Source organism: Acanthochromis polyacanthus, chromosome 19 (genome assembly GCF_021347895.1).
Source record: "Acanthochromis polyacanthus isolate Apoly-LR-REF ecotype Palm Island chromosome 19, KAUST_Apoly_ChrSc, whole genome shotgun sequence".
NCBI lineage: Eukaryota > Metazoa > Chordata > Actinopteri > Pomacentridae > Acanthochromis > Acanthochromis polyacanthus.
The window spans coordinates 15,578,633-15,649,791 of NC_067131.1; the positions used below are offsets into that span (position 1 = coordinate 15,578,633).

At 40.1% G+C, this 71,159-nt stretch overlaps 5 protein-coding genes across 8 annotated transcripts in view; 3 read left to right on the forward strand and 2 right to left on the reverse strand.

Moving 5' to 3' along the window:
* Nucleotides 1–496: 496 nt before the first annotated feature.
* kcnj12a (potassium inwardly rectifying channel subfamily J member 12a) lies at nucleotides 497–11,810 on the forward strand. The gene is made up of 2 exons (XM_022212612.2): nucleotides 497–1,121; nucleotides 6,941–11,810. Exon 2 carries the CDS (start codon nucleotides 7,101–7,103, stop codon nucleotides 8,403–8,405), a length of 1,305 nt encoding a protein of 434 aa, XP_022068304.2. The 5' UTR covers nucleotides 497–1,121; nucleotides 6,941–7,100; the 3' UTR covers nucleotides 8,406–11,810.
* An 8,860-nt stretch (nucleotides 11,811–20,670) lies between these two features.
* med24 (mediator complex subunit 24) lies at nucleotides 20,671–35,129 on the forward strand. Of its 2 annotated transcripts, none has more exons than XM_051939608.1 (26): nucleotides 20,671–20,798; nucleotides 21,057–21,187; nucleotides 21,270–21,352; nucleotides 21,454–21,492; nucleotides 21,580–21,653; nucleotides 21,998–22,221; nucleotides 22,454–22,565; nucleotides 22,705–22,855; nucleotides 23,644–23,757; nucleotides 25,223–25,276; nucleotides 25,442–25,524; nucleotides 25,658–25,744; nucleotides 26,033–26,144; nucleotides 26,352–26,494; nucleotides 26,637–26,674; nucleotides 26,767–26,849; nucleotides 27,074–27,252; nucleotides 27,572–27,671; nucleotides 28,016–28,191; nucleotides 28,284–28,548; nucleotides 29,543–29,724; nucleotides 29,813–29,906; nucleotides 30,106–30,205; nucleotides 31,891–31,971; nucleotides 33,131–33,279; nucleotides 34,765–35,129. In XM_051939608.1, exons 2-26 carry the CDS (start codon nucleotides 21,058–21,060, stop codon nucleotides 34,879–34,881), a joined length of 2,970 nt encoding a protein of 989 aa, XP_051795568.1. In that variant the 5' UTR covers nucleotides 20,671–20,798; nucleotide 21,057; the 3' UTR covers nucleotides 34,882–35,129. The 2 variants fall into 2 exon arrangements, with proteins under 2 accessions (XP_051795568.1, XP_051795569.1); XM_051939609.1 differs by having other exon boundaries at nucleotides 26,045–26,144.
* A 435-nt stretch (nucleotides 35,130–35,564) lies between these two features.
* Nucleotides 35,565–39,592, reverse strand: csf3a (colony stimulating factor 3 (granulocyte) a). Of its 2 annotated transcripts, XM_051939615.1 has the most exons (5): nucleotides 39,455–39,592; nucleotides 38,985–39,157; nucleotides 36,719–36,826; nucleotides 36,482–36,622; nucleotides 35,565–36,395 (listed from the first exon to the last, which is right to left on the reverse strand). In XM_051939615.1, the coding sequence occupies exons 2-5, from the start codon at nucleotides 39,135–39,137 to the stop codon at nucleotides 36,204–36,206; spliced, it is 594 nt and encodes a 197-aa protein (XP_051795575.1). In that variant the 5' UTR covers nucleotides 39,138–39,157; nucleotides 39,455–39,592; the 3' UTR covers nucleotides 35,565–36,203. The 2 variants fall into 2 exon arrangements, with proteins under 2 accessions (XP_051795575.1, XP_051795574.1); XM_051939614.1 differs by lacking the exon at nucleotides 39,455–39,592 and having other exon boundaries at nucleotides 38,985–39,311.
* Nucleotides 39,593–53,890: 14,298 nt separating this feature from the next.
* Nucleotides 53,891–58,785, reverse strand: lrrc3ca (leucine rich repeat containing 3Ca). Its single transcript, XM_022204900.2, has 2 exons — nucleotides 58,084–58,785; nucleotides 53,891–55,237 (listed from the first exon to the last, which is right to left on the reverse strand). Exon 2 carries the CDS (start codon nucleotides 55,153–55,155, stop codon nucleotides 54,364–54,366), a length of 792 nt encoding a protein of 263 aa, XP_022060592.1. The 5' UTR covers nucleotides 55,156–55,237; nucleotides 58,084–58,785; the 3' UTR covers nucleotides 53,891–54,363.
* Nucleotides 58,786–68,517: 9,732 nt separating this feature from the next.
* top2a (DNA topoisomerase II alpha) overlaps nucleotides 68,518–71,159 on the forward strand; it is a 14,746-nt gene continuing 12,104 nt past the window's right edge. For both annotated transcript variants that reach the window (XM_022204889.2, XM_022204890.2), the window contains exons 1-7: nucleotides 68,518–68,662; nucleotides 69,556–69,702; nucleotides 69,911–70,001; nucleotides 70,098–70,161; nucleotides 70,275–70,420; nucleotides 70,847–70,944; nucleotides 71,038–71,159. The exon at nucleotides 71,038–71,159 is cut by the window's right edge and continues 91 nt beyond it. In XM_022204889.2, the coding sequence (XP_022060581.2) occupies nucleotides 68,645–68,662; nucleotides 69,556–69,702; nucleotides 69,911–70,001; nucleotides 70,098–70,161; nucleotides 70,275–70,420; nucleotides 70,847–70,944; nucleotides 71,038–71,159 (686 nt within the window). In that variant the 5' untranslated portion in view covers nucleotides 68,518–68,644. The remainder of the gene's footprint in view (nucleotides 68,663–69,555; nucleotides 69,703–69,910; nucleotides 70,002–70,097; nucleotides 70,162–70,274; nucleotides 70,421–70,846; nucleotides 70,945–71,037) is intronic.

The window sequence follows — 71,159 nt, forward strand, 5'->3', positions numbered from 1 at the left end:
GTCTTCCATTACAGCAACTGGTTGTCACAGGTCAAAAAGACACATGAAGATTTGCTCTGGTCATGTCACAGAGGTGCAACAGTCACTTGATGCTACAGATACCAAATGAATTAACTCCTTTCTGCGTGGTGGGATAACTGGACTTATCTCCAAAGTAAAAAGGGAACAAATAGACTCAAAACAGAGCAGCGAATTCTGGGCTTGGCGTGAAAAATCAATTCCAAATACTTTACTCTTCCCGCTGTTGCTTCTGTTGACTTTGGTCAAGCAGGATTTCAGCCGGATGGTCTGCTCGTGTTTTCTCAATGATACGTCCGTGCATCAAGTTGCTGTCAACTGGTAGTGCCATGATGTGGGAGGGAGGGAGGGAGGGAGGGAGGGAGACAACAAGATAGGGAGAGAAAGAGAAGAGGGGAGGAGAAAAGAGAGAGAGGGAGGGAGGCTGCAAATGGCAGCTTCTGTGACACCACAGGAAGGAGGGAGGGAGAGAGAGAAAGAGAGAGAGAGGAGAGAGAGTGAGCAAGAAACAGTCAGAGGGAGAGAGAGTGTGAGAGAGAGACAACGGCAGTCCAACCAGATCAGATTGCAAAAGACTGATAGAGAGATGTTCAGTTAATAAGCAGTGAGGGGTTATTAGACAGGTTTATGGCAAATGTGAAGGATAGACTTAATTTTAGTAAAAAAATAAAGGATGTGCAGAAGACCCGCTGAAGAAACTGCCTCAAAAAATGGAGATACAAAAACCTGACTTTTCATTTGGATAGTTCTCGTTAAACCTTTTGCACCTGTTTCGCAAGTCCGGCACTGACTGAGCAGCAGCAGCAGCAGCAGCAGCTTGACCCGGGGTTCTGGTGTGGTTCAGCCTGGTCAGAACGGCAATTCGTCCGTGCTCCTGAAAAAGAGAGAGACAAGAGATCAAGCAAGGATGAAGAAATTCAAAGGGGGTCTGTGCCTCGTGCTGAAGATGATGGAGTGGTTTTCTCCAGTATTAGAGTGACACACAAACAAGGAACAGCTGTACAGTGGTGCAGATGCAGATAATGCCTCAGTTTGGTTAACAGGGACACTGGGAGAGAAGATACCAACTGCTACAGCCTGGAGTAGAACAGGTAGAAATAAAGGTAAGACAAGGACGGAAAACTTTACTTCAAACTTTAAACCTGCTTTATAAACAATATCTATCACATGTCATTAGTCTGCAGTTTTATAAAAGCGGTAGTGGAGGGCAATATCATTCTAAACGATTCCCTGTGGAGCACATCCACAGTTAATCTGCTCAGATGTCACACATTCAATGCTATGAATTCATAAATCATTTTCAAAACAGTTGTTGATACAAAGCATGAGTATGAATTAGACTAAACTAGGCACTGAGAGCAAAGGTTTTGTAAACAAAGTGTGACGACTTCATCTTTTTATCGATGCACATATCACCTTGAACTACGAGAAAACACATAAAACTGACCATGCATGTGATGTAAATGCAAACAGCAGAAACGGACACTGAAATCATATCCGTCGTCTGTTTTATTCCAAATCCATTGTGCTGCACCACAGAGCAAAATTACAAATACTGAGTGTTAGCATAGAGCTCACAGCAGAGAAGCTTTTCTGTAGAATGTGTTTGAACAATAAATGATGCTGTTGATTTTTCCACCTTAAAACCCTGTCTTTAGAGTTTACTTCAGATTTTGGGCTGGTCAAGGAGGCCTTTTCTATCCATATAACACCATGACTTTGACAAGCTCCCAGTTACCAAAGGGTTAAAACAAAAAAACTGACATGTACCTAAAAGGGAGACACAGGTCATCCTTAAAAATAATCACTTTGAACAATAAAAATCAGTCCTGAAGTGTGATGGATGAAATTTGAATCCATAGTAACGTAGCTTTCACTTCGATCCAAATTACATCTTGTTCTCTAAGCCAGGTTAGCAGAGAGAGATGACAAAGAAGCGTTTTATTGCATGATAAAAGCATTGCTAAAATGATCAAATAATGAACAATTTACTGAACAGATATTCATTTGGTGACAATCCACTGACAATTAATAAGAGATTAATGATAAATGCTAGTTTTTAAGTAAAATACCTCAACATTTTTCTTCTAAAATGTGGATTGGATTCTTTTCTATATGTTTTTTTTATCATAAATTGAATAGCTGTGCCATTTTTGACCAGACGAATAAGCAGTTTTTAAATATGCTAAACTGTGTGTGGTCATTACATTTCATACAATATATAATGACACTAATTAGCTTGGTTTCAGAATCAATTATTTCAGTTGATAACAAAAACAATTTAACTGCACTCAGCAGAACCTGAAATGTCGTCAAAGTAAACAAACTCTGTCTTGTCTGTATTACATCTTCACAATTCAACTACTACAAATAACTTTAGCACCCAGTGTCCTGGGAGTAGAGGACAGACATGAGTAGGTATTAATGGATAAATGAGCTGCCTCAGATATTGCACTTTCCTGCCAGTCTATAAAGAAATCACTGATGTGCAGGTACAAAAGAGATTGAAGATGAAGAGAATGAATATTATGCAGTGTTGCCTGACAGTTCAATGACCTCATCCTGCTTTTCATCTCAGCTTAGCTCAGTTTGATTCACTTTTATTACCCTAAAGAGAAATTTAATATGCAATAAACAATGTGAACACATAAAAAACAGCACATTTGCCAAAAAGGTACAAACAGGATCTCTCTAGATAGATAGATAGATAGATAGATAGATAGATAGATAGATAGATAGATAGATAGATAGATAGATAGATAGATAGATAGATAGATAGATAGATAGATAGATAGATAGATAGATAGATAGATACACACACATGTCTCTTTCTATAACAGCATCTGTAAAGGCCAGTACTACTATATTTAAAGCTTTAACCAACAGGTCTCTCCTAAAATTGTAAATTGCAGAGTTCAGGTTTAATTTGGCTGATTCAGTCTTTGCACATGGGATCAAATAATTAAAAAACAAACTGCAAAAAATAAAGATCAAAAAGGCCCAGTGAGAAGCTCACATGTGAGGATGATCAATCAGTGGGAACCAGGTGTTTGAACAGTGGAACAGCTACAGGTGCAGCAGGAGAGAGAGAAAAAAGCACTCATTCTGTTCTACTTACGTAGAATACACAAGCTGTTATGACAACGTGAGAAGGTCACTCACTTCTGGAAAGTTTTATCAGTTCTAGATTAACACTTTTTTCAACAGCCGCCTGAGATGGCATCTCAGCACAGAGGATGGCCTACATACACAGTCGAAAAGCCTCCAGGGTTGGTTAGTGTCTAGTTTTACTATTGTTGTCCTTTAGCAGTAACAGCCTTTAAAAATGCCGCTTGTTGCATTACCCTTGAAAACAACAAAAAGCAAGCTGTTAACTAGCTTGTTTAATATATTGCAATCTGACGTTATCTCTGCATGTTAAAGTGGTGTTACTTTCTAGAGGAAAATACTTGTAGGTTACTTGAGACGAGATGAGTTCCGCATGGTGAGCTATAGGAAAATACAATGACATCTGAGCCTTGGCTCTTCCCTCACAATGGCCTTGGGAGGTGGGCCGGGATCGTAGTTCCTCAGTAGCTCAGTTTCCTGTATGCATGTCTTGAGATGAAGTACCCTCTCGCACTCCACTTCATTGTTCCTCCCCAATCCTTTCTATTATTTTGCACATCCAATTATTCATTCTATTCATCCTAATCAGCTGCAAGCTTATCATCTCCCCTAGTCGCCCCTCTCAACTCCCTAAGAACCCATACGGCAGACGAGGTCACAAAAGGTTATGGAATATGGTGCAAATCACTTTCCGTGTTCCTCCTTATAAATCAAAGATGCGCGCTCTTTGGTTATTTTTTTATTCTAGACTAAAGACTAAAACTGGTTCAACTGCAGGTCAAGGTAAAAATTTAAATACAAAAATACGCTATTAGGGGCATTCTTCTGAGAAGTCATCCCACGCTGCTTTTAGTACATTTGTATTGTAGTGTTGTAGTGCTCTAGGAGTCAACAACTAGCAATAAATGACCAATCTATGGTGCCAAAATAAAGAATAATGTCAGCCTACCACCAAAATTCAACTGCAACCACTTCCAGACTGACTGGCACGTCGCTCAATACGAGGACTAACACTAGACAACAACTACATCAACGCACATTGGACAGCAGCACTTTAGTTATATTTAGTTGTTGTCTTTTGTTCATTCCTGTTTTAAAAAAATAATAATTATAACTTCTGAGTAACACCAGCTGTTTTGAGTACTGAGGGTGGAGTTAGTCACTGCAGGTTCATTTAAATAAATAAAAACAACATTAAAGTAGAAGCATTTCTAAAAAAAAAAAAAAAAAATCTTACCTTGTCTGTATATTATCAGCATCACATGCTATTTTTACAATCAATGTAGCTAAAGAACTATGGATTGCCACTTTAATTGCTTAAGATTTATAGTTATTCAGCTGTCAAGTCTATTCGACAGTGATGTACCAAACTATTTGGCTTTTTAAAGAGAACTATCAAATCTATTTAAGACCTGGAAACAAATACTGATCTTTAAGCACAGTGTACGTTTTAATACACAAAGTCTCAGAGGATCAAGCTGATTTTAAGATTTCCATATGCAGCTCCAAAAAAGCTTCTAGAGCACTTGTCTAATGACTCCAAGGATACACAGAGGATTTTTACTTTCATTTGACCAATTCACCAGACACCTGACACTGCACAGCCACACTATGATATGAACACTGCACAACATGAAGGGCTAGTCAGGTCATGTGTGTCATGTGGAGACCAGGATGCACAATGTGAAATGCAGAGATGATATTCAGGCTCAAGATTCATCTCAGTTACATAACACAGTCAGTGTGGCTACTACGTCAGCCCACCTACCATTACATGGATGATCCAAAGAGCACAGACCATATCTGTTAAAGTCAATTTCTAGTTACAGTTAAAAATGATTCGACAAACTATTTTGCCATATTACAAATTTTAACATTTATAAGGATCACTATTTTTAGCATTAACAGCTGTACTCTTTTAGGATTGTATTGTCTTAAAGTCAAAATGGGCACTTGGAAACACAAAAATAGCACATTTAGCTACAGTATGTTTTTGTGATATGGATATATGTTTGACCCGAGGGGACAGTTTTAAGATTGTGTAGGAGGTAATCTGACACTGTATCAGGAGAACTTCCACCTGAAAGCGTGTGAGTGAGGGGGGTATTTAGCGTGAGTTTGCGGCAGACAGCAGGGCACCTGGGATTTGGGAGCGCACATGAGTGAACTGTCAAGTCTTCAGGGCCCAAATCAGAGAGGCAGACACACAACGGATGTGGCCAGGCGATAAAAGCTGTCTGCACCCAGAGGGGCTTCAGTCCAGCTCTCATGGGTAAAACTCCTTAACCCTGAGGCGCAGCATCCAACGGCCAGCCTATCTGCAGCCTGATCGAGGCAATGACTTGACAGCTGTACTGACATATTTCAGATTAATTCAATTCCAAACACACATTGTGACACATACGTTACAAGCATGTGCTTTAAAGTGTCAAGCATATTGCAGGCCTATTCTTGTAATTGCTGTAAGCTAAAGTTTTAGAGTGTAATTACAATGAATGTGTAATACAGGGCATTGCACCAAGGAGAAATCTACTTGCATGGAGCACCTAGGGAAGCAAGTATAAACTTACTGCATCCTCACAACATGATTAATAACACCGCATATTGAACAGAATGGGGTCAAATAGAGTCCTCCTTCCTACATTTCTGTATGTAGCATCTGGAAATGCATGTCCGTGGAATCAGTGGCACACAGAAGTCCCCTAGGAGCTAACACACACAGACACACCACACCTAAGTCTCCTGTTAAAAGTAATGCCGTGAAGGGACAATGGCAAACAGAACAGATAGAAGAGCATAGCTTGCCTGTTGAATGAGTGATAAGTGTATGGCATGCTGCTGATAGACTATAAATACAACCAAGAAGTGCTGAAAATTAACACGATAGCCTTTTCCCAACAAGTATGACAGGCTCCTCGTTTTATAAAACCAGATATGTGCAGCAGCGTGCACAATGGCAATTTTTGTCATTAAATAATAATAAACATCTGGTGTGACTTCGTTTGTCTCCACTGCCAACAGTCTTTACAATTTGACAGAGAAAAGCACAGGAAATGCCATGTGGCAGAATTGGATGTGCTGTGAGGCCAGCTCTTCACTCACCCAGCAGACATCAAAAGACATGAGGACCCTTCAGTGAGGGCCAATTGGGTTTTGAGTCGTGATGTTTAAAGAGAGCAAGATGGCGAGTAGAAGGAGCAGAAAGTAATTGAGGTAATCGGCAATGGGCATACTAACACAACAAATCTTGTACTGAGAAGCGTGACAGGGAAAATCCTCATAGCAATGTTAAAAATACAATAATATTTGACTGCTACACAGTTCTTACAATCCCTGATTCTTCTGCTATGTATATTTGTTATCACACAGATTTGGAAGGAGACAAAATTTAACTGAAGATTTGACTTTAGCAGTATTGAACTGTTGGGTCAGATATTAGAAAATCTTGAAATAAGCAAACAACATATTATCAACATGGTTCATAATGGTTTCATCTATTCCTAAAATTGATCTTGATCAGACATTAAAAATTCAAGTCAGGTTAATCCAATGCAGTTTTTCCATCTAGTTTGTGCTCTAAAACACAGATGGTTCATTTAATATTATATTGGCATCGGTGTCTTTGCTGTGGGCCACTAAATAAACTGTGAGAGTTGACATGAGTGCTACTTATGTAACAGTGTTTTACCATTCATTCATTAAATGCTTTAGATGTAGTTATTTTGGAATGTTTATTACATGTGGTGTGCTTTGACTCTTATGTCAAAGTAAGCTGCTCACACCTGTTCTCTCCTTCTCCTGACACTCTCTGCAGGGACTGGATTAATGCACAAGGCTCCCACCCGGCTCCCGGTCTATGACTCACTAAAATGCAGCCTAGCCCGTGATCACGCTGTGAGAGGCCTTGGTCACACACTGGGACTCCAGGCCTGCCCTTCTGCTCTAACACTGCAGCTGGAGGCGCTGTCAGGAGCATGAGTGTGGGAAGGATCAACCGCTACAGCATTGTGTCATCTGAGGAAGAGGGCCTGCGCCTCACTACCATGCATGGCATGAACGGCTTTGGCAATGGCAAGATCCACACGCGCCGCAAATGCCGCAACCGCTTTGTAAAAAAGAATGGCCAGTGCAATGTGCAGTTTGCCAATATGGACGACAAGTCGCAACGCTACATGGCCGACATCTTCACCACGTGTGTTGATATTCGCTGGCGGTGGATGCTGGTAGTGTTCACTCTTGTGTTTGTCGTCTCCTGGCTGGCCTTTGGTTTAGCCTTTTGGGTCATTGCTCTGCTGCATGGAGATCTGGATAACCCAGCCGGAGATGACAACTTCACTCCATGTGTCCTACAGGTCAATGGATTTGTGGCCGCCTTCCTATTCTCCATTGAAACACAGTCTACTATTGGTTATGGCTACCGCTGCGTTACTGAGGAGTGCCCTGTGGCTGTCTTCATGGTGGTCTTCCAGTCCATAGTTGGCTGCATCATTGACTGTTTCATGATAGGCGCCATCATGGCCAAGATGGCAAGGCCTAAGAAGCGAGCACAAACACTTTTGTTTAGCCACAATGCTGTCATTGCCATGCGGGATGGAAAGCTGTGTCTCATGTGGAGGGTAGGGAATCTTCGCAAGAGCCACATTGTAGAGGCCCATGTCAGAGCACAGCTTATTAAGCCTCGGATAACTGATGAGGGGGAATATATTCCTCTAGACCAGATAGACATTAATGTGGGCTTCGACAAAGGCTTGGACAGGATTTTCTTGGTTTCACCCATCACTATTCTCCATGAGATAGATGAGGAGAGCCCCCTATTTGGAATCAGCAAACAGGACTTGGAGACAGCAGACTTTGAGATTGTTGTCATTTTGGAGGGAATGGTAGAAGCAACCGCCATGACTACGCAGGCTCGCAGCTCCTACTTGGCCTCTGAGGTCCTTTGGGGTCATCGGTTTGAGCCAGTCTTGTTTGAGGAGAAGAACCTGTACAAGGTGGATTACTCTCACTTTCACAAAACCTATGAGGTGCCGTCCACCCCCCGCTGCAGTGCCAAGGACATGGTGGAGAACAAGTTCCTAGTCCCCAGCTCTAATTCCTTCTGCTATGAAAATGAGCTGGCCTTCTTAAATCGGGATGAGGAAGAGGAGGAGGGTGTAGGTGGTGGGAGCAGGGCACTGGCAAATCTCAGTCCAGACCGGAACAGCCGACACGAGTTTGAACGCTTACAGGCCACCAGGGCAATTGATCAAAGGTCATATCGTAGAGAGTCAGAAATATGACCTTTATACACTGACCCTGGGTCAAATTTCAATAACATTATCCAAGGGTAAAAATGCAGAACAATGCAAAGTGCCATAGGAAAAGCTGACAACTGTGAAAGAGTGGAAAACAAATAAGACAACAGTAGAAGGGACTTAACTGGAAGGCACGGGGAAAAGCAAGAGTACACAGCTTAAAACATTGTGGTATGGAATGTCTACAATCAAGGAAAAGGCTAGAGAAAGACCTTCTTCCTTCATGGAAACTTGAATCTTTTTTCACATGGTCATTTTGAGTTAAGAGTGTTTAATGATAGTGCATCAAAATATTATGACAGAAACCTTATAATCAAATAGGTGTAAATACATTTCTTAGGTAAGTTATGTTTTGTGTGCAGTATCAGTTTCCAAAAACACCTCGAAAAAAATAAGAGTTTCTATTTCAACTTGTTCTTGGCCACAGACAATAGTGTTACAAAGCTTCTCTTAAGCCTTTCTCACAATGCTGGACCTGCGTTCAGTGACACATTGAAAATTCATGCACTGCAGCATTCAAACGCACCGAGTCATGATAAAAACATCTGACCATGAGCCACTGAGAACAACACAAGTCAACAATTCATCTTAGCAATGGTAAGGTACCACAATCTAACTCCAACAAAGGGAGAGTTCATAAAATTACTTGCACTATGAAGAACCTTACAGAATGTGCTGAACAGAAATTACACATAATGAACACTATCCATTATCACATAATGCCTCTTCTGAGCCCCCGACATCATGATATTCACATATAATGACATGTACCAACACTGCTAGGAAGTCAGCCAAAACAAAACTCAAGCACAAATGTTGGGCAGCTGACTTAAATAAACAGTCTGTAAGAACACTACAGTTTGATTAGGTAGTTTTAGCTTATTTAAATCAGGAAATAAATATCTGCAATTTGTAATCCCACAAAGAAATGCACCTTATAGTATACCTTTACTTTTGCAACTTATCTAACAAACTAAGTTGAACTAAAACCTGTGTGTCGGCAGTCATTAACGTGTGTTTTTCATTCAGTACAGAGATTAAGACAAACTGGCATGAACTGATCCGACAGAGTGTATATTTGTTCTCTATAAAAATTGATCTATGCATAGAAGCCGTATCAGGGGACAGACATTCTACTGAGTTCTGAGATGAAATTACGTAATACCGTTGCTTTAAACAACACCCAAGATAAACAGCCTGAAACTTAGAGGGAAAAAGGAATTTTTAAGAAGAGCTGTTTTGTTTATCAAATCTCTCTCTGACCAGAGTTAAATTAAACTGATAGCACATCTTGTTGTATTTGTTTGGCCAAAGAGTAGTCCTGACATCAAGCCACATAGGTGTTTCTGTCCACCCCAGGGGAACCTATATCAATTGTTAAATGGCCAATATACAAGATACAAGACACAAACATGACAAGGACAGATGTATCTATAACACTTCATGTTATCCTAATAAAGTTAGAATAGTTCAAATGTATAGACAAACTCACAGTAGCTGCTCCCACATGTCTGTTCATTATGAATCAACAGTGGCTAAGTGGCCTTTATATTGTTACTTAGAGAGCTCACTTGTTTATAGAATAATTACAGGAAAACATGTTACTAATTTATTGTCTGACAAAATATTCCCTTAATTAGGCTGAAATGAGTATATAGATATAGACAAGCAACATTAAAACACAGAAAAAACTGCTTCCTCTTTTTACATTACTTGATTCTTGCATTTACACAAATCACAAACTGTAGACAGCTCAGTGCATTTGAGCAATATGCTAATATGAAGAGTGAAGACACTGGAACAAGTTCTGAACGGAAGCAATAAACACTGAAGCACAATTTTTTTGAATCAATGGTAATAAACATATTCTTCATGATTCCCTGGTAATACACCGAACATACATATTTAGATATCTCAATTCACACGACAAGTGAAAGGCATGGTGCAAGGAGAATGACCATACAATGCTTCTGTTTTTATTGTACTTGTATGCATATGATTTTGCTGATTTGATACCAAAGTAATTGAGTGTAGCTCAGACCGAGATTTTGAAATGATTGTTCCCTTGGTAATCCCCCAAACCAGTTTAGACTGATGGTGATATAGACAGGTAGCAATATTCTACAATGGTGTTTGTTTCCATTTTGCAAATGGTTTCTCTGTAGATTTAAAGAATTTCTAGAAAAATATGCCATTCATTAAAACAAGTCCCAGTTGAGTCAAAACAAAAAAACAAACCAAGGCAAATTTAAGTTGTACCGAGATTTATTTGATATCACTATATATTGTAGTTTAAAAAACAAATGTATTATGCATGACAATGTTGGTATTGACAAGGGAAATAGCATTCAAAAATGGTCCCTTCTTCTAGATACCTTGTCAGAGTATATTATTCAAACCCCATGATGTTCACGTTGCAACAAATTATTAATTGAGTTCAGCTTATATATTACCTCACTAAAACATGGATGTCATGTTCCTATGAAAGAATTTTAGTAAATTTCCACATATAAAAATAATTTATATGTAAAGAAGTAAGTTTTAGAATCTGATGAAAAGGTGTAACATGAAAACTAAGAGGAGAACCATGAAATGGTTGTTATGTTGGTCATAATGACTAATATTTTCCTAATAGTCATTTAACTCTAGTGATATGTTTGAGTCTATGATATTTCTTGGCTACATGTTGCTTTTTTAGAAAAAAAAATGTAGGATGTAGTAAAATCTAAATAGAACTTTTGGCTGATAAGTGAAGCATTCTGTATCCAACCCCAACATTTATCCTCAATACCTTCTGGGAAGGTTATGTACGATGATGTGTGAAGCCTCTGCACCAACTCAAAGTTTCAGAGGTGAAAAAGGTGAAGAGTCAACAGCTTCTACGCTGCATCACTGAAATGGATAGCTCAATCATTTCTACTTTTTTCAAAGATTGTTTTAGCTTTGATGTTTCCCATCCGAGCTCTTAAAGAAGCGCACATAAATCACCAAGGTTTTAGCTAGATATGAAGGTTTATAGTGTAAAAATCATAGAGATGTTATAAATTGATAATAGGGAGCAGCCAGGCTGAACAAACCTGCTTATTTTTATACAAAGTTCTTTTTGATAGAATACAGCAATCAATATTTATCTGTTTTACCAGAGTACTATAATGAAATCACCATTAAGAGGCAAAATATAATACTTGTCTTAGTTTCAATTCTTTAAGTTCTGTTTTTTCTTTCTGCACAGAATCTCATCATTAAACAGGTATTTCTCTTAAAGGGATGATTGGAAAAACTTTTGACCTCTGTAGAAGTCTTCCTATGTCCAGCACAATGTCTACTGGGCTTTTGATTTTAATTCAAAGTCATTTAAATTATTCAATTAAAAAACTAACTGTGAAAAAACACTGTTTTTATCTCTTTTGTTGAAAGTGCTACACCAGTGTGTGCTGTATTAAAATGTAATACTGACCGAAACCCTGGATTTCCTCAGGCTTGGCTAATCAATGGACAAAGTGGTAGCTGAAGTAATACATCACCGTGAGGGTTGGTTTAAGACGAGAGATCAAGCTTCGTGTCACCACAGTCAGATGACTTACTGGTCTTGGGCCAATTATTCAAGAAGGCTCATCAATTAATCACTGTGACACACAAATAACCAGTGCGGCCAGGGGCCTTTTGGCCCTGTGGACCTGGCCAAGAGGAATGTAGCTGACTTTGTCAGATCAATTGGGTAACAAAACCAGAGAAATCATTATTACTCTTCTACCCCCACATGAACGAAGCCTTAATGTTTTCAAACCTTAAATTTCACTATGTGTCTTTTTCACAGTACACTTTTTGATACGGAACAGTACAAAAAAACAAAACAAATAAGATTAATGATGGTTGAATTCCATTTATCTGCTTTACTTTCAGGGTCCTGGTATTATCATCAGTAACACTGTCATTTGCTTGCTAGGACAAGTCAAAATCTCTGCTGTGAAAAAAAGCCTCCAGCAAGTCACTTCACATGCATTCACACTTCAAAGTAGTGTGGTCAAAATTGGATATTTCTGATAATGATATTTTAAATGTTGCAAATTTAATATATACATTCTGAATGAAATGAATTACTGCCAATTATAGTAGCAAGCAGGAAATCTTACATGCAAATATAAACTTGAGAGTTTTTCTGGGTAACAAACTATGGAACGGTGACACTACTTCTAAATGACCTAACACGTGTCTTTGGCATCAATTTGTGATAAGCTAATATTAGCCATCATCACAATTTTTCAACTCTACAGCAAATGGTTTGAAATGGAAGGGAATTTATTACATAAAGTTAGACTAAAGACTACGTCCTTCAAGACAGATGATTGATGCAATTTTTTTAAAGGAACACAATACAAAACAGGTTCTAATGAGATGTAGAGCACACAGCATGGGATTAAAAAAAGCAGAAATGATAAACATAGTATAAACATTAATATAAAACATATATGACAAGGCATTCATGCACACGAAAGATCTATGATTAAATGTCTACAATCGTATTTCTGTAGCTAGGCTACCTTGGAGTAAAGAGCAGAAGAAACATGATAGTATTGCAAGCTATTACAATGCCGTCATCTGCACCACTGAACAAAATTTTTTCTGGATATGACAAATTCCGAATTGTTTGCACAAGGTCTGTGGCCATTGGTTCTTTTTAAATAATTCAGGTTGGGGTGATTAAGTCACCCACAGTGAGTGACAGATGTAAGATTAACATGCTGGCCACTGGCTGTGCTGAGCTCAGGCATTGGGTCTCGGCACTAACTGACACTGGCATCACAGAGGCTATGCTGGAAGCTTTTGCCAAGTTTGATTATGTAACACGGCCCGTGTATGTCAGGCTTTGTGTGACTTGCTATCACACACATAAAATAAAAGCTTTCAGGATTAGTGGTGGATGGCGTCCCTAATGCATGAGAGCATTATAGATTTTTTTCATCAGGGCAGCATGGGTCGTAGAACTCAGAATTTGACTTAACGAGAAAAAGGAGCTATGATGTCAAATTGGTGAAGTGTCACGCTAGGATTAGACATCAAGAGGTCCTGGATAATTAAGAGCATGTCAGGATAAACTGCCCTGCAATTGAGATGGGTGCTATATAATCCCAAATACACGCCATACAAATGGGATGGAAGCAGTCTATAGGGTTTGAGAGACTATGACATCAGCAAGTACAATCCCACTGAATTCTTGTTATGCTAAGTATTTCAGGGCCTAAATTTATCCTTGCCCACTGTTAATCACAATTTGCTTCGCCCGATAGGGTCAGAGTTACAGGAAGCAAAGCTGGTATGGGTGCTTTTTGTTGCTAGATTTAGTTGGGAAGGTAAACAAAAGTGTAAAACAGACTGAAAATTACCTTTTTATAACCCCATCTTTCAGACAGAAATTGATTTATTAGCAGTTGTCTCTATCACAGAGCTGCGAGTGCCACTGGTGCACCAGCCTCTCCCCTCACACTCACAGCTCCTGCAAATAAACCTATTAATTACCATATGGAGGCTGTTGCCACGTAACCCACTGGCCGAAAGAGGGGAAAAAAGAACAGTGCAGCTGGGGAGCAAATCAGACATAGATAGATAGATAGATAGATAGATAGATAGATAGATAGATAGATAGATAGATAGATAGATAGATAGATAGATAGATAGATAGATAGATAGATAGATAGATAGATAGATAGATAGATAGATAGATAGATAGATAGATAGATAGATAGATAGATAGATAGATAGATAAAAAATGTTGCATGATTTTGAAAGTTTGATATTCCTCCTCTACCAAGCTTCTGGAAACTGGGAGTCATCTATGGCATCATCTTTACATGTCATCTCCTCAACACCTTTTGCACTCATGCAGCCATGTGCTATCACACTCTCACCTCCACGCTTCACTGTCGGAAGTAAGCATTCACCTTGGTATTACTTATCAGGCAGACACCAAAAATGCTGGACCCCATCTGAAGTAACCAAATGTATTTTGGTCTCATTTGACTAAAGAATGTATTTTTCAGAGCTACATTCTGCAAGAACAGCAGTGTCCCTAATGTCAGTTTAGGAGAACGATCACTTTGGCTTTGATTAGTGTTACTACTATACCTCCTTATTACTGCTGCAACTGTGTTTCTATTGATTCTTAGGTGGGTATAGATCTTTCTATATCATTTTGCATCTTTGTAAAGGCTCCAAAAAGATTTTCATTTCTTTTGGAAATTCTTTTCCACATGAAGAGCAGTCACGCAGACAGACACAGGCTATAGGTCTAAAATTCAGAAAGTTCTAATGTGAACACGTAATTTTAGAACAATATTTATGCAGCTGGACTAATTGGAAATCACAGGTGTATTCAGTTCCGTTTTAGTAAGCACAAGTTTTCTACACTCAACAAAAATATAAACACAACACTTTTGTTTTTGCTCCATTTTTTATGAGATGAACTCAAAGATCTAAAACTGTTTCCACATACACAATATCCCCATTTCTCTCGAATATAGTTCACAAATCTGTCTAAATCTGTGACAGTGAGCACTTCTCCTTTGCTGAGATAATCCATCCCACCTCACAGGTGTTCCATATCAAGATGCTGATTAGACACCATGATTAGTGCACAGGTGTGCCTTAGACTGCCCACAATAAAAGGCCACTCTGAAAGGTGCAGTTTGTTTTATTCAGTGGCTATGCGAAGTTGCTGGATATTAGCGGGAACTGGTACACGCTGTCGTATACGCCGATCCAGAGCATCCCAAACATGCTCAATGGGTGACATGTCCGGTGAGTATGCTGGCCATGCAAGAACTGGGACGTTTTCAGCTTCCAAGAATTGTGTACAGATCCATGCAACATGGGGCCGTGCATTATCCTGCTGCAACATGAGGTGATGTTCTTGGATGTATGGCACAACAATGGCCCTCAGGATCTCGTCACGGTATCTCTGTGCATTCAAAATGCCATCAATAAAATGCACCTGTGTTCTTGGTCCATAACAGACGCCTGCTCATACCATAACCCCACCGCCACCATGGGCCACTCCATCCACAACACTGACATCAGAAAACCGCTCACCCACACGACGTCACACACGCTGTCTGCCATCTGCCCTGAACAGTGTAAACCGGGATTCATCCGTGAAGAGAACACCTCTCCAACGTGCTAGACGCCATCGATGTGAGCATTTGCCCACTCAAGTCGGTTACGACGACAAACTGGAGTCAGGCCGAGACCCCGATGAGGATGACGAGCATGCAGATGAGCTTCCCTGAGACGGTTTCCGACAGTTTGTGCAGAAATTCTTTGGTTATGCAAAGCGATTGTTTCAGCAGCTGTCTGAGTGGCTGGTCTCAGACCATCTTGGAGGTGAACATGCTGGATGTGGAGGTCCTGGGCTGGTGTGGTTACACGTGGTCTGTGGTTGTGAGGCTGGTTGGATGTACTGCCAAATTCTCTGAAACGCCTTTGGAGACAGCTTATGGTAGAGAAATGAACATTCAATACACCAGCAACAGCTCTGGTTGACATTCCTGCTGTCAGCATGCCAATTGCACGCTCCCTCAAATCTGTGGCATTGTGCTGTGTGATAAAACTGCACCTTTCAGAGTGTCCTTTTATTGTGGGCAGTCTAAGGCACACCTGTGCACTAATCATGGTGTCTAATCAGCATCTTGATATGGCACACCTGTGAGGTGGGATGGATTATCTCAGCAAAGGAGAAGTGCTCACTATCACAGATTTAGACAGATTTGTCAACAATATTTGAGAGAAATGGTGATATTGTGTATGTGGAAAAAGTTTTAGATCTTTGAGTTCATCTCATAAAAAATGGGAGCAAAAACAAAAGTGTTGAGTGTAACTTGTGTTTCAGTGATCCCAGGTCTATTCGCTTTAGTTATATTCTGTTTTTATTTTGGAGCCTGTATTTTCAATATAATCTCTCCAAAGTATTTCATTTTAATTGTGAAATACTTTGTGAGGGGAAAACCTGTACTTGTCATCTTAAAATAATTGCAATTATTCAGAGTATTGCAATTTGAATCATTTGACATTTAGGGATGTTGCACTTCTGTTGTATACTGTAGATAGCTGTGATGATTTTACGTCATCGAGGCATTGTGTGTAAATTACGCAACAGCAAATCTCATGATCAGGATCCCATGGGAACGTCCCTTCTGTGACTCCCAGGGAACAGTTGATTGAGCCAGCTGGGGTCTGGACTCAGGCATTTGCTCACATGATATAAAACAAAAACTGTTGCACCTACTAAAGTCTTTGAGAGTCAATTAACGGATATGAACAGATACAAAAAAGGGCCCGAGCGGGCTCTTTGCCAGCTAGCCCACATAGACCAGTTATAATTAATGCTGGAGCAAACTCCCCGTAGCCTGAACCGCTGATGACAGTAAAATGAGGGGAAACTGTGTTGAAGGGGCTATATTAAGCTCCTCAGTGTCAAACCACATGTGGCTCTGTAGCTCATACTTTCACTGCTAGAAGTATTCCCAGTTAGTTCCTGTGATAGTATCTCTCACTCAAAGATAGCTAAGAAAGTCTGAGATCTGTGCTACTATAGCACTGCCCAGAATGTATATAGATATTTCTATAGTGCTACAAATGGGCCACACATTATGAAACCGGAATCCAATTCAATCTATTCATATCTATTGTAAGTGCAAAATGAAATGTTTTGCTGTTATGGCAAATGATGCAAGATAGTCATGGCTGGTAAAAAAAAGAAAAGATCAAATATGACAGCAATAATAGAATCCAGAATTCTATATATACATTATTGTGACTGTACTGAAATACAAAATAAGTTATTCTATAAAGAGATAAAGACATTTTGTATGTCAACATACCGGCTTCAGTTAGAAAATATAATAATAAAACTAGAGTTGACAAAAAGTGTGAACTGATCCTTTTACGATCCTAAAATGTGACGAGATTTTATCCAGTGAATGTTTCGCAGCCTGTTGCCCAAATGGAACAGACACCACAGCCTTGTACTACCCACGCTTTTCCTTGTGTAAAAAGCCCAGTGGTGTTGTCTTTTAGCTGTCAGCAGTGCCCAAATACGCATCAAAAGACTGCACCCATTTTCTAAGAAGCGCAGAAGGGTAACCTTGGTTGATGGCATCATTCTATCACCCACAACACCTTCACCCTGCCAACCACAACCTACTTTTGGCCTCTTTTCGGGAAGATATTTTGACCAGTCACAGTAGGGAAAATAATAAAAATTAAAGTACAATTTCACCCCCAGCTGTTAGCCTAAGTCCAAAGTGGGCGAGAGGTTGATGAGGGGACAGGCATAGATGTATGAGGCAGGAGTTACTCTTTGACATCCCCAGGACAGAGAAAAATGGGGAGCGCCACAGAATTTGTCACACCTACGTTACAGAGGGCTCTTTTGAGATAGTGGGTTTTCCCCTCCAGAATTTCTTGAAGCAGACATTATTGTGCTGGAGGACCATGCTGATTTTCCACCATATGAACTGTTTCTTTCTCTTGAAAGCTGCAATCGGAACACACACAATGTACAGAGAACATCTGAAAACGTCAAACAAGTTCCTACAGTGAAAAACAGTGTGGTGTCAGCACTGGCTTTTCCCTGACTTTGTTACAAACTGTTTAAAAGAGTGGATGGTATGTTGAGCTATGAAAACACAATTTTTTTTTTTTTTAATTTGCTAGAAATGTCAACATTTATGCCATCATGGATGTTTTTCATCACAGGAGAGTCACACCATTTTGTTTTAATTGTGCAGTTCCCTTTAAATAATGGCTGTATTCCATTTAGTTTCACTGTCACGCTGTTAATATTACCTCCAGTGTTGCTTAAAGTATTCATTTGTATTTATCATACTACCACTGGAGGTCATCTAATTTTGAAATCTTTCAGTTGGTTACTGCAGCTTTGACGAGAGATATTTGCAACCACATGTTCCTGTCTCTCACTTCTTATTAATAATAATCATAATCTCTACACCGATGACGTAGTCAGTGGAGTTCTAACCTGAGAGCGGAACCGTGTGCAACATTAAACGTGCCAACACATTATGTGCCTTATCTTCAATCGGAGACAGCAGGTGCCTCTAGTCTATCCTGATTCATGAAGCAACATGAATGGACAACCTGAGGGGACATGAAGGGGCCACTTTCATTTCCTGACTCTGAACCCTTGGTAATTATCTCTGTGTGCCTAAAGGCCCTCAGCGTGTCTTAAAGGAAGAGAGAATGAAAGACATTAAAAAAACAGAATAGCCTTACTGTAACAGATAGAAAGTTGTACAACAGCTTAGAGACATGGGCATGAAATATTAATTCTATTTACTTCCAATATTTTACAAGTATTATCCTCTTCTGCATCTCTGAGAAGACCACACAAGCAGATGTTTTATGGCTCAGTTACTAATTCCCTGTAATGAATTTGATAAACTGCTTGCACAAAACACAAAGAAAAATGCAATCCATGAAGTTTAAACGTTATTTGCTGAGGTTTTAGACGATAACTGTTGTTTAGGTCAGTACAATGGTGCTCAAAGGTACAAAAGAAAGAGCCGGTAAGATCATATTTGGGAGACTGCAAAACATCTTGCCAATAATTGTCAAAATAAACATTACCAGAATATATTGCGAATGGTGTCTTCCTTCTAAAAATGAGACAATTGAGAGACTTTGAATCACGCTGCGGTCATTTGAGAGACTTTGAGTAACACAAACTGAATGTTAGGGAGTCCCATTGTATTAGGATAAGGCAATAGCCTCAAACTTACATCATACGATCACACAGGAGAAAAATGACAGTCAGCAAAATTGGGTTTGTCCCAGCAGTGAAGTCATGAGAACAGACACAGAGCTGTGACTACAGACTCTCTGCTCTCCCCTGGGGAAGACTCAAATCTGTCAGCACCCTTTGCTAATGTAGCTCACTGTGGAAGGCAAAAGAGAAAAGATCCTTGTCCCAAGCTACTCCTCCACACACACATGTGCCTCACAACCTCAATACACCTCCAGCTCTAGCCTACCTACACTATGCCAGGATGCATGGATCATCTCTTCATGGCTGGCATCCCTCTGTCCCTGGACACAGACCTCACTCCGGCCAGGATATCGTCTCCAGTGTCAAGCAGAATGAAGGTCTTTGTTGTTGCAGACTCAATACAGGATCTTCACTTGCAGAATTAGCTGGGAGGTTTTGATATGGAGAACAGTATCCTTATTAACACAAGCAACTCAGTGCAAAAGTGAAAAAGAGACTTTAAAAAAAAAAAACTCAGCAGATCATGCTTGAGTAGAACCTTTTATATGACAAACAGCTTCAGTACTGTTCTAACCAAAATGTGGTTTGCTGGGATTTCTGTTATGAACAAGTAGATTCATTTTTACAGGAATACTGCTTTTTTACCTCTAAGTAAGGAAATCACCCCCAGACTTTGCAGTTAGCTCCTATTACCCTTTGAACTATGTATCTGTCTGACAAAGCAAGAAGTGTTTTCAAGACAATTATTGTTATTTTTTTTACTTTTCTTTTCACCCCTGAGGTGTGCCATAATAGACAAAAACCCTGCTGAAAAGGACGAGATTGACACACAAAAAGATGAAACTACAGTGAGACAGTGAATCACACAATTGAATGAGGTGGTTATGTAAGACAACAAAGCATTTCACTGTATGCCATGGAATAGATAATTGGATAAAAATAAATGAAACAAAGGTATTTGAAATAACCCACGACATCTTTAAACTTTCCTGACAGATGATACAAGAAGACTTTATTTGTCTGTATCAAATTAACGGTAGCAAGGCAGCTGTTATTACGCTGCAAAATTAACTCGGTTCAAATAAATTACATTTCAATCTGGTTTGGGTTAATTCTGTCAAAACAAAAAACTTACCAACATATACTATTATGATATATTCCATCATATTTACCATGCTAAGTAACAACCAGAAGCACAGTAGCATGCTTTACAACAAAAAGCCAGGGCTACAAATCTAAAAAAAAACAAAAAAAACGTCAAATTCTTACATTTCTCTGGTTGGTTGTGTTTTTATAGCAGCAATATTAACTGAAAAATATTTTTTAGCGTACCTTCCCCGTCGTCTTTAAATGCAGGGCCGAGCTTTCAATTGTAACTTTGTAAACACCGCCATCTTGTGTATCTGTGGAGTCATTACTCTGCCGGGGAGCGTTGAGCGATTGGGCTACTCTTCAACCAATGGGTGGGCAGAATACTCTGATGTCGGGATGGTAACCAATCAGCGTTGGCTTTTTTATAGCAAAAATGTTACCCAATTCATTGTGAGGCAGAGTAACTGTAAATAAATATCATTTACGCTTCGAAAATCTAAAAAAGTAAGGTAAGTATTTGCATTTAACAGTAACGCAGTTTGACTAGGTTTGGTGTTGTTTATTGTGTTTGTTTTAGCTTCCGGTAAAACGGGTTTATTTGAAACAAGCTATTGAATTGCATCGCTAGCTAGCGGCTAGCATCAGCTAAACAAGTTAGCAAGTGAGGACCGTAAATTTGCTAGAACGGGTTATATCACGTTAGTTACCACGAAATAGCTTTAGTGGTGGCAGTGGCTTTGTTTTAAGTTTGTACTCGTCCCTACCAGGATGAAGGTGGTCAATTTGAAACAAGCCATTCTGCAGGCATGGAAGGAGCGTTGGAGTGACTACCAATGGGCTATCAATATCAAGAAAAACTTTCCAAAGGGAGCAACATGGGATTACCTCAACCTTGCAGGTTAATGATAATTATTCAGTATTACATCTGTTACCTTATTGTCATTTCTGCTGTAGCTCTAAATGCTCTTTGTGTTCTCCAGAGGCCCTGATGGAGCAGGCAATGATTGGTCCCTCTCCCAACCCACTCATTCTGTCTTACCTCAAATACGCCATAAGTTCTCAGGTGAGGGAAGAAGCAGTGTTGTGAAAAATGCTGTAGCTAAGCAGTTTTTCTAACAGTACTGACTATTTGCAAGATGTGACTGTTATCTTCTCTTGTCTTAGATGGTGTCTTATTCCAGTGTGCTCACAGCTATCAGCAAGGTAGTTTAATGCTTGATAATATTTCTGACAGCATGATTTCTGCTATAGGATGTGCAAGATTTTTTACAAATATGTCTGTTATAATAGTTTGAAGATTTTTCTCGGGAGCTGTGTGTCAAGTCATTGTTGGAGATAATGGACATGTTCTGCCATCGACTCAGGTATGCTAAATAACTGTTGAGCCTTTCTCTTCTTTTTCTTTTCTTTCTTCTTCGGAGGTTCCCTCTCTCCCAGCATGTTTTTGGGACATGCATAGCTCAAGTGTCCTGTATCACTACATTCGTAGCATTTCGACTTGTCAGTGTAGTTCCTCAGAGTATCATCTGCAGTAACACTTGCACTTGTAAGCTATGAATTGACTATGAAATTCTAGTTTACACGCTGAGAATTTATGCCAAAAAAAGTATGATGATGTAATGAAAATCTTGCTTAATAATACTCTGATAACCTGCAGCTTTCTTTTAACTATCTTTGACTCTCTGCTTTTGGTGTCTTACTCATTCAGCTGTCACGGGAAAGCGGAGGAATGCATCGGGTTGTGTCGTGCTCTGTTGGGAGTGGTAGTGTGGCTGCTGCAGGGCTGTGCGTGGTACTGTGAGAGGCTGAGAGAACTGGGTCCTTCAGCCAGCATGGAGGCCAGTCTGAGAGACTGCCAGGACAGGCTACACAGTCTGATTAGAAGCACCAAGAACAGAGCTCTGGTCCATATTGCACGACTGGAGGAACAAGGTTTGTGTATTTGCAGGCTGTGCATAATTAAGCTGAACCAGCTGTTTTGCCTTTTAAGACTAAGAAGCCCTTTGCCGAGAACTCATAGTTTTGTGAGATAAATTTCCACATTTGGGGATTAAATATCAAAAATATCAGATGTCAGCAGATGTCTAAAACACTACCTAAGCTTTAAAAAAAAATCACTTTTAGTCAAATTTCTTACAGTGCTTCTGCTGCTCTTCTTCAACAGGTTCCTGGGGCAATGTTGAACAAGCAGTGCTTAAAGTGACAGATGCCCTCAGCAGTGTGCCTAACCAGATGATGAGGACTAAGTTAGAGGAGAGCTTGTCACTAGTGAAAAGGTGAGGTGATCCCCTCATATTCATGACACTGAGCTGATGAACTTTGTCGCAGTGCAGCTAAACTTTGACATGACAGTGGTTTCATTTAAAGATGCTCACAATTCATCCTCCTTGTGCTAATTCACCCCTGTTTCCGCAGTATTCCTCTGTTGCTGTCTGTGCAGTGTGACCCTCCAGTCCATGCCTCCTTCCCATCTGTTCATGCCTTCATAATGCTGGAAGGCACAATGAATTTGACAGGGGAGACGCAACCACTGGTCGAGCAGCTAATGATGATCAAGAGAATGCAGGTAGAGTGAATTTTTTTTGCAGTAATTTGCAGAAGAATGTAACATTGAATCTGTCTGAGGTGAATTTTAAGCCAGTAGTTTTAACCATCAAGTCTTTTATTACCTAGAAGACATTTAACATGATGGCACAGTAAATGTAGTTATAAACAGTAAAAGTTATTATTATCAGCGTGAGCAGTGTTATTTATTACAATAGGATGAAAAAACAATCCTGACTATCTAACTTTTCAGAGTCAATTTTGTGTTTTGCATGCAGCAAAACACAGAATTGTACTTCTGTTAAGTAATTAGCGAATAGTGATGTTTTCATCCAGAGACATTTATGCAGCCAAACAAGTTACCACACTGTTTTAGTAAGTGTGTTTTAGAAGTTTGGTATTATTTTTAATAGTAAATGCTTTCAAACAATTTAGCTTACAGACTGTAACTTTCTCCGGGCAGAGTTTTGTTTCTTATAGCTATCTAGAAGATATTTAACTTTAGTTTTCAATTTCCCAATGTAGGAACTTTTCAGAAATCATTTTTAGTTGAAATCTTTCTGAATGCTGCTTAAACATTTTATGTGAAGTAAAATAATTTTGCAATGAATTGTGGTGCACAAAATACCGCATTATCTTAACATGTTGCTAAAACATCTCCGAATAAAATCCTGTGTAATTTTAATTGTATGTCTTTCTACATCCCAGAATCCTCCAGTTACACTGTCCACGTACAGAATACTGGTGTATGCTGTCCGTGTTGTTCTGTGTTTTTAGCTTTGGCAGCTTAAAATAGTTTCTTTCTTTTAGCGAATCCCTGCTCCTCTTTTTGTCCTGGAGATATGGAAGGCTTGCTTCACCGGCCTCATTGAGTCACCAGAGGGCACAGAGGAGCTTAAATGGACGGCCTTCACTTTTCTCAAGGTAAGATCTGTGTCAAAGGTGAGAACTTATCCTGCTGTCTCACAGTGGGCTGGGATCTGGAAATGTAGAAAATTTGACCCCCTCCAAATTGCTTTTATTTTTGTTTTTCTTATAGTAGAATAAAAATCCAGTTCAACAAAAAAAAATCAAGTCAAACGGTCTGTTCTTTAAAAAGTTAGGCCAGTTTGAATCTCAGGAAATGACACATTCCACAGGCGTAAAAAAATTGATATTTGAGCTTTTCATTCTATTTCTTTTTGAGAAATTAATAATTTTTACCTGAGATTTTAACAATATTCAGGTTTACCTGCTCCAAATTTTCTTAATTGCTTAAATTTAGAAGATTTCTGCAAAGTTTGAAAAAATATAGTAAATTTTCACTTTTTTTTCTGAGACTATTTTCATGTACCACCCAGAATATTTTCACTTGCCATAAGCCAGATATGGGAAAGTACATATTTTCTGAAAGAATAGGATGTCAGGTGTTGAAAAATACAAGTGTCAGAAAATCTGGCTTATGGCAACTCTCACAGATCAAATTTTACTGAAGAAGGTCTAAGTTCCGCTGTGTGGACCTTGGGCGATTGATGTTAACACGTATGTATCGAAATTGTAAGTAGTACTTCTAATATACACATACTTTGCAGTATAAAAAGACTTCTAGATGTCTCTCAGTGTAACAACTGCCTTCAAATTTAGAAAATGGTCATTTAAGGCATCAATTTAGGGCAGATTTCATTAAAAATTCTTGAAATTTGGTAGATTTTTCCAGTTTAGACTTCATGTTTCTCTGTTATGTTTTTTGTAAAGTAGTCATTTACTCTGCATAGAATTAGTTAATAAAACATTTGAAGGCAATATCATGTCTCGCCTTTCAAATTTACGATTAATCAGCAAATTCCATCGGTGGAACCCTACACTTATGTCTAGAAAAATCTCCCTGCAGCCTTAACTTTTTAATATAATTTAAAGATATCTTTTTAGATGTATTCCCAAGTATATTGCGGTTGAAATGAGCCCTCAATCACTACCAGGGGATGATTTTTAGCCAAGATATTACATTTTTTCCAAAAAATAAGCCGAGCAGCCCACTGTGTGTCTGTCTGTTCTTTTGATCTGCCTATCCGACCTAAATGGCAGTACTCTAATTACCAGTACTATAATTTTGACTTTAAATCTATAGTAGAAGTACAATTTTTGAGCTAAGATTAGAGCAACATCAATCTATCCATTTTCTCATTCTAGTTTGTATTTTCACCTGTTTGCCTCTACTCACCTGTTGTGCTTTAGTTTAGAGCAGTGCTAAATTTATTGTAAGAGGTGAATTAATGTAAAGTGATTTGATAGTTGCCTCTGTGAGACACAGCTACCAGTGGCTAACTTAGTTTTACTCATTAATTTTTTTAATGAATTATTTCTAGCTATTTATATACAGATAAATTAATTTGTTGTTTCTTTTTTGTAGATCCCACAAGTTCTACTTCGACTAAAGAAATATCCTCAGGGTGACAAAGGACAGGTAACACAACTAATTGGCTCATGTCTTTATAATAAATGAACAAACTGACATAGTTGAGGACATTTAGCATTGCCAAACATACATGTCTAAAAAAGCAAATATTGTTCAAATTTAATGTGATGAAAATTACTGTCAGTGTTAAACAGGACACGATGTATTTTACAGGATTTCATGGAGGATGTGAATGTTGCATTTCAGTACTTACTTAAGCTTACACCACTGCTGGACAAAGCAGATCAGAGGTGCAAGTAAGTGCTTGAAAATCTTACAACCACGGCCTTTATTGTATTTAATCTCCTCGTAAGATATTGCAGCTGAGAATACTAAATAAAAGAGAGCACCATAACGCTTATCATTCTTTCTCATTTCTCTTCTGCATAGCTGTGACTGCCTGGGAATGCTCCTACAGGAGTGTAATAAACTCGGTTTGCTCTCGGATATCAACACAACCAGCCTTACTTCAAAACGGTATGGTTTTCTGTGCTATCAGTGAACACTTATGGTGCAGAATATTTCTGGAAAATGATTGTACCAAGAATTCAGTTAAACACAAGCCACATTTTCTGACATTTTCTGAACTGTTTTGGTTTAAAATTTGAATGGAGTTTTATTCACGACATTCACACAGTACAACACACACCACTTTCCCCAACACCTCCACCCCGTCCCTCTTTCTCCTCTGCCCCTGCCCTCCTCTACCTCTCCCTCTCCCCTTCTTTCCCCTCCCCTCCCTCTCCCCTTGCACATTTGATTCAGGACCGAGGACAGGGAGTTCGCCCCAAGACTAAAGACCGCAGAAAATGCTAACATCCAGCCGAACCCCGGCCTCATCCTGAGAGCTGAGCCCACAGTCACCAATATTCTCAAGGTAGAGCACCATAACTTGGTCTGAACTGTACAGGGCATGAAATCATATTACATTGTGTGGGTGATTATAGTCTGGTCAGAAATAAGTAGTGCTCAGAATAAGCAAAAAAAAACCACAGAAGGTTCAGAGATCATAGAATTGCACAACAAGGAATATACCTCTGTCTAAACAACACATTAAGATAACTCTTCCCGTCTTGTTCCTTAGACAGTAGACGCAGACCATTCAAAGTCCCCTGAGGGCCTTCTTGGGGTCCTTGGGCACATGCTGTCTGGGAAAAGCCTGGATCTGCTCCTAGCTGCAGCAGCAGCGACTGGGAAACTCAAATCTTTTGCCCGAAAGTTCATCAAGTGAGTAAAATCAAACTAGATTTGCCAGTGAAGACATATGCTCCTCTTGATTATCAAAATATTGATTCTGACAGTGGGAAATTCCAAATACTGCAGTTTTCACATGAGTTGACTTTTAACTGGTTTTTGTCTTTTGCTCGAGGCTGAATGAGTTTCCCAAGCACATCAGTGGTGAAGGATGTGAGTTTAAATACATGAGTGACATGTTCCAATGTGGGAATTGCTTTCTTCACTGATGTGCTAACACTGTGGATGTTTTTCTTTTCCCTTAGCCAAGTCTGCCTCTGTGCGAGCCCTGCTCTTCGACATCTCCTTTCTCATGCTCTGCCATGTGGTGCAGACTTATGGTTCTGAGGTTAGTTCATGGCAAATCACATTTGCCAAAATAGTCTGTTGATGTTCAAGCTAGTGATGTCAAACTAGCGTTTAACCGACTAGTAAAATACTAACCGTTTAATAAATGAGTCGACAATTAACCGATTAAACGACTCGTCCGCACATCCCTATTACGCAGAAATGTGTCATTAACCATCATGCAATTCATTCAGCTCATGGCTGATCTTTGTGTCTCTTTTCCAGGTGATTTTGTCAGACCCCAGTCCTTCTGGAGAGACGCCCTTCTTTGAAACGTGGTTGCAGACATGTATGCCCGAAGAGGGCAAAACTCTGAACCCAGACCACCCCTGCTTCAGACCTGAGCCTGGAAAAGTGGAGAGCCTGGTGACCCTTCTGAACAACTCCCCAGAGATGAAGCTAGTGTATGTTGCAGGCTAATCTGTAATTATTGCGCTGATCCTTTACAGTCAGCATATAAAGTTGTCACACGGTGGAGCTTTTTACCACTGCATGAAAGCTCTACTCAAAACAGAATGCTGTAAACTTCAATACAACACAAGAATAGTAACTACAACAGAGTTTTGAACCTCGAGTTTATTCCCATTTGCAAGTTAAATTATGTCACATTTTTGTCATATTTTCACTGGAGGATACCTGAGTATTTCATTGCGTCATTTTGATTTTAATTACGACAGTTTTTATGTAATGGTAAATGAGGATTTTGTGGATCTGTTGTGACAGACAGGTGAAATGGCATGAAATCTGCCTCAGCACTCCAGCGGCCATATTGGAAGTTCTGAATGCATGGGAAAATGGCGTTCTTTCTGTGGAAGCAGTGCAGGTCAGTTTTTTCTGTGACTGAGAAATATGTCTGAGATTTCTTGACTGGCTAACGGTAACATGTCAAGTCATATACTTTTGTAGTTTGACTCATTCCTCAACTGGGCATGATGTTTTCTGTGGAAACATGTTTGGACTTGTTCAAACTTGCAACAGTGATGACGTCGTAAACTCTTATGTAGCCGACTATCATCTCTTCCCCATTCCATTCAAGTTTTTACATCACGCACTGTGAAAGTGTAACATTTTAGTCAGAATTCTCTCTTCTTTTGCCTCACTCAGCATTCTCCTGAACCACATCCCTCCTTCCTCTTTTTTGCGGCTGTCCTATCTCTCTGAGTGTAGAAAATCACTGACAACATCAAGGGGAAAGTTTGCAGTATGGCCATTTGTGCAGTGGCCTGGCTGGTGGCCCATGTCAGGATGCTGGGACGGGATGAGAGGGAGAAGCCCCAGACCATGATCCGACAGCTCGTAACCCCTCTGTATGGGGAGAACACACTACAGTTTTACAATGAACGGTATGAACAAATAAAGCAAACGCTACCTGTCCCCTTCACAACCCATCATTACTTAAAAAAACAATGAACATCTTCCTCCCTGCTCTCTCCAGTGTGATCATTATGAGTTCCATCATGGAGCACATGTGCGCCGACGTCTTCCAACAAACAGCCGCCACTCTGCGCCCCCCAGTGGAGGGGCAGGAGCCGATCCCCTACCGCAACCTGCTGCCAGCCAAAGAGCCCATCCACAAGGCCCTCAGCATGCAGTTCCAGGCGGTGCTACGCAAAGGCTGGGTGGACAGCCGAGCTCTGCATCTGTTCGAGAGTCTTCTCAACATGGGAGGGGTCTTCTGGTTCACTAACAATCTGATCAAGGTAGGAGGACTTAGTTGTTTAGTTACCTATTGATCTGACCATTCTTTTCTTAATTGAAGGTGGGATGTGTGATTGTTTTCCAAGATACTTTTTGTCACTTTCAGTCAATATCTCACCACATCCTCTTGTTGTACATTCTGTGTGTGCATTGGGAAAATATGCATCGCAGCCTTGAGACCTGGTTTATTAAGCAAGTTCAACATCATTTTATCGTTATCTGGCTTCACTTACCCCAGCCCAACAACCACAGTCTGGCAAAGGGGTTCCATGAAGCTGATTATCAACTCAGCAAGTCAACTAAAATCCTCCAAACCTGGCTGTGAGCATGTCCACATAAAAGAGATGACCAAACACAGACATAGTCAGGTCTACTGGTATCAGCGTGGCACATTTGAGAAACAAAAAATACTTAAAAACGAGTGGTTTTCCACCATATAGCTTATCGTGTATTCATTGGGAATAACAAAGGTTCTTCTATCCATCTGATACACTTGTTTTATCCTGTAGAGGGGACTTGGGGCTGGAGCTTGTCCCAGCTTGGGACTCACCCTCTACAGCCAGTTTAGAACCACATACTACACAGACAGACCCCAGCCTGTATGTTGGAACCCAGAACCTTTGTGCTTTGAGGGGACAGTGTAAACTGCTGCACCATTTGTGTTGAATGCCTATATACATATGCACGTATACTTGCAAAACTGATCTGTTTTTTGAATATATTATGCCAACATTATTAAAATCTACATTAGCAGTTTTCTCCTTCCATGCCCCATAGAATTTCTTTTTGCATCATCACCACAAACATTGTGCATCCTTGTGGGAGGAAAAAACAAACAAACAAGGACCTGCTAATGAAAACATTTCTTCATCACAGTCATAAGCACTACCATAGAAACCTTATAAAAGATTCCATTTAAATAATATGGTTTCAAAGAGACCCAACCCAAGAATATGTCAGATTGATTTGTGTAAACAACACACTGTCTTACTTTAGGAACTGCTGAAGGAGACTCGTCAGGAGTGGGCCAATCGGGTGGTAGAGTTGCTCTACAGCATCTTCTGCTTGGACACTCAGCAGATTACCCTCACGCTGCTGGGGACCATCCTGCCCAACCTGCTCACTGACTCCGCCCACTGGCAGAGCCTGGCAGACCCCCCTGGAAAGGCGTTGGCAAAGTAAGATAATACCTCGATGTTACTGGCTGCGGGACTTTTGATATTTTGGCATCTGGTGTTAACTCTTTCTCTCCTGGTGATGCCCCAGGTTGTCTGTGTGGTGTGCACTCAGTTCTTACTCCTCCCACCACAAAGGCTCGTTCTCAGCTCGTCAACGGAAAAGGCAGAGAGAAGATATTGAGGTAAAAACCATCATACAAGGCCACGTGTCACAACACCTATATATTGTCAAAATACTATCCACTCAATGGGGACTATTCTCTTTATTTGAAACAGACATACTTGACTTGTATAATTACTGTGATCCAACTTCTTATAACTGATACTAAAGACAATCAGTAACTGTTACTTCTAAACTAATATGTGTATTACTGGCTGCAGGACTACAACAGCCTCTTTCCTTTGGATGACACTCAACCATCTAAACTCATGCGGCTGCTCAGCTCCAATGAGGACGAGCCTGCAGCTCTTTCCAGTCCAGGTCAGTCTATTAATGTCTGGGTTTTCAAACACAGTTGAATTATGAAGCTTGTGACCTTTCACACGTCTATCTGTCAGTCTTAGCTGAGGATTATGCAAATACCAGATGGTTTTCAAAACCAAACAGACTTTTAAGATCCTGTTACCAGCAGGCTATTTCTTGTAAATACTTGATCTAAATCAAAAAGGCCTATATTTATAAACCAGTCTGTCTCCACATTAATGGCCTGTTGCATGCTTTGCCAGTCTGCAGGTTCTAACAGGAGTACGGCCGTGATGTTTGTGATGTTTCGCTTTGAAAAATTCAGCACTAAACGACAGGACAGAGATTGTTGTGTTGCTCCTTTCATCCTGCAGTTCACATCACTAATTCAAAGTACCAGCTTTGTGAATTCTCACTTCTTCAGTTTTAACCACAATTATAGAGAGAAATTCCCCAGAAACTATGTCACACACTGATGTGTTGCATGACTTAGGAAAAAAGATATGAGCTGTGATGCTCGGTGTAATTCAAACTGAAAGTAAGAACTTTTTTTTCCCCCCAAGTTGAAATTGGAATTCATTTAGAAACTGTTCATCCTGCATACTACACAACAATATTACTTTATTTCTTCATCAACAAATAAATAAGTAGCTTGTAGCATGGCTGCAGTATGAACATTTTTTGGTCTTGAGTTGTTTTTTTTAACTTTACTTTTCTTGTTTTTACTACAAACGTGGTGAAACGTAAAATAAATCCATTCTCATCTGACTATGCATTCACATACAGATAGATGTGTCTCTATAAACACCTGCTTAGGCACATTTAAGCAGATAGCATTTTTGAAGTTACTGGACTACGAAAGGGGTCAATTTTTCCCAATGTGCTTCCCCTAATGTCCTTTTATGACCTCAGATTATAAGTGATCTGCTCCACATGATGCAGCTGATTGACAATATTCATAAAAGTTTTTGAAGCCAGCATCTTGTGACAGCTGTTTTGTTTATATCCTCTGAGGGAAGTCCGAGGAATAGTGTGGGGAAGGACATATTAACCTCAAAGCCTCGTGCTTTGGAGATTGTTTTGGATGCTACAGCCTGATAAGGGGGCAAGACTGAAATATAAGGTCGCAGTCCACTATTATTCCACTGCACCTCCAGCATGGCAGGTTTTTGTTCAGGGCCTGTGAAATAGCGAGTCATATTTTTCCAGCAGAAGTCTCTCCAAGTTAGTGAGTTTGTGGAGGAGATTTGTGTTTCCAATATTGTATTCCATATTTCCTCTGTTGTTTCTATTTTCTTTTTTTTCTCCCATTTTTGTTTACAAATTATTTTTTAAAAATAATTTGAGATGAACTGTACATGACACCACTCCTGTGATGTAGTGAAAAATGGGCTTTTATTTTGTATAAAACCGAATAAAAACCGGCCATCCTCTTTAAAAGAAATTGACATGTGTCTCTCGAGGTTATTTTAAGAGTAGAAGACGTTTGAGCAATACGGCAGTGGAAGGAAGTCTGACTGACTTATGCGACCTTTAGTTAAGGATGTGTTGTGTTGTGTTAACCACCAACAGAAAACTGCAACTTCCCTGTTGACCTTCCGTTGTCTTGTGCGTAATTTTCTTTCCTCAAATGACTGTGCATGAAAGGAAAACAAAACTTTCCAACTTATGCACCGTTTCTCATGACTCGTGTTACCCCACAGGAGACCGGTCTATGAGCAGTTCACTGTCTGCTTCTCAGCTCCACACTGTCAACATGAGGGACCCTCTGAACCGAGTCCTGGGTGAGACTTTGTCCACACACAGAGAACATCTGTCTGTTCTCTTGACATCTCCTTTCTAAATAAATAAGACATTCCCGAGTGAGAAATTGAAGACAAATCCAACAAAAATAATATATTACAGATGTTTCCGTACGGGACACAACTGGATATTTAGAATGTGATATGTTATGAATCACATGACCTCCATGGCCACCACATCTCATATTCTGCGGTCCTGCTTGAAGAATGACAGTCCTGATCAAAACACAGATTGAGGGGAAATATCTTATGGAGGAATGGTTTTACTTCCCTCCAACTGAGTTCTACAGTCATGTAGAATCTATGCCAAAGAGCACTAAATAATGTGTACGTGGTCTTAGTTGCTCCACAGCACGCTAAGACACTTCTTCATGTCCGTCCCTTGATTTGTTCAGTTTGTTGTAATTGTTATAATGAATGTTTTTTGTTGTCAAAGTTAAGTTAAAAGTTGTAAACCAAGCCAGACACATCTGATACTTTGTTGTTTGATAATGTTTGAACATATTCAACTCGACCTAATTAAGAAAGTCATTAGTTAACCAGAATTCTGAAAGGGAAGTCTGGCGTATTTCCCAATTGCAGATTTGACAGTCAGTCTAACTATGCACTCTTATCCTCCTTTTTATTGATGCATTCACCTTTAGTCAGGCTTGCAACAAACACACAAAGTGATTCATGTAAAAGTCAGCTTTCTTGGGAAAGAAGCTTATCTTACTTGCCCGACATGATTTTTACTTTCCAAAACAAAGTTAGCGGGACGCTTAGAGCCACATTAGTAACAAATACAGGAGGTTGACATATATCTAAATTCTGTTTGAACTCAGCGACTTCACTTTTTGTGCAACTTTTTTAATGTCCTGAAGTCAATGTGAGATTCTTGCAACGACTGCAGTTGCATAACTATGATGCAATAGTGGTTATCTATGAGGCTTTCTGTGAGTTGGCATTCTTGGTAGTTTGCTCTGACATTCGTAGTCTTTAATCATAACACAATGTGTACTGGATAACATTAAGTTTAATTTAAAGGAGTATTTCCAAAAGATCCTATTTGCAAACATCCATAAAAACTGCCAGTTAGAAAACTATGACATGAAAAGTAATACACTATGACAATGTCTGCCATCTGTTCTTATCTCCACAGCCAACCTTTTCCTCCTCATTTCCTCCATCCTGGGCTCCAAGATGGCAGGACCCCACACACAGTTTGTGCAGAGTTTTATGGAGGAATGCGTTGATTGCCTGGAGCAGGGAAGTCGTGGGAGCATCCTGCAGTTCATGCCCTTCACCATGGTGAGTTATGAGGCAGGAGAAAAAGAACGTGGGAGGGGAGGTGAGACAGGTGGAGATAAGGAGGGAGAGGAGTGGCTGTTGAATCAGACGTTACTGGAACGGTTCAGGATTCCTTCTTAAATTTATTGGGGGGTTTTTGCCACCTGCAAACACACTTTTAAAGGTTAGTTGGTTTGAGAAAGAGGGAGAAAGAATCAAAGGGTCGTGGTTCATGCGTGCCTCGTGTATTCGTAAGAGGATCATTTTCAAAAACTAAGCTTTCCAAAAAATTGGGGTGTTTGAGTTGTTGCACAAAAATATAGGCTGCACAGTGGAGTAGTGGTTAGCACTTTGGCCTTGCAGCAAGAAGCTCCTCGGTTCAAATCCCGGCCTGGGATCTTTCTGCATGGAGTTTGCATGTTCTCTCTGTGCATGTGTGGGTTTTCTCCGGGCACTCCGGCTTCCTCCCACAGTCCAAAAATATGCTGAGGTTAATTGGTAACTCGAAATTGCGCGTAGGTGTGAATGTGAGAGTGATTGTTTGTCTGTATATGTAGCCCTGGTACAAACTGGCGACCTGCCCAGGGTGTCCCCTGCCTTCGGCTGAGTCAGCTGGGATAGGCTCCAGCACCCCCGCGACCCTAGTGAGGATAAAGCGGTGTATAGAGAATGGATGGATGTATGGAGTTGTTACACTCACACCAGGGTTCAGCTTATCAGTGGTGGAATTGGTACTCAGATCCTTTACATAAGTAAATGTGCACTAATATCGTACTTTACTACAAGAACATAACTATCAGCAGCACAAAGATGTTCAAGCATTACAGTGAAAGTGCTGGTTTAGTCATTAGTTTATAAATACTAAGGAGTCAAGCATCGAGTTACTGTTGTAGCAGCTGTAGGTGGAGCTAGCACAGTTTTATATACAGGCCAAAAAACCCAGTTTAATCTTTAATCATGTGTCGTAGTTTACAGGCCTGTTAAATTATCCATTGTGCCAAATCTTCATCTTAGAAGTAACTAAAGCTGTGAGATAAATGGAGAGGAGAAGCGGTACAAGCTAGTTTGAAATGGAAACACTCACATAGAAGTACCTCCAAGTTGTTCTCAAGTGCAATATTTAATAAATGTACTTCATCACTTTCCTCCCCTACAGCTTACTTATGACTCAGAAATGTTTTGGGAACACATAACTGTGAGATCCTTCTCAGTGCTTTTTGGAAAGGGAACCTGAATTGCAGAATTTGAAGTTGAAGAAAATGCCAAACACAAACGATAACATTGGCAATGAGAAAATGAACTGGTTTAGTGATGCTTTAGTTTCATGACCTCCTTGGTCATGCTGGTCTACTGAAAGACCTAATGTGCCCTAAAACCAGATCAAGGGTCAAAACCCTCTGAAAAATAGAGTGACTTGGAGGGTTGGGCTACATGCTACCTTCTGAACTTTTTCTTCAAACAAAACAGAACTGAAATAATGGCTTATTTATCTTTCTGTGCTTCTAGGTTTCTGAGCTGGTGAAGCTGCCTGCTCTGGCCAAACCTAAAGTCGTCCTGGCTATCACCGACCTCACTCTGCCGCTGGGGAGGAGAGTAGCTGCCAAAGCCATCTCTGCCTTATAAACTCTGGGTTTAAATTTACCAAGTACCAAATTGACAGAGTGATCTTCTGTTGGCAGATGAAGTACAGCCCAGTGGTAAAAACAAAACAGGAGCCCTGTATGCAGCTGGATTATCGATTTAATACAGTGGTCTTGTTTGAATATGTTCATATTAATGTTTCTGTAAGCTGTTTTCCTATCATTTTTACGGTTCTTTTCACACTTTAAGAATTGTGTAAATAAGTTTTAAAATAAAACGCATAATGTAGATCTTTTTCTTCCTCTTTGCCAGAATTATTTAAAGTGAGTTTCATTTACTGTGTGGTTATTACCACTTCAAATTATGGTTGTGTCACTTGTGGAAGTTACAATAACATGACATCTGACTGCTGTCATTAGTCCCTGAGTCAGGATAATCACATGCTGGCAAATCAGCCACATGACACGACGTAAACGGACGCTGCATGACAGAGGTACTCGCTCTCCACTTGCGACACTTCCTCAAGAAAATCGGCTGGCAGAGTAACAGAAGTGACAATACCAGAGCCTTTATTTCACTTTTAGTTGCGCTTCTCTGTTAGACTAATAACTTCAGTGGAAGTTTGGGCATAATTTCATAGATGAGATGACGTGTCAACTTGTGCTAGTGTCTGCTGCGTCATTGTGCGTTGTCGCTGACCAAAAAGGGAACAATAGTCTTTTAGGGATAGTTATTTTTCTTTTATTTAAATATCACAAAAATGAAAGCATGTACAGCAGGTTTTGACATAAGATTCATACAAAAATAATGACACTAATCCATTAGTCCTTAATGTGCCCCCAATGCCCTAAATGAGTGTTAACAGTTCATAAATGTCATACAGATAGATCTTTCTGTTTTGCTAAACGTTGTTGCTAGTCAGCAGGTGTTCAGTTCAATTCAAGTTAGTTTCATTTATCTAATGCAAACACGTCATCTCATAGCACTTCACATAGTGAAGTGACGACCTTACACATTTTAAACAAACAGAGAGCCCAACAATCCAGAAGCTGCCTTTGGCTTCCCGATAAGCAAGCAGTCATCAACGGTGGGAAGGAACCCAAAAAACGGCAACAAAAAAGCCTTTAACGGCGAGGAAATATAAACATCCGACAGAACCAGGCTCAGTGAAAGCAACCATCTGCCTCCACCGGACACAAGACAAGTCTTGTTATCAAAAATAAACTGCCTAAATAAATATTGCATATTGCAATTCCATAAATAAAAATATAAATAAAAAATAAATAATCTTTTTATACAGATCAATAAATAACAATAACAAAACATGGCAAGTTAAGCTACAGATATAAAGCTCAAGAGTGTGGTCAGCTTTCGGGTTGATCTTCATTGCTGCGATCCAGAGGCCTCAAGCAGCGGATCACGTCCTGCCCAAAGGCCTGGAGCTGAACCAGGGTCAGATGTGTCGCCACCTGAACTTCATAGTCTCCCGGCAGACGTAAGGCCACAGGAGTGGGGCTGGACTGCACCACCGCTTCTGCTTGGGCCATCTTTAGCATCTGCAAAGTACACAAAACAATGTCATCAAGGTGCTGAAAGTGCAAAATATGTTTCAGGACAGGCTGGTTTAGTAGTGCTCTGCTACCTTATTGATCTGAACGGCGAGATCTCTGATGTCCGCTATCAGGTCGTTCACTTTATCTTTGTTCCCCAGCCGTGAAGAGACAGCGCTCAGTAAGGCCTGGTGCAGCTGCAGACCTTCATACATCCCCTTCAAACTGTCCTCCTGATAGCAAACACACATCAACAAATTAGTCATGGTCTGTTTGTTTATTTAGACTCCCTAAATTCAAAAATTGTTTCACCCTTGGAAGACGCTTACCAAAGTGGAGTTTTCTGACACGACTCTGAGCACAGGAGCAGAGGGGAGGCCGATGGTGGACGCCATCGTGTCCAACTGTCCATTCTCTGAAGAATTCAGTTTTAGAGCCTACGGTGAAACGAAAACGCAGAGATGTTATGGAAAGATTGTAGCTTGGATTGTAAATGCAAAATGAAAGATTTAGCATTTTTGGTTTGCAAAATGCTAAATGCTTCATTAAACCCTCATGTTGTCCTGCGGGTCAAATTGATCCATTTTAAGGTTCAAAAATGTGGAAAAAATATCTTTTTTACAGTGAAGCTTCTGATGTCCACATTTTCAACATTTTTGGGAAATTTTTAAACATTTTTTGATGGAAAAAAAATGTTTCTTAAAGAAAATATTAAAAGTTTTACTGATATAAATGTAATCACTTTAGATATTTTTAGGATTTTTTTTGGGAAGATATTTACTAATTTTTTGAAAATATTTACAAGAAATTTCTTGCCAAATTTGGAGGATTTTTTAAAATAAAACTTTTACGGGAAACTTCTGAAGAATTATTGGAATTTTCTCACTGAAGGTTTTGCAAATTTTCAGAAATTTGAGGAATTTTTTGATTAATGTTTTGGATTTTTTTCACACAAGGAAAACATTTTTTGGTGCCCGTAAATGAAGATGGCAGGAGGGTTAAAAAATCTGGTAGAAATACTCAGATATTTGATTTAAGTAAAGGCAGTTATACCACAGTATAAAGACACTACATTACAAGCACACGCTCCTAATGCCAAATTAAACTTAATGTAAGCATTATCAGCAATAGATAAAGATCCAAAGTACAACTCCAGATGTAGAACAACCCCTGGCAGTGTAGTATTGTTAGATTAGTATTGCCTATTCATGAATTACTAAATGGCATTTTGTTGTAGCAGCAAGTTGCTTGCTGTGTTTCAGCTCGTTTTAACTATTTTGTCCATTTTGTGGCAGTTTGATCTATAAAGATGCAGCATGTTTTGTACGATCGTTATAGGTTCAATTTGTACTCGCAGGCTAACTAGTAGCTCTCAGTTCTGAGTGTGATGTAGTGTTATTTTGCAGAAAAATGTTGGATCAATACTGCTGCTGCACTAATGTGGATAATGCATTGTACACTGTTGGACAATCTAATCCCACTGTCCTGTGGGAATCGTGTATCTGCAAAAAGTCTTGCTTTAGAGAGAAAATGCTTCTCAGGAGCTCAGAACAACAGGCCCAGCACTGTGACGATGCATTTTTCAGCTAATCCAAGAGGATTATTACATAGTTTAGTAAATATGGGAGGTAGAGAATGTTCTCAACCCGTAAAGGAAAACTTAACCCTTCATTTTGAAGTCACATTTACCATATTTGGAAAGGAAAAAACTAAAACACTGTAATCTGAAGAGATGTAGAAGTATGAAGTTTCATAGATTGGAAATACTGAAGTCAAGTGCAGATACCTCAAAGTTAAGTACAAGCGTTTGAGTAAATGTAATTGGTAACTATAATGCCCAGTTACAAGTAAAAGTCCTGCATTTAAAGTTCTGCTCAGGTAAAAGCTAAATCTAGACTTATATCTAACAAAAGTACTCAAATCTTATAAAAAGTCTGCAAAATAGTCCTAATCAGTTTGACAAGAAATATTTTTCCTAATCTATTATCCTGATATGGCAGCATTTCTAGAAAAAAATGGAGTCTAAGGCTATCAAATAAATGTAATGGAGTAAGAATATAAAGTTGCAGAAATTGAAAATAGCCAAGTTAAGTACAATTACTTCAAATTTTGCACCTAATCTAAAGTAAATGTATTTAGTTACATTCAATCACTGGAAGTACTCAGAGTATAAGTACCTTAGAATTGTAATTAAGTAAATTACTTTGTATAAATGTGTAAAAATTAACGTTGGCAACTTAATAAAAAGCATATAAAGACTTAATGTTGGAAATAAACCCAGGATTCCTTATTTTGGTTGCTACAAAACTCAAATCAAAAATACTGATCCTACAACAACCATAAGAAGACCAATGACTGCTTATTTTTCACTCTATAACTTCTTAAATATACAATGCATGGTGACAGCTGCACAGCCAGTAATGTAAAGAACACAATCGAGCTCTTTCAGACCAATAAAGAGCCTTACTGCTGACCATCATGGTTATCTTGCACAAATGACGCAGCAGCATTAAAGCTCTGCGTAAAAACACATTCATCCAAGGGGAATTAAACGCGCCTCCGGGATGCACACGCGCTGTTACATGCAGATCTCACCTCTGTGTGAATGCACGATTTGTGCGTGTCGGGAATGGCGAGCAGGATCTTCCGTGTCAAACTGCGGCTTTTCTCCACAGTGTCCTGAAATTTCGGATCCTCAACAAGTGTGCCGCTGTTCGGCAGAGGCGCGCTGCGGGCGAAGGTGGCCATGAAGCAGGGAATGGCGAAAACTGCAAGAGAGTGGAGGGGTGGAAATCAGAACAGACCCCTTTTATACATCCAGCGCAGTGTGCGTGAGGGGAGGCAGAGGAGGCAGAACAAAAGCCTGGCTTCTGTCCTCAGCAGCTCCTCTGTGCTGCAGAGCTGGACATGCCCCCCCTCAGGCTGAATAGCTGCATGAGTTCAGAATAGTGACTGTAACAGGAAGCCTGAGCCAAAAGTAGCTGCATTAGTTAAATATAGTTAATATGACAGATACTGGAGCAAAAAAATAAATAACTAAACAACACCAGATACTGTAAACTTACACTATCTGTTCCTTAAAATATCCCCTGGTGCTTTAAAATCCCACCAAGCAGCAGAGAGTTAATGCTGGTCCAAAGGTTTGATCCTCTCCAACACTATTGTCTTGCAGCTTCCACTTTCTGAGGCTTTGCTGCCTCTGGGGATGATCAGCAGCATTTTTTCAAGCATTGCTTCACTACTCACCAATCAGGATGTCCATGGTCTCAGGGGATGTCTTAAAGTATTGACCTCAAGTGAAGGAATTCATGATTGACAGAGTCATTTTAGTCTTATATAGAGCATGTTGTGGGATTTCCCTTTTTTTTTTTTTGGTGATCAGAAGTAACATTATGACTAGATTTCCATGAAATGTACACACGGTTGCTACATATTACAACTTTTTACATCATTTTTTGAATGCCCGGTTACCTTGGAACTGTTGAGCTGGGAATGATTTTATTATGAAATTTGATAAAACACAATATTTGATCTCGTGTTGAAGCAGATGTCACAATAGTTCAATTTTTATTTCTTTCCAGCGAAATCCACAGGAAATGACTCAACATGAATATCTGACTTAAAAATGTCTGACGATTAATTGAAGACAAATGAGTGGAATTCATCAAGGGTAAAATAGAGGAAATAACAACTAAAATATCCAAATAAAAATGTGAGTTTTACTTTTAGGAAGTGAGATTAATACATTACTGATTCTCTGTACTGACGAAACACATCAGCAGTTTAACTATGAGTCTGACATGTTGCACAAAAGTGTCTTAAAGTCACATAAAAAGACGACTAGAGTAAAACAGGTATTTCCTCTGACAGCGCAGATGGAAACTGAAATTGGAAGTGTGTTAATTCTTTAATTCTTTAGCGTAATGTTTTCTGAAATGTAGGGTTTTTAAGAGGAAGCTTTTATTTCTTTTTTCTGTTCGTTCCTTATGCCTTCTTACGATGTCTGTGGTCATTCTGAAAAGTTTTTGTCATCGTGAGTCCACTGTGGAGGAGGATTTGTGGCTTTTGCTTTGCCATTAATACACTGGAAAATGTGACACCTTGTGTGTGGGACAGAAATGTTTGTGATAAATGATGAAATTTATCAAATAAATAAAATAAATCTCTAAATTATTTAGCTGTTTTCTCGCCCCACACGGACACAGAAATACATTTGCAAGTCATTGTCTTAACTCCATATTACTCCGGTGAACATGTGAATCCTTGTGATAAGCATTTGTAATTTTAAGTTGGTGATAACACTAATTTTCTAGTTCAGGGAAAGAGTTATTGTGTCATATAATGATGTAAATTTTCCCGTATACTTTTGAATTTGAGGTCTGGCATTTCCCTGATCAGGTGTCTGATAAATAAGGTCTATTAATATGATCAGTATACTTTCAGAGCACAGCAGTGAAGTGAAAATAAGATGATGATGATTGTGTTATTGTTTAAATGTTAGTTTTGGTATTAATTTGAAGTAAATCATTTGTTAGTTTTATTAAGTAATTCCAAATATTTTTACAGTAATTGATACATTTGTGCTAAAGTTATTTAAATTATTGGAAAAACGATAAGACTACTTTATGCTCAGACGTAGTTATACCTAAGAAGGTATCAGATAATGTGAGTGTTAACTTTTTGATAATCCAACAAAAAGTCGTTTAGATGAGTGGTTGGTCGCCGATATTGAGAAATGCTATCCATCACGATACAAACCAGTCGGCATATTTTGAACAGGAATTGAAGTTGCAGTAAAAAGGGAAAAAGCAGATGACTACAATTCTACAATTTCATTTAGCAGACGCTTTTGTCCAAAGCGACATACAACACAAGCAAGAATTCAGACATAAGGAAAAACCTTTAGTAGGTTCAAAAAGTGCTTTGAGTGTGATTGGTCAAAGGAGTTGCCATCAAGTTGCAGAAGAAGTGTCAACCCCCCCCTTTTTTCAACTTTGTCAGCGCTAAATAAGTGCTGGGTTTTGGACCACCTGACTTTTTGTTCCCCTAAGGTGGAGTCGGATTAAGAGCTTAGGTGTTCTCTGAAAAATTGAGTCTTCAATTGTCTCTAAATGGAGACAGATGACAGATGCAAAGATGAAGGGTGCCCTCTGGTGGAGTCACATGTTTGACCTCCATCCATCCTTTATCTATATGCTGCTTGATCCTCATTAGGGTCGTAGGGGCATGGAGCCTATCAGCATGTTTTTGGACTGTGGATGGAAGCCAGACTACCCAGATAAAACCCACACATGTACTGGGAGAACATGCAAACTCCATGCAGAAAGAACCCTGGTCACAAACCGGGGGTCTTTAAGCTGCAGGGTCACAGTCGTAACCACTGATCACTGTGCAGCCCATGTTTGACGTCTCAGAATCAAAAATATAAAGCAGACACTTCAGTTGATTTTACAGTGAAACCTTGCCTTAACCTCCCAGAAGATGCAACTGTTTGCTTTGTTGCAGAGTTTGAAAGTCGATCCTCTCTGTACTTGAATATACAGCTGCTGCCAGGAGAGAGATAGCTTAGCTTAGCATGAAAACTGAGCACAAGGGTCTACCTGCAACCTCCGAAGCTCCCCAATTACCTCAAAGTATCATGTTTCTCCAGATAAAATAAACAACCTGCACCCAATTAATAAACCCTTACATCTCTGTGAAAGCCGGATAACATATCAGTTAGCCTTCAAAGAAGGACATATTTCATTGCCTTTGACAGAGTTTACTCCTTTACTTCCTTTATGTGGAGTTGCACTTCTACAGCTAAGTATTTATCATCCAGGTGTGACTAATATCCCTCTTCCCATCTAACTGTGGGCTGGAAAGCAAATCAGCATATTTCTCAAATTAACCATTTCTCTTGTTATCACTTTAACTAAAAGGTCAAACCAGAATTTGTAAATGTTATAAACAGTGTCCCACAAGGCTCAATCCTAGGGCCTGGGCCAAGCTGCACTTTGAGCACAGTGAGCTCAAACTAATTCTTAATGCAGACAATAATCAAAATTCAGGACCTTCACCAGAGCCTTCACCAGAGCTAAAAATATTGCTTCATGTTAAACCTGACACCACAGGTCAAGCATTAAGCAAATCAGAAAACACGGAATGTAGGTGATTGATAGAAATATCTATTGCTCACAATACAAAGATCATAAAATCACAACCCCATTTATCCAAACAGGGTCTAATCTTATACCATTAAGGCTAACTAACACAAGCAAAGCCGACAAACAAAAACCAAAAAAAGGACAGCGGGAGACAGCACAGCCACGATGGGCCGCCACTGCAAAGCACAAACAATAAAAACGCAATTTATAGATTAAATGAATGATTAAACATACCCAAAGCAGAATAAAACACCCTTTAATAAGCTTCCTTTAAAACCGCGTACCTCCTACGCCGGCATCTCACGCCCCATAAAACTCTGTGGTTACACTGCAACATTCAAAGGCAACTAATGAAATGGCACCCTTTAAGTTTTAAAAGACAAACTAACGGGCATCTTACCACAAATCACAGCTGAAGCCTCACGTCTCTCTGGCATCACACAGACTGCAAGCCGAGGACCACCAAGCGTCACTAGTTACACCCCCTGTCAAAAGTTTTAGGACACTTTCTCATTCAAATAAAGTAGATCCTGTCCTACAAGTTTTGACAGGGGGTGTATCTACCAAATTTGGTACACATATGCAGCACATCAGGCTGAACAAAAAAGTCAGTGACAGCCACATTCCAAACCCAACAGGAAGTGAGCTATTTTGCGTTGAATGTCAGATTTTGCCCATTTTTCATTTTTTTCTCGAGCGAACTCCTCCTAGGGGTAGCTCCAATTCACCTCAAATTCGGCCAGTACATACAGGAGGCCTTAATGATCCAAAGTGATTAAAATTTTTTTCCAAAGTCAAAGGGCGTGTCCGTGGCGGCCTCTGGAATTTTGATCCTTCGCCATGAAATTTCAAATGCTGTGTAAATGCCCTGAACATGCTCCAATCTGCCTGAAACTTTACATGTATGATCAGAGTCCTGCCCTGATCACATCCATGTGATGAAATACACCCCCTGTCAAAAGTTGTGGGACAGATTCTACTTTATTTGAATGAGACAGTATCCTAAAACTTGTGTATCTCCACTGCAAGTGCCGAATGGAAAGTCCAGTTTTACTCATTGGGCAGCTGCAACTTGATATAATGTGCAAACCTGTCTGAAGACTGACTCATTTTTGTCCTTAGGGGAATTCAGGCTTTTAATTTCATCTTATTTTACATCCAGCTGTTCATGTTTTGGTTGCTTTGCTTGTTTTTAATCATAAATGCATTACAGTTTTCTTAACAGTGTGCACAAAGCCTTTCTTTTCTCTAACAGCTGCATTGTAAAAGAGGCCTCCTTACCTCAAAGGACTCTTTGTTGCCATAAATAATGAAAGAACAAAAATGCTCGTTTCACAGCTCCGGCATATAGCATTGTAGTGAGCGCTATGTAATCACCTCATAAGTCTGTCCTGTGCCTCCTTTGTAGCAGATCAGCTTGCCTCTTGCTCTAACATGAGGCCCCTTGATCAGCCAGTGTAGCTACGTTACATGTGGCCATGCTTGATAGGCCGTGAAGTGAAGCTGTCAAATCTGATCCCTGAAATCCACACTGGTCTGATCTCCAATCAATCCTGCACATGAAAGGAGAGCATCATTCACTGCTGAGGCTCCTGTCAATGACCCAGTTGGAGACACTATTTGATTGTAGCGGCGGAACAATGAGCTGCAGCAGAGAACCACACGCTTTATTCGGAGTGCACCACAATGTCGCCTCCGTGTCGGCCATTACACTGAGTGGAAAGATGTCTGGCGCGTGATTTCCCTCAGATTTAGTGTGATCAGTGAAAGCCTTGTGGGATTAATAGGACTTTAAAATAAGGCTCCACAGGGACCAAGAATGCTTGGCTCTTCAGCAGGCTTATGGGCAATATGGAGGGATTGTAGAGGTCAAGAGGGGTTTCAAGTTGGCATGCGAAGAGAGTGTGCACAGTGAAATCACAAAGAAGTTTTACCTTCACCCCCCATCTCTTAAATCTCTAAGTTTGTGACTTCAACTTCTTTTTCATTCTGGATTACCCGGGAGATCAATAAAAGGACCAGGCAACCATAAAATCACTATTTTAATATTGTTGCATCTTCTTATGTAGTGATGGTGTGAAAATGGTGAAGAAATTCTCCGCCGACACCGTCTTGTTTATATATTTAAAAGGTTTATTAAAACAGCGACAGCATCACAGACACCACCTGTGAGAGGATTCAAGGCCCGATAGATTCATACTCTGCAGATCAGCTGTTTCTCCTAGCTTATTGTCATGACGGGGGTGGATGGTGAACCCAGGTGCAGACATCACAGACAAGCAGCCGGGCATTATAATAAAAAGGTTTATTAAATCAAAACTACTACAAACTGAAAACAAGACTGAGGTGGCAAAAGGGAAACTAAACTGCGGTAAACAACAGGACTACAAAAGATACTCACACACGGGAGACAAAAGACAAAGGCGAAAACAAACTGAAGTCCTTGACAACTGTAGAGTCCAAAAAGGGTTAATTCCATAAAGGGGAGGAAAACGGAGAAGTTCTAAAACTGAAGTAATCCAGAGAAGGGAAAGCGGGGAAGCGGAGTCTGAAACTGCGTGTGTGTCCACAAGGAACCAGCGAAGAACTGAGGGAAAGGCAGGGCTTAAATAGCAGAGGGGAGGACCAGTCGAATGGAATTGAGCTTGATTGCATCAGCTGACAGAAAACAGTAGGCAGGGTGCATCAGACAGGGGGAGCCAGAGAAACAAGACAACACAGGAGGAAAAAATGGGTAAAGGAACAAAAAGGCTAGCCTAGCTGCGCTAGACCCAGCTCTTAAGACACAAGGGTCTAGGAACGCTCGACAGGGAGGGAGGCGGGCTAAAAGGGTGTCTTTCAAATCACTCTGCAGCAATTGGGTAGGTATACAACCAATCAGCGCAACGAATAGGCTGACGTAGTTCCAAGAGCGCCGGCGGATTGTGGCTAAGTCCCATTAGCTTCCCAACCAGCGGAGCCAACTGGTATATTAAGGATTTGCCATATCCCGTCGGCATAAGTCCAAATACGTCTTTCTTCTCAATGAAACACTTAAGTGCCGTCCTTTGTTTATCTTTCAAGTTGAATTTTAGCTTCAAATCTTTAAGGGCTGTGGCCAAAGCAGAGTCGAAAGATAACTGTTTATTGTGCGCTGGTTGTTTCTGTCAGAATCATCGCGCCTCTGTCGTCACTTCGTTACGCCCGCCTTCTGACTCTACACTTCATGGTGATTGGTCCGGCCAGTTTTAGGAGAATCCAACCTCGAGCCTTATGGAGGGTAACTAGACCCACCCTGGCAGAGAATTAAATTCGCTGCCGTGGGTTGTCTAGCACTGCTAGGCTACAAAAAGGCAGCAACAGGGGCAGAATCCTGACACCTATATAGGTGGGTTCTTCACATAAACCCAACAAGTGCTTGGACATATGGTTACTGGTACCGCTTTGTCTGGACAAGAAATAGCAATAAAGCAATAAAAAAAAAAGTTATTTTAAGAAATTTGGTGTTTAACTTTGGAATTTTTAACATTCCCATCCCCGAACTTAGAAGGCCACCTGGAACAACAGATACCACAATATACAAGGTAAAAGGAAAAAGACTGCAGAGAACACATCTGTGGATGATCTGCTTTTCACAAAAGGTGTTGTTTCTAAAGGATTTCTGGCGTTTAACCCTCGTGTTGTCCTGCAGGTCAAAATTGATTAGTTTTAAAGTTTGAAAATGTGGGGAAAAGAAATAGATGTCCACATTTTCAACATTTTTGGGAAATCTTTGAATATTTTTTGGTGGGGGGAAAAATAGAAATGTTAAAAATGTTTCTTAAGAACATTCACAAAAAAATCAACCAAAATCCAGAGAATTTCGCTGGATTTTGATTGATTTTTTTGTGAATGTTCTTAAGAAAATATTAGAAGTTCTACTAATATATATGTAATCACTTTAGATATTTTTAGGATTTTTTTTGAAGATTTTTACTCATTTTTAAAAAAAATATTTACAAGAATTTTCTTGCCAAATTTGGGGAATTTTTTAAAAAATATAACTTTTAAGGAATTATTGGAATTTTCTTCCTGAAGGTTTTGCAAATTTTCAGAAATTTGGGGGATTTTTTTGCTGAATTTTTGGATTTTTTTCAGACAAAGAAACAATTTTTTTTGGTGCCCGTAAACGAGGACAACAGGAGGGTTAAAGATACATGCTGTTGATCTACATTGTAAAGCGTTAAAGCCTTTGGCATAAAGGAACTGGCCTCAATTCAGCTTAACGTGTTCATGCGTGAAAATCAGACCCTTGAACACAGGCATTTCAACTCTTCCCACAGGTTTTTCCAAGAAAATGTCAATGAGAAACAGCTTTTTAAAATACATTTTTTTCCACCTCCCATTTTTGCAACATCAGGGAAATTTGAGATAACATGCTTGGACGTTCTTGAATCCCATCCAAGGACTGACAGCATCAGCCCGCCGAGACATCCAAGTTAGATTTCTTGGAAACACCGGATTTCCATGACTGATTGTTTCATGTGAATTCCTGTGGACTGACAGTAATGCTGAGTGGTTCTGTACCTTAGAACATGATCAAACCGAGGAATTGCAAAATGAGCTCTTCATTGGACAGTCAGTCCTGCCGGGAGGGTATGTGTTGAAACCGCTGCTGCACTTCCTCAGAGGAATGATGTTCGGAAAGGACGCTGCTCAGGAAATTATTTCACAGCAGACATGATGATGATAATGATGATGATGAATACGGCTTGTAATCTCATTAAAATTTGTTTCAGGATCCCTTTATCAGCTCAGTTTCAAAATCAGTACATTTGTGTGCCTTCCTAATATGGTTTGCACAGGGGCTGAAAGTAAAAGCATCCATGTATTTTTGGTGGTGTTTTCAAAGATTTCACACAAAAAAATCAGTCACTGAGGGTGTATCCAGAATGGGAATCTTTTCCTACATTAAATTGCCGTCTTATTAGTTGGAAGGTTGCGCCTCTGAGTCAAGATATAGATTTACGTACATAGATCTCTTGTACATACGGTTCAATGTAACTGTCTGCATTCACAAATGTAATCAAATTCTTAAAAAGACGATAGTATATCCATATATAGTACAATTGTGTGTAATTTAATGTGTAATCACTGTACAAATCAACACTTTAATTTGCTCTATGACTCCTACTGTATAGTAATACCCACACATTGGCGTGTGTAATCCTATCCTGCTCCTATTTTGCACTAACTAAACACACAGTTACGTAGCTTAGCATGCTCACACAGGTCTGGATTTCCAAACTGTCAGAGAAGGATGAGCGCACCAAGGGGCACTCAAGGTCTCATGTTGTTGTAGTCTGAATCACAAGACGTATACTGATGGTATAAATCTGTCATTTCTACAACGCAGCATTCTCCTCCCCTTTAGCTATAATGGGTGTTAAGTTTTTCAAAATCTCCCCGTAGCTACAAGCAACAACAATCTCAGAGCAGCAACCTCCAAAAATGACACGTTTCATACAATGAGGCAGGCTTGTTTGGTTCCTCTGGGGAATTTTAATGATCACTGCAGTGCAAATGATCCACCAAAACCAGTTCCACCTGACACGATTTGAAGTTTGTGACTGGTTAAAAGAAACTCAATCAAGCCAGAGTGTGTTTTCCCCCTTTGTTGCTGGTGCTCTAGAATGGTGCAGTCAGACCACTCTACAGCACTGACACAGTACTGTGGAGATAGGTTTAAATGCACAAGGTTATTGGTGCAGTTTTCACTTTGTGATGATTTGCTTATTTGAAGAAACAGTAAATGGAAAGGACCTTACATGTTTCTGTATTTCCAACCAATCTTGGACAAATATCTCTAGTGATTCTGTTGATAATATTCTTGCAAACTACATAGAACTTCTGGTAAACCTTGCATGAGGTAGTATTCCGATATAAAATAAGGGTGGATTACGGAGACTCCAGCAAAACAGGTCAGGGGTTTTAACCTTCAGAACCCCAAGCATTTTTAGCTATTTTTTTGCTCCTGTCACATTTTTACTCACTGTGGGCTTCAGCGTAAAGTGCTGCACCTCAGCGAAAACAACACAACCATTGCTAGAAGGAAAGAGTACTCGGAAATGTCTTTTGAGTTGCAGAACACATTCAGAATGTCAACAATTTTGTTTTTGATCATATGTTTTCAAAAATTAAAGAAAACAATTCAAATCACAATCAACCTGTGAGTGCAAATGGGTGTTACACTGGAAAAGAATGGAGGGTTTCGCGTACTGGTTACTGGTTTTGCTACAGTCTCCACAAGCAAACTTCTTCCACACTTCACCTCTAGAAAGATGTTTTGTTATACGGCTTAAATCTTCCAACAACTTGCAGACAAATTACTTTTTTGTGTACCATTTCTGAGCCATGCTGCATTTATTTTACAAATCCAGAATGTTTTAGTCTGTTTTGTTGCCTCCTTTCTGCTTTATGTAGTTTCACTTGAAAACTTCTGACTGTTAGTCACATGAATCACTCATGGTTTCCCCGTTGTGTCATGGGGCAAAGAATGTTCATGCCTTTTGTTTTTTTTTTATAAAATTTTGGTGCAGAGGAATTATTTATGGCAATTTATGACATAGGTAGAAGGGATTTTAATCAAATATCACAATTTTAAGCATTGACTGGATAAATTTCCCTGTTGAAATCGTATGTTACACAGAATGCGTTCGAGGACTGTTGGAAATATGATGATTTATTTATTTGTAGCAGTTTCTGGCTCAAATTTATTTAATGACACGTGCATTTGAACCCGCCAGAAGGTTTTGGGTTTCAGAGGGTCAACAGATGCCCCTGTTACTGAATATCACTGTTGTGTTTTTAGTAGTGTGGGCTATAGGGTGGACTATGTGCTGCTGCTGATGTACATTTCCTATTTGTGCAAAAGCATATTTGGCTAATAATACCTTCAGTAAAAATGTAAAAAAAACAAAAAAAACAAACAGGCATTCATTTTTCTTACACTAACATTCTCTTCACCACAGGGGGAGCTGTGTAACACAAAATGAAACAGCTTTTTCTGCTCACATGGTCTTAATTGACGGCCTGTTGGCACCAGATCAGCCCCTGGAGGGCAACAACAAAACTGGAGACCATCTCAGTATATTGACACTCACCCAAAGGATGTCCTTGTCACTCTCCTCAGATACGGCATCTCAGGTGTCACTTACCTTTTTGGCTAAAAGAGAAAATTGCCAGGTGCACACTCAGGCCCTCGCTGGGCGCCTCCATGTGATCTCAGGGCCTGGAAACATTTTCACCTGCAACCCAATCCCAAACAGCGCTGTGCTCTGCGGGATTGGATGCGTCACCTTATCCCCCACTTTGTGTCCCATTACCCAGCAGTTGTAATGCTCACACCAGTGTAACGTGTCTAAGGTAGCAGGCGGGGCAAGCTGAGCTGGCCTGAAATTTAAATTAACCTCAGCGACATTTCTGTGTGCTGGGGAACAGAGGTGTTGCATTACCAGCGCCCTCACTCCCGCCATGCACACACACCTGTCGTACATACAGGCGAACAAAAGATGGTGCACACTCACATACGTTAGCTGAAAGAAACCCTGACACACATGTCTGCCACTAGTTTTTATGCTTATCTGCTCCAGCGGTGAGGCTCCCTTAACAGTGGCTGGTTTCAAAGCCACCGTGAGAGTCTGTTATCGGAGGAAAGAGGGGAGGAGAGAGCTGTGTGTGTGTGTGTAAGGAAATGTCAGGAAGAGAGGCTTACCATCTATTTTTCAGTACTGTTGAGCCTCCTGCTCGTCACAGGAGGCTGTACCTGGGCTTCCTTAAGATTGACTCTGTTAAGATCATATCACCGCTTTCTGTAAAACAATCTCTAGAGCATTGAAACTGTTGATCGGGTATGGATAACAAAAAAAAGTTACACAAGCACCAGCACAACGAAGCACTTCTAAATTTGCATTTTTTAAAAGCATTTAATATTTTATTTTGCAGGATGGTGCAACATTTTGGGAGCTATTTGTTTTCTTGTCTCCAGCTAAATGAGGAGACTTTCGTGTCCGTAGGCTAGTAGAAAACAGCTAACCCGGCTCTGTCTAAAGGTAACTAAAGCTGTCTGCCCGCACCTCTAATGCGTACTAATTAACTCAATTTATCTCATGACCAGCCGCTTCCTGAGGTCTCGGCTGGTATCCGAGTCGAGAAATAATCTGGCACATGACCCAATTTGTAGTTTTTACATTGTTTACACAGTTTGTAAAAAATTCTCTAATTGGCTGATCCCTCCAGCTTTGTACTTATTTTTATTTTTCTGTATTTTCGTGATGGTTGCATTAAGCTTCATATCACGTTAACCAGAATAATGTTTTTGACTGCAGTAATAGAAGTGTGGGTACATTATCCTCCATGCCATACTTGTTTATATGTAAATCCATCATGTCTTTACATGTACATATCCATATGTAAACTCAACATATCATAACTGTACTTATCCATTTGTAAATCTCACTGTGTCAATAGTAGATTCATCATGCCTAGCATATTGTATATGTGGGACCTTTTTAGTTATATTATCTTCATTTTTTTTAGCCCTATAGTGCTTTTTGTAATTATTGTGCTTCTTTCTACCTCATCTATATCCAGCTGCTGTAACATGGGAATTTCCCCAGTGAGGGATTAATCCTTGTGTTATCTTGCAGGAAAAAATTGATCCCTTTTAAAATTGGAAAATGTGGGGAAAAAAATGTTTTCACAGTGAAACTTCTGATGTCCACATTTTCAACATTTTTGGGAAATCTTTGAACATTTTTGGTGGAAAAAAGAAATGCTAAAAACGTTTCTTAAGAACATTCACAAAAAAATCGATCAAAAAAATCACGTTTTTTTGTGAATGTTCTTAAAGAAAAAAATAGAAATTTTAATGATATTAATGTAATCTCTTTAGATATTTTTAGGATTTTTTGGGGGGAAGATTTTTAATCATTCTTTGAAAATATTTACAAGAATTTTGTAGCCAAATTTGGGGGATTTTTTTTTAAATAAAACTTTTAAGGAATTATTGGAATATTATTCCTGAAGGTTTTGCAAATTTTCTGAAATTTGGGAATTTTTTTGCTGAATTTTTGGATTTTTTTCAGACAGGAAAACAATATTTTTTGGTGCTCGTAAATGAAGATAACAAGAGGGTTAAGAAATTTGATCTTATCTTATCTTATCTTGAACTCTCAGCAAGAAACTACATTTCCTAAACCGTGACACTCCTCCTGCTGAAGTGTTGTTTTTGAGAAAGAGGCAGTTTGAAGATGATGTTGAACTGACTGTGAGTCCCCCGGACCTTCCCAGCAGCCCAAGGGCATTTGGAAAGTGCTCTACCCATGCAAATGCAAGCTGGGCAGCAGAGATGGGGGCAGATGATCCCCTGTGGCATCTCCCTTAATTTCTCCCGAAGAAGTGGGTCACACAGGATGATGGGTGCAGTCCCAGACTCTCAGTGTTTTTTTGTGGCCATCATGCATCATTTAATGGTCTTGCTCTGCTCTGGAGGCATTTGTGTGTCTGACACAGGGAAACCCTTGTTGACAAAACCATTTCCCACATCTTAGACATCAAATTTCATTATTCAGCACTGCACTGGTTTGTTCTCACCCTCCTCGATGGAAAAGACAGCCGCACATCTTCGGGTATGGTCTGATATGGATTAAATTACATCTCCGCTCATTTCCCTTTTTGTGGTCTTATTGATGATTTCATAAGAAGAGACACAAATGCATCTTCCTGTCTGGTGAAATAGGAGATTCACTGGCAGGTCTTTAAATGGACCCGCAGGTCACGGCCTCATAAATGTTGTTTTGAAAACTCAAGGGAGTGACCGCATCAGACAATATGGTTCCCAGAGGCACCACGGCTGCTTATTAAAGGCATGAGAGAGAATGAAAAACAGCACGCAAGCAGAGGCTCAGTCTGGAAACCAGGTATGATCATGAAGGATTCATCTGTGCTCCTTTAATTACACTGGGTGAAGAGGTGAGAATGTTTGCTGTCCTTGTTTGGAGGTGTTTCTCCCCGACTCTTTCCACTTCGTGACAGCTGAAGTGCAATAAACTGAATTTTTTTGGCTTCTCACGTCAGCCTCTTTTCTTTTTTTTTTTTTTTTTTTTACAATTAGACGACATTGTTTAAAGTACTACTGGCTTGTGACTGAAGACAGACATTATGTTTTGAGCTGCAACGTATATCTGGTATTAGATCAGCATTAAGTTTATTAAGTTTGTTTGTAATCAGGTAGAAAACTGCAATCTAGGGTTGTAATCTGCTGGTCGATATGCTCTCATCCAGTCATTAGCCAACCAAATTCTCATTGGTTGACTAATGTTGGTGTTAGTTTCATGAGGAGAAAAGTGCTACATCAACAGCTTTCCAGGAGTAGTCCATTGATTTTGGCGCAGGAGGAACAGACTGCCTCAGAACACCCCAGCACAGGTTTATACAACTTTGAACTTGCCGAACCTAATGGGGACTGCTAGATCTAGGTCACCTACTGAAGGTGTATTTCGAGTTTTTTAAATTGGATGGCCAAAAAGTCGAGCATAAACTTTGCAAACTGCAAAAACTAACTTCTTTGTGTTATATTCTTCAGTAGTTCGTCATCTGGGATCACCAGTACATATAGCTGCATTTTCAGAAATCATAAATATATGGTGAGTGCACACTGGTCTGTGCAAAGTCTGTTGTCATTTTATTGCAAAACAATGAAGTTATAATGGTTTAATATGCTGCAAATGCTACCTTTAATGTCCTTTTTTAATTCATTTATGTACTGTGACCAATTCAGTTACTCCGGAGAAGAGCGTAAGATTTTCTTTAGGTGACTACAGCCGTGCAGGAATCTATCAAATCTATCAAACCCACGCTTTCATCTGATTTGTTCCATCCCCTCAAACCTGCAACATTTTTTACATGTGATGAACAGACTTTAACCATCATTATTAATCCTATATCAAGGGCAAACATATCAAGAGACTAAACTAAAGCAAAAGAATGAGTCTCTTTATGTGAGACTCATGAATGATCTATTCAAGACTGTGTTTGCTGGATCATGTAGGGATGTCACAGGTTTGGGGATGAACTAGCAGGAATTTCCTGTCTTAATATACAGATGCAGCTCATATTTCTGCTGTTGTGCTCAGTATGGAGCTATGGTACAGCAACTACTATCAAAAACACCGCAGAATAACTGATGAGTCCTTCATCACACATCGATCTAATACATCTGCAGAGTGAGCCGAATGGGAATTTGCTAAATAGTGACTCCCAAAACTGTATGTATGTTTTCATTAGTTTGTGAGAAAGTTGACTCAGTTGAGTAATGGAAACCCTCAGAGACAGGAATTTAAATGGAAAACATCATTTTACTTACACTATATTGGTGAATACCATAAGGATTTTAATGGAAAACAGTTGCACAGAGAGTTTGTCCCACTGTTCATATTGCTGTTTGACGTTGCCTCCTGAACTGTCTGCGTATGAGAGGTGCATCAAGGTGCATGCACCACTGAATAAATCCCATTTGTATCCCATATCTGGAGTTCACCAAACGCATGCCACTGCTTTTACTCCCGTCACAGACAGACCAGACCATCAACTCACCCAACAAAAACTCCTAATGGGCTGCGGAAATATGAATTATTCATCCAGGCTGGGTTGCATCTGCCTGGGTTTCTTGTGCAGGCACATGTTTTATTGCCCAGCTTGGCTCCATGACGACAGCTGGGCAAAACTGAGACAGATGATGACCCTGTGGTTACCTCAGTCCTGTTCATGGTGAGATATCACTTCAGTTCCCATGTGTAGCTCCATCAGCACTATACCACAGTGCTAATGGTGGAAGACTCCTCTGACTTTCCCTGCCTGCTGGGCAACGACTTGAGATACTCCAGGTGTCTGCGAGCGTCCTCCTGGTTAGCCCTGACGTAGTAGACCAGGTAGGAGATGACCATGGTGAACCAGCCGAACATGACAACCAGCATGGCCACGTCTGTAGTCCTCTTCATCGCCACACACAGGTCTATGTCTGCCAACAGAAAAGCAAGTCCTTTAACTTCTTTTTCCTCAGGATCAGAAGTCTGGCAGACGATGCCTGTCAGTGATGCAGGCTCCAGGTCCACACGGGGCATGGCCATCTGCAAATTGCAGTCACAGTGCCATGGATTGTTTGTTAGGTTGGCGCGAGCTCGCAGGCCCTCGAAGGCCTCCGCGTTAAAGTTTACTAACTTGTTTGAAGACAGGTCCAGGAACTGCAGAGAGGAGCCGAGGCCTCTGAATGCACCTGGTTCCAACTGGCTTAACTCATTATGTGATAGGTCCAGTTCAACCAGATGCTGTAGACCTGCAAAGGCGTTTGTTGGTACTGTGGTGAAGAGGTTGAAGTCCAGGTAGACACGTCGTGTGTCGTTGGGGATGTCCTGTGGGATCTCGGTGAGCTGCAGGTTGCTGCAGCGCACCGTCTTGCCGCCGCTCTCGCTCTCAGAGCAGTAGCAGCTCTTGGAGCAACTGGTGGCAGCATGATGGAAGCAGAAGGTCATTAGCACCAAACTGTGCAGCAGCAAACACATGACCACTGAGTGGCGTAGTAGCCAGTCTGCAAGCAGGGGCATTGTGGGATACGGGCATGCTCCAGGGAGGACCACCTGGACTGAGCGCTGAAGTCCACATCAACCTCCCCAATAAGTACTGAACCTACGGCATAAAAACAACAGAAGGTCACAAAGGCAATGAAAAGACACCCCTTTGAACAAAAACAGGAGCAGATTAGAAGGTGAAACATTTTTTGTCCTGTAAAACACGGGTGATTAAGAGTGTTCTTCAGAGGCAGCAGTGTTATTTATGGGTGTACAGTAGCTTGTCTAATTGCAGTGTGGAGGCAGCGGGAATGCTGCATGTTCATTTCAGCATGCTGGTAGCCAGAAACAACTGCTCTTTGTTGTATTTCCAGGAAAGTCCAAGGATCAGACATTCCCTTCATCCCTGCACAATAAACAAGCTCAGAAAATACTTTGGTGTCACTGTGCCTCTCTTATAATTGACATCCCCGCAGTGCAACACTATTTCAGTACACCGAGACTGGCATTAACATACTGATGTGACACCACGAGGAACACAACATTCTGAACAAAGACGAAAATCAGACCATTTTTCATAGAGTTGACATATTCCCCAGCTCTGTTGATCTATGTAGTTGATCGTCCATAGGGCATTTAGTCACAAGTGCAAGTAACACAGGGGTAAAAGACTGCCTGTCTGTGTAAACGACACTTTATATTTTGTAGATAAGCTTTTGAAAATGGCAGGTCTACCCACCCTAACACACTTCATTAATAGCTGATCAGGGCTATCTCCTATCCTGTTACTAATCCTCTTAAGGAAAAAGTCCTTAAGTCGGTGTAGCATCAGCAGCGGCCACCCAATCCTTTTGTTGGGGTAAATGCTAACGCTATAAACAGCTCCGTGAACCATCAAAACACGCAGTATGAAGGCTGGTCCTGTTTGACACACACACAAAAAAAGGACTTTAACATGACTTCTTAAATTCTCCAAAACGGCTGGAGACTGGGCAAGATCCACTTACCAAGATTAAAAAATGAAATCGATCTCTAAGTACTTCAAAGTATCGTATGACGTTGGGGGGTTGAGGACAGCGTGTGGTGGCACCGGTGTTGTGTGAGGGGGGGGCCGATGATTTGTCGATGAGACACAGCTAATTACACACGCTGTATGCCGGTTTAGGAGATGTCTGCCAATAATGAGTCATTGGGGGAGATGCAGGGTGAAGCAAAGCACAAATGAAGCTTGTACTATTAAGCTCTGAGTGCCCCCTCACACACAAGATAGGCTTTTTATCCATACGTCTTCATCAAGGCCGAGCAAACCAGCTATCAAAGCGTTTCCCCTCTGCACTCAGTGTCAGCGGGATGTATGAGAAAGTACAACAGCACGACAGAATCAGCCTAACACCCAAGCAAAATAAAAGCTTTTGAACGTTAAGCTTCCCGCAAAGACTATACTTTTCCCGTCACATCGCTGGCCAGCCCGGTATTTTGCCGTGAGATAATGATGGAGCAGAAGCAGAGGGCTGGTGATGGAGGAGGAGAGAGCATGTGGGCAAGCAGGGAAATTGGACACATGAGCACATGGTTGTGAGAGAAGGAATGATATCAAGAGGATTTAAGGAGAGGGGTAGCATTACAGTGACAACACAGGGAACATTGCGTGACACTAATGAGATATCGAGGAAAAGGGCAAATGTTAGTAAGTCACAGAGGCAGATGACGTAGAGGGCTGGCAGAGAAAGAACAAACAGGAGGGGAAGGAGGCAAGTGTGGATGAAATAAACGCATGAGAAATGTGATGAGTGGTGGGATGGGGCACCAGGATGAAAAATAGAAATGATTTAAATGGAATTCTCAGTTGGAAAGAAGGACATTTGCAAATAATTTAAACCTTATGAAAAATCTAAGTCAACATTCATAACTCAGCCGACCCCGAGATGAGGTGAGGACTTTGCCAGTGTTGTTGAGGTCAATGACTCTCTCGTATGATGAACAACTACCTTGCTTTTTAATTTACTCAATAAATACATCCCTCCTGCAGCCACAGGTCAGTATCTGGCTTCATAAATTCCCTGCTGTCGGGGGCCTGTACCGACAAGTTTCTGGCACCATCTGTATGGACTCAAAACCAAACACAAGAGCCATTAAAACACGAAATAAATTTATGATGCTAATATGTTTTCAGATGCAGCGTCTGTCGTGTCCGAAGGTGACATCTTTATGGCTTTCCTTCACTGCTCTGAACAAAGCATGAATCTTAAATGAGCTGCTGGTTTATCAAATGAAGATGACAAAAACGGGGACATGGGGGGAAAAAAGAGCATCCTTGACATATTTAACTTGAAATTATGACTTTTACTGCAGCTGTAATCATATTTCACTGCTTTCAGCCTCTTCCACTCATGATCCTGCGCAATCTGGATTACTAGATATGCTCTTTTTGTTCCTCGGAGCGAAACACTGTGCTCTGCAGATTTCCATTGTAACCCACAGGAATAATCTTTTTGACTTTACTCTGAGCTGTATGCATACACACACTAGTACTGCAGAGAAGTCAGCTCTTTTCATAGTGCATTAGCTTTTACTGTATGATACAGATTACAGATCTCACCAGAGACTACATTTTAATATTCATATCCTCAACATAGAGTTTAACACTGATCCAGTTACTTTCAAACTTTAATATTAATCACAACACAAGCTGATGGAATTTGAGATGCAGAAGTAAAGCATGCACAGAAGCTTAAATATCAGTTCCTGCTGAAATGTAAAATTCACTCATATACAAGCATCTGGTTGAAAAGGAACTCAAAGATGCCTCATGGGAACTGATACCCCTGTTAAGTTTCATCCAGCACCAGCCACATTTTTAAATTAAAACTCTCAAACAGCATATTCCCTTAAGGAGTAAACTGCACAGATGTCTAGAATCTCGCAAAGAAATCATTTGGATCGTCATCACACGCACATACTCACGTCTTTGCCGCTTTTCCTCTTCCTTCCATGATGTGTTTTTTTTTTCTAAGCACCAAAAAATTAAAATCGTCCAACGGATCAGTCCGCTCCACAATCAGCGGTTCGACCAGTACTTTGTTTGGCTTCCATTAAAGTCCTCTTGCAGCTCGTTAAACTTGTGCCGAGAGCCGCTCTGGCAACAACGACGCGCCACTGGAAATGCTCCTGCACTTCAGGGCTCAGCGCAGCCTTTTTAGTTTCCACGCAACCAGAAAACTAGGCAACATTGCCCGTGCCCGGCGCGCACTGGCAAGGACGCGGAGCGAAGGGGCAAAGCTGTCACAGATGATCCATATGTACGACAAAAAATATCTTTAACAGGCTGCTTTGGGATAACAGACACGTGGTGCGTAATGCACTTACGCACGGACGCGTTTTGGATATATTCGGCTGCTGCAGGAAAAACATGGACATACATTCAAGCAAATGTGCAAAGGCATGACAGATTTATACATGCGTGGATTGCAGTGAGTGGAGTGCATGCATCAGGTGCCAATAAACTAAAAGTCCACCCCTCCCACTCACGCAAACGCACAGAAATGATCTCATGCACAGCTCATACATGGAGAGGTTGGGCAGCCTGCCCACACTAATCATGTTTGATCTGAAGCTTGTTTCAAACTTGCATCCTGGCTGCCAGGAGCTGTGGATCTCTAGCCGTCTCCAGTCCCCCTTTTCCTGCCTGCTGCCAGCCGATAAGGAAGCCCAATCAAATCCACTACGAAAACACACGCCCATGGCCACTGGCCTGGGAGAGTCAGCCAAGCAGCCAGTCATAAGGTATTAATGGAATTAAAATCAATAAAGTGGGATACTCCAACTCAAATCCTCTCCCTTTTGCTCTGGAATGACTGTAAATGATTAACTGCTTTTTCTTTCTTTTGGCAGAAAGATAGACCTTAACATATGACTGGTTACAGTGAAATACACCGGTGTGATGCAGTATTTCACAATTTTCTGTCTGAATTTAGGGAACTATAAGTGAGGACTGCATAAAATGAGTTGTAAATAACCTTTTATCTATTGATCAATATGGGGCGTGGATGACTATAGAGTAAGACATAAAGTATTCTGGACATATTCAGATTGAAATGCAAGATTTTAATGCATCTATTATCATATTCCAGGGCTCTTTGGTACTATTAGGGATAAAAATGGACTTTTTGTACATCCAAGACAGTTTATCCATTGGCTGGCTGAAGATTACATTTAAGGAACAAACTGCTGTTTTGGTGATTTCGTTGATGGATTACATGATTTTGTCTTGCTACCTCTGATGGACTGATGATTTAACCACCATGATACATCAGTGTCTCAGTCCTCACATAAAACATGGTGTTCATTGTTGCTGCTCCTTTCACAGCCCCGAGGTTATGAGGCAGTGCTTGTCAATTAGACAAAGATCAGATAGGTGGAAAAGCATATGACAGGGAAACAGCAGAAAATGGGATTACTTTCCTCATCGACAGAGGAGAGTGCACTGGCAGTCAGTCTTCCCCGGCTTTATCAGATTACTTCAAATGCTCCGCCGTGGTTGGCAGAGCCGGGCGCTGTGTGCATTAAAAACCAAGCATTAGTCCTGATAGACTACACTTTCAAGTGGATCAAAGTTTCTTTTTTCTTTTTTTTCCCCTTGTTACTGTTTTCTCACCAGTCTGTTGAGCATTTCAAAGTAGGCACTGGCATCCTCTGTGTTACCCTGATACCCGTGCAGGTTGCCTGTAAACTAATGTTTATACGTGAAGTCAAAGCGCTGAGAGAGAATGTGGCTCATACCAGAACTTTCCACAATATCCATGAGCACCAGTGGAACAAAATGACTCATATTAATTAGATCTCTCTCTTTCATTCTCATTTCCACTCCTGTCTTTTTTCTTGCTAACTCACATACGTGCACATGTATTTTAAGCAGACGTGAACACACTCTGTCTCTGGCTCCCAGCTTACTCCTCGTCCCCGAGCAAGATCAAAGTCCTGCCTTGTCTTTGTGAATACAACATTAACCTGCTTTATTTATTTATTTCTTCGCCTGTCTCGAGCCTTTTAATCAAAAACTGTGAGAATGGTGTTATTAAAAGGATTTCCCTGCTACTGTCAGGAACAGATGGGGTCACCTCACCTCATCTTCCCCCGTGAGGAGCCTCGCCTTTGAAGTTTGGTATCATTGACATTAAGGAAACAATGGAGCTACAATATCAAAGTGCTGTAGATATTTATTTGAGTCTCCTTGAATTCTTTGGCTGTCAGAAACCTCTGACCACAAGCCTTGGACACAAAAATAGATTAGTATGTAACGTGGTTGATGCTGCTGGTGGCTCATAATTCATTATAATGAAAAATGGCGCAGTGGTTTCCATGTTCAAACCCATGGCTGGATGACCCACGAGAGGTCGAGGGAGGAATCTAGGTTCACTAACATTGAAAACAAAAATCTGCTTCACTGCATGCTTCTTTCTCCAATTTTTGCTTTTGAATAATTCTTTGCTTTTCAGCGCTTTACCAAGATGGGCCCATCTGCTCTTGAAAATCCTTGATTCCTTTCCTCACCTCTCTCCTTCCCTTTTAGTAACTCCCGTCTGAAATACCTCAGATGTGGTAAGGACAAGGCACAAGGTGAAAAGAGTTGAGGCAGCAAGCCCTTAAGAAAAGAAGACATCCTTAGCTGTCATTTCAAAGCAACATCAGTTTAATAAGACGCGTGACACAGCTGCATGAACTGTCAATTACTGTTTTATTAACACCAACCTCTGTATTTTATGATTTACAGCAGATGAGACTAGCAGTGTCCATGACAACGTATGCGATAATTCAGTTCACAGCAGGGCACAGTATCTCAAGAAAGTCAGAATGTCATACATTATTATTTTATTTTCGTTGCATTTATTTTTCATTAGAGTCCTGCCCCTGCCATGGTTTGCGTATTAATGTGTCACGCCTCTTCTGTACATCACGCGTGCAGAAAAGACTTACGAGAAGGATACACCTGTGCATCTTTGCCCGTAGCTCCACGAGATGCATTTGTAGGCAATGAAACATCCTTCAAGCTGACAGACTGAGAGATCAATTTCTGGGTCACTGGCAGGACGATGAAGGAGAGAGGAGACAAGGAGGCATAAAGCAGAGAAATGAAAAGAGCCTGTCTCGAAGCTGAACTTTGAGTCAGGCATCAGTAATGTTTACCATGTTCACCATCCCGGGTTGAATGCATAGCAACATTTATCAATTACCACTACAGTATTGCTACAGAAAGTGCAGCTGAATTGAATGAAAAAGACTCAGTGTGCCTTATTGTGAATCACACTGGGTTGTACTGCTCTGAAGCTAAAGACATACGTGCACCTTTGCTTCATACTATGAGATCACAGGCAGAAAATGTTGGGAGCTAGTGTTATGTTTCTGAAACGCCTCATGGAAACATTTGTGTGAACAATCGTCAAAGCTGCGTCACAGCCTGTACTGTACTGTACTGTACCGCAGCTTAAATGTTAAGGTGCTATCGTCGCCTACAGTCGTCTGCCAACACAGGATAGAGGTGGTTAAAGCTGTTTTCCACTGCCCTTTTAAAGTAATTAATAATTCTTAGTCCTTCATTGTGTCTCTCAGACATATTCACAATGACAGCCAGGGAGGGGTGTTCACATTAAAGGTCATGTTGTGGACCTCCAAGGACACTGCTCTGAATGTGACGGTCAAAACATGAGTCAAAAAATAACTGAGGGAAGAAAAAACTTGTCTTTTAGTGCAGTAAATGATCCATAAAACACTGCTGGAATGTCTTCGGTGCTTATGGTATGTTTAAAAGTTAAATCTTCGTGAGTAAGAATGTCTTCTATGTCACTGTGCCTATATTCAGCATTACACGAGTTCCTGAAATGTTTTTTTTCTACCTTCAACAGTTTGCTTGCCATCCTTTCATGTCAAACACCTCGAAAATTACGAAAATACTCACAGTGAATGTGAAGCTCGAGTTTTATTTTCATCTTATTCCATTCTTATTGTTTTTTCAAATCAGTACGCACATTATGCTGTACATGCTCTACTTCCTGCTTCAATCATCTAACACCCACAGGAATAGATGGAACTTTCTCATCTTTGCCGGGGAAAAGGAATCAGAAGCACTGCTGGAAAGTCAAGCAAATTCACAGAGTCATCTCCTGGAGTAGTTATTGTGACATACATGTGTCGATGGCAAACGTTTAGACATTACACTGATGAAATGGGATCAGAACGGGTAGAATGATGACAATCTCATGTCTTTGTGATAAATATGTAACTACAACCTGCTGTCAATTAGCTTAGCTTAGCATAAAGGGTGGAAATAGGTGAAACCAGCTACCCTGCTCTATTCATAGGTGTGTAACATATACCTACGTACTCTGCTGATTTTAATCTGTTCAAAAAACAAACAGCGAAACTGACAATTTGTTCTATTCGATATGATAGAGTTCAATACGATACGATATGATACCATACAGTCAGATATACACTATTTTCTCCATGGGAAAATTTAGACTCAAATGCTGCACATGTACAGCCATCTCTATAGCAAATCACATCACCTGAATTACACATATTGCACATACCATTATGCTTAGTGCGCACACATTCCACACATCACAAGTGTTGCAGCTCTTAAGCATATTTCACATCTTACACTACTGGTGGCAAAAAGTGATGAGGACCACAGAAAGCCATTGCACAACCCCAGCAGCCTCAATCAATATTGTTTCAATTTTTAATTGAGGTAGGCACAGATGAGTTTTTAAAATAATTGAATTCACATCGGTGTGCTCTTTATCATCTGCCAGAGGGTAAGAGCTCAAACTCAGTGAGGAGAATGTGAGATAGGTTCCCGTGCTTCCAGTCTTGAGCTAATCTGACTGTTTGCTGACTGAAGCTGCATACGTGGTGGATCAGAGTGTGGTAATCGAGCGTGATTATTAAGCTGAAAAAGCCCAAAAATCTATTTAATCCAAGTAGGTCTATTTTGCTTTCCATGTAACAACGTACATCTCATATTTTTCAATGTATCCATGGCTTTTTCAAAGTTCAAGGATCTTTTGCTTGTGGTGGATGCAAAATCAAAATGATGATAGAAAAAAAAAAGGATGCCTGTTGAAAAACATCCTCATCTCTGTCACTTGATAAACCTTTTACACAACCCAAGCGCTCTCCTGAACAAGCGTTGATGTACTTGTCAAGTGCTCAGTTGGAGCAGCTGTTTACCTGTCACACAAAACATCCATGAAGCGACGCTGTCCTTGCATGACAAGGCATCAGGCTGCCCCAAACAGCCTCTTCAGACAGCTATCAACAGATCTGTGACACATCGGGTTTCTTTCTCCCCCACTTCACGAACAGTCAGGCTTCATCGGGCCTTAGAAAACACAGAGCCATCAATAAATAAACGGGAAAGCAGGTGGTACTGAGAGGGAGTCCATCTACTTCGCTGGGTGACTATTTTTGGAGTACTTAGTATTCCCTGTTTCAAACTGCCCACTACTAGATAAGAGGAAGTCTGTGTGTGAGTGTTTTACATGGTTAGAACAGTGATGGTGTAGTTTCAAGCAAAAAAATAAATAAAAATGCATAAATTACCTGAAAATTGCATACTCTTACAACAGATACTTACATTTTTTAATGTCTATTATTAGAAAATCTCGCAGGAGCCAATTGAACATCTTCCACATTTGCAAAGAGATAGATTTTGTCAGGTTTTACCATTTTAAATATACAAGAATGGTTCAACAATTTGCACAAACTACAATGTGTGCAACCAGAAGGTTATGTGTGGGACTTTTTCTTGGCCAGATGCAGACAGCCTTGTCGTCACTGTGAAGTAGCCAGGCAACCAACACAAAAACCCTAACAAAGCTACAAATTGTTGTCTTTAAACTTAAGTTTTTGTATAGATTTGTCAAGTGAGATACTCTGTCAGCTTCTGAAGTGCTAAACTGCTGCTTCTGTGTTGTGTGGACAGCGCCAGGTTTCCTCTAATGTCTTTATGTTGAACTAAATTAATAGGAAAAGCTAGTTTCATGCTTACTGAGCAGACATGAAAGCGGTATTGATGTTCTTAAGCCTTGATTATACTCCCTTGTGGACGTTCGTATGCGTAGTTGATTTTATTACACCACCTTCCTAGTCTGCTAGGAGTTCTCTTACAGGATTCTGTTGCATACTTGTGCAGCAGATCAGCCACTGTTAAGCCTTGAATATACCAGTAAACAGACATGAGAGTGGTATTGATCCTTTTAAAACCTTAGTTATACTCCCTTGCTAATGCACCCATGATACCTATGGATGTGCAATTGCTGCTATTACTACGACTCGTCCACTTTCTCATCCACAGGAGTCCACTTGGAAGACTCCATTGCAAAAACATGGTGTATTTACATATTCTGTACATACACACCACTGCTGAGCACACTGTTGCCCTTGTAGAGTAGCTACTGCATAGAATGTCCATGATGAGACAAATTATGAGTTTTGCATGGGCACATGTGGGTGTAGTCATGGAAAGTATAATGCTGGCTTCACACTACTTTTCTAGTCCGCAGGAGTCCGTTTGATTCCTTCCCTACATGTACAGTAGGTCTTATCTACGGGTTCCTCATATACACACCACTGCAGAGCAAGCACATTATTGTCCTTGCAGCACACACAAATTATGGGTTGCAGTTGGACGTGTGTGAAGGGGTCAATGCGTACATTTTATATGGATTCTGTTGGATCTTTGTGAAGAGGAAAAGCAAAACACCAGTCACAAAATCAAAGTTGTATAATAACAAGAAGTATGTGTTCATGGGTGTCTGCATCAAGCTGCAAAAATCCTTGTCAACCTTTCTGTAGCCTAAAATTTGTGTCCAAAATGAATGCCGTTGTAGCGTAGTCACCACGTGGACAATTTGTGAATATACTACAAATACAACTACAACAGCGTGCATGCTTAGCACGACTGTGCATGCACAGAATATGTAGACTCTGCTCTACTGCGCATGTGTGAAATGAAGTCTTCCAAGCTAACTGCAGACTAAAGAGTGGAATAACACCAACATCTACATATCTGTACTACCCATGTGTTTCTCCACAAGAGAATGCAATCAAGGCTTAACATTGGCCTTAAACTGTCAGCAATAAAGCAACTATATATATAACATGTCGGTGTAACCTGTATACTATTTGAATACTGTGATGTCCTCACAGCACGTAACTGCACTGCTAGACAGCCAGCAAACCATCAAAAGATACTCCACACACAAGGCTTTCTTTTCTTGGGTTTATGAAGGCATCTTTTGAAACTTGTGGTAACTGTAACATACAAATACATATGGAGTTAGCATCTCTGTACATAGCATGCTAATACAACAGCTAATTGATACACGTCGCTAACATCGGTAGCTGACAATAAAAACACGACAGAATTTACAAAACTTTCTAAAGTAACAATTCATAACTTCGTGGCCTCTACACGAGTACTTTGTAAACTTGATTTTTACAAAGACAAAAATTTCTCTAGGATCAAACGTTTAGCCACTGCAGCGTATACATGCAGTCTTTAGTCTGTCTTACGTCAAAACATCAAAAATTGTCTACATACAAGATGAACACTCGCTCTAAAAAATAAAGATGATATTTTATGAAGAAGTGTTTCGCTCTGATAACTTTTTACCCATTGTCCTTCAACAGTTTTTAACCTGAAATCAACTTATTTAATTACACACTATGAACTTATTTGTACCCTTATAACTGCTATGAAATTGCCTTCAAAGGCATGACAAATACTGTGGTTGAATTCTAGATTATGTTGACAGTTTTGACAAAATGATCAAATACTTTTCTACTATTGGTTACAGTTCTTCTCTATCTTTCTCAGAAGTTATTAAATCTCTTTTCTGGTACAAAAACATTCCATTGAAAAGGTAGCATGTCTGATCCCCTCGGCATAGATGGCACGAGGGCAGTGGGCACATTCTTTTATATTTTGTAAAGGAAATAAATCATTCTTTGAGGCCGAAGTGCAAAATCAAACAGTGATGTGTGCTTGCACCTTCATTCATGTGTGCAACTGTGGGTGTATCTGTGTACGTACACTCAACTACATCTGCTGGATTACAGTAGCTCTACTCATGCTCTTCTATTATTTTCATGCCAAGGTCAGATGAGTGGGCAACATGGCAGAGGAAGACAGATAAGAATGGGAGAAGGGTTAGGTTACTGCATTTCCATTGACTGATAACCACTGGAGCGGAATATAAAGACCCATGTTTGCTTAGTATTGAATTAAATCATATGTTTTTTTGCAATTCTTTCTCAAATGTTGCACTTCTGAACCTTTTTACCTCAGCTGAACATATTAGCTAGGCAAGTAAAACTGTATGCGATGCATAGCTGTGAAAGCACATCGGCTTAGGAGTATCCTGAAACTACAACAGCACACTTCTTGGGAGATAAACAGATAAACCCATTAACCACATTAGAGCTTTCAGGCAGCTTTCATGTACAGTGTGTATGTGTGTGTCACAGCTAGGCTGGAGGGGAATGGTGGAGAGAGGAAGGAGTGGGAGGAGATGATATTGATAAATGAATCAAAATCTACATTATGCTCAACTACATTCCCAGAAAACATTACAGAGCACTTTCTTGCAAGTCAGTTTTTGCACATTTAAAAGGTTGGTTGTGGTTTTTACCCCAAGTGACTAAAAGGAACCAATTAGCGATGGTATAATCATTAGATGATAAAATCCGTATGCTTTTTCCCTGCATCTAAGTAGTGGTGAGCTAGCTGTGGTAAAGGCTCGGTCGTCTGAACAACTGAGGCAGCAATCAGTGTGCTTCTGTAACAGATTTTAGTTGCGAATTAATGGCTGTTAATATTGATCTGGAACTGCATGAGTGAACACTGGTGATTTTCTTGTGGATCAAACTTTTCCTTGTACACTTTCCTTAGTATCTTATCTCGTGTGAGAAGGAGCTGCCACTTGCCCTATCCCTGAGACAAGCACTTGTACGGTATTTAGATGAACACTTAGCTGTTTGGAAAATGTTTGATTATTTGCTGACTTTGTAGGTGTATAAGTTCAAAATGAGATGTGAAATAAAACTAAATGTGCACAGATGTTGACTACTGCAGTTTCTCTCTGCTCTATGAATCTTAAATGGATTATGCAGCTGAGGTTTTCTTTTTCCCCAGATCTCTATAAATCCCAACATGTTAGGGCTTCAAAGAATATGGTAAGCTTTAAAGAGATACAGTAGCTTGAGTGATAGGCCATCAATAAAGGCAAGCCTCTGAGGTGGAAAAAGACATGATTCTATAATTGAAAATCATAAAACTGAATTGACAGACTTGTTTATATTTAGTCTATGGCCAAACTCATCTGCTTGCATCATACATCAGTATTGTCTCTGAGCCATGCTAGTACTTACTCTAAAGAAGGAATCAACAGTCCCTTTGTGCACTGATAAGATCTACCTGTGAATCTTTTGCCAGAACAATTATGTCATAACATCAAAGAAACAGTCATTCTGGTAAATCTGAAAGGTGGGCCTAATTTCAAATTACACAAGGCACAACCTACTGAATTACTTGATTTGGCCTTATCTGAACAACATATTTAACTCAAAAGCTAAAATGACTCTTTAAGGAATATATATTTAATAATATCCAATTAAAATATCTGCTAGCCAACAAATGAGCCATGATTTTGACCATGCTCACCCAATAATCCTCTCCTACACCATAAAGTTCAAAGTTCAGCATTTTAATTCCATATATAATCATATCCAAGTGCTTTCTTTGCAGCACAGACAAAATAATAAAAGTTATATTATGTTCATATGCTTTCTAATCACACTATACATATGTGCAATTGATTGTGTATAAAGACATATTTGGGTAATATCAAGGGCTGTTGTCTGTAAAAAAGACACTTCATATAAATGGCCAAAAATTGTTGTTTTAGCTGTTGGCTATTGTTTTCATCATGGATGTCCATGGTGTGAGGTAAGCCCAAATGATCAGGACTTCAAATAAACATGACAGATAACAATTATTCAATCATTCATTTATTTAATGATTTACTCAATCAATCGGTCATAAAATGTAGAATTTATTTCCGCAGTGGGCAGATCCACATCGTTTCATCTAATACACTTATTTCCCCTGATTTTATTTATTTCAAGCACATACTTCCTCTCTTTTCTATCTTGGGAAGCTGATTGGCCTGGGAAGGGAAGTAGGCGGGCTCTTGTTACTTCTACTGCCGGTTATTGGTTGCCTATTTGAAAATAGATGGTTTGGCGCTTCTCATTGGAGGGAAGCTCCGCGAGGTCTGTCTTTTGATTGGCCAATACAGCTGGCGGGAGAGGCGTCCACTAACTTTCGAATATTCAAACTGGATCTGAAGGCATTCGAGTGCAAACGTTTATCATTAGAGTTAGCTGGGGCTGGGCTAGCCAGTTTGTTGACGACTTGTATAGGATTTTAAGGCAGCGGGGTTTAGCAGGGAAAATATAAAGAATGGCTGCACCACTGAAGGTAACTTTGCTGTTATTTCGATGTTTGCTGCTGACTTACGTTAAGCCTAACGGTTAACTTACTGTTAGTAGTTAGCTTGCTGCTGTAGTTAGCTACAGTTAAAATAGCCACAGTTAAAGTTAACCAGCTAACATGTTTTAGTAGCTACAGTGGAGTAAAATGTGTTGTCCCCGAGGGGAAGCTTGTCTTGGTTGAATGGCTGCAGTCTGTTGCTTTACACTCAGGCATGAGAGAAACAGAGAAAAGAAAAAACACGAGGATACATTAAACTACTTAGAAACGAAACTCAACGGAACACGCTGCTAAGCTTAAACACTGATACATGATTCTACATTAACATAATTATAGCTAACAATGTATAACGGAAGAGCGCGTGATGTTAAGTTCCCCAATTCACTGGGCACTGAAACATCAATGCTTCATTTATCCCTTCTAGTAATACAACAACTTCCTTTCCAGATGTGGCACATGCTCAAATGTGATGCAGTCCCATAGTTCATATAAATACTATGAACCAAAACATTCACCTAAGTCGACAGCCCTTTCGTCTACCATTTCTAAGTACTGTTGCAGATGCTTTTCATTCAGCCTTTGTGCTTTGAAGTGTCCTTGATAAACACTTTGAAATCAGGTCAAAGGAACTGGTGATTTGATTTTTTTTCAGTAGACCAAGTTTTTGTGTTCCTGAAGTTCTCTGAGGTCTTGTTTTGTCCACTAAATGGTCACATTAAAACTCAAGATTCAAATAATTAAAGCATTGTACAGCTGTTAGACCAAGGGAGATTCCAGATGTGGTGGGTAGTTGTAGTTACAGGTAACTTCTATACGGTTACAAATCCTGTCTTGACCACAGTGCAAATTGCTGAAAAGATAACCTTCTGTTATTTCATCAGAACTTTTTTGAAAACAAGCCGGTGGAAAAGACGAAGAAAGATCCGAAGCGGCTGTCGGTGGAGAGGATCTATCAAAAGAAGACGCAGTTGGAGCACATTTTGCTCAGACCGGACTCCTACATAGGCTCTGTAGAGCCTGTCACTCAAGTAAGAATTTGCATAGCAATGTTTGTGTCTTTGAAACTGATGGCTTTCTTTAATCATCTCATATTTAAGTCGCACAGAAGTCAGTCTGAAGATTTTTGTTAATACTACTGAACTGCTGGATGCTGATTAACAGAACAAAGCACTAGTGGTTTATATGGTATGAATGTGTACGAAATATTTCCCATCATTTGTTGACTTCTTCCCTCAGCAAATGTGGGTGTATGATGAGGATGCTGGACTGAACAGCCGTGAGGTGACGTTTGTGCCTGGGCTTTACAAGATTTTTGACGAGATTCTTGGTGAGTAAATGGCTTGTAATTCTATATGACATCTAATATTGGTCATCCCATGGCAGGAATATTTTACTGAAGCTCTTTTTTTGTCCCAACCAACAGTAAATGCAGCTGACAACAAACAGAGGGACAAGAGCATGTCCTGCATCAAAGTCAACATTGATGTGTGAGTGTCTGTAATTCTACTACATTTGCCTGCAAGCTGCCAAACCCCCATATCCAAGTGTCCTTGATGTAACAGATGCACATGGTAATAGGAGTGCGTGTTTTTCCTTTTAGTGAAAACAACGTCATCACTGTGTGGAATAATGGGAAGGGTATTCCAGTGGTGGAGCACAAGGTGGAGAAGGTCTATGTGCCGGCTCTCATCTTTGGACAGCTCCTTACCTCCAGTAACTATGATGATGATGAGAAGAAAGTCACCGGTGAGACTAACAGTTTTATTTGGATTGCAGTGCCTAATGTGTTGGTGTATTTTAGTACAGTTCTTGTTTTTATATCTCTGGTATTTTGGCATATGATGATAATGCCAACTATGCATTTACAATCGAGTCTGGCATCATGAGCGACATGTGTAATAACCGATCATATGTTTTAAATTAGAAACCTATCTTGAGCATAATATCTAAACTATTACTGCAACCCTTCCCTGCAAAAATATATCTACTCTACTGTTAATCTTGTATAATTAGAGACTGAATTATACTACCCCAATCCAAAAGGAATATTTTATCATAACCAATAGTTTCACCAAAGAGAAATGTAGTTTTAGGGCACATAAAGGATCTTGGGTCAACAGCAGCTGCAATAGCATCCTAACTGACATCTTTATGCCAATACTTGTTTTTCAGGTGGACGTAATGGCTATGGTGCTAAGCTTTGCAACATCTTCAGTACAAAGTTTACTGTAGAGACTGCCTGTAAAGAGTCGAAAAGGTCTTTCAAGCAGGTAGGAAGGAGGATGAACTAAAATATACTTGAGTAGTTATTTTCACTTGTGAGGGGAGCTTGTAAATTTACAGCATGTTCATGTTTGCCACAGACTTGGTATGACAACATGGGCAGAGCAGGGGATGCTAGCATCAAACCCTTTGATGGAGAGGAGTACACTTGCATCACCTTCAAGCCAGATCTGGCCAAGTTTAAGATGAGCGTTCTGGACAA

Bases quoted from the DNA above. Each gene is read 5' to 3' on its own strand.
- kcnj12a (XM_022212612.2), top strand. From the start codon at position 7,101: ATGAGTGTGGGAAGGATCAACCGCTACAGCATTGTGTCATCTGAGGAA.
- med24 (XM_051939608.1), top strand. From the start codon at position 21,058: ATGAAGGTGGTCAATTTGAAACAAGCCATTCTGCAGGCATGGAAGGAG. The intron at 23,758-25,222 runs GTAAGATCTGTG...TCTTTTTTGTAG, and splicing joins CGGCCTTCACTTTTCTCAAG to ATCCCACAAGTTCTACTTCG. The intron at 30,206-31,890 runs GTCAGTCTATTA...GTTACCCCACAG, and splicing joins TGCAGCTCTTTCCAGTCCAG to GAGACCGGTCTATGAGCAGT.
- csf3a (XM_051939615.1), bottom strand. From the start codon at position 39,137: ATGGCCACCTTCGCCCGCAGCGCGCCTCTGCCGAACAGCGGCACACTT. The intron at 36,827-38,984 runs GTGAGATCTGCA...GTTTCACCGTAG, and splicing joins AATCGTGCATTCACACAGAG to GCTCTAAAACTGAATTCTTC. The intron at 36,396-36,481 runs GTAGCAGAGCAC...TGTACTTTGCAG, and splicing joins TCGCCGTTCAGATCAATAAG to ATGCTAAAGATGGCCCAAGC.
- lrrc3ca (XM_022204900.2), bottom strand. From the start codon at position 55,155: ATGCCCCTGCTTGCAGACTGGCTACTACGCCACTCAGTGGTCATGTGT.